Raw genomic sequence first — 71,735 nt, 5'->3', positions numbered from 1 at the left:
TCTTCCTTCCAATGGTCTAGAATACAGACCTGATGGAGAATCCATTTTATACCATATAGATAGGGCATCATTCAGAGACGGCGGAGAAACAAGATAGGATGAGCCTGGCTTCCAAATATTTTAGAGATATTTTACTAGCCCGTTTCCTTGGGGGTGGTACTTTTTTAATGTAAGCAAGAAAGAAGTTTCTAACTTGTTTTAGCCATTATTATTTTGAATCTCTGTTAGAACAACTGAAATTGTATTCCAACTGATAGAGTCATCCATCACAAAATGGCCATCAGACCACTACTCTAACATCATGCAAAATGCTGCTACTTACAAGCCACAGTGTGAATAGATGAACTAGACACCCTCCCTGCTCTAGAGATTCCAGCTCAGACCAAAGCTGGCATGTAATCAATTTGCTATCAGGCAAGGTAACAGGTCATGAGTGCTCTAAGGCAGTGCAGATGGTCAACTACACAGATTTAAAGGAGGGGATGGTGATGATGATGATGATGATGATGATGAAGAAGGAGGAGGAGGACGGAGGAGGAGGAGGAGGAGGCAATATTTGAACTCAAACTTCAAAGATGGTTAGAATTTTGACAGGTAGAAATGAGCAACAGAGCTTTTCAGGAAGAGTGATTGTACTTTTCATTCAGATTTTAGATTTCAATCATTCTGAAAATGTGATCCTGCAGAAAATCTCTACACTGCTATTTGTCTTCTTTAATAGAACAAATTAATATTGTAAAACTATGACAAAAATGTTTTAGATATTTAAGAGAGAATCAATTGTTTTCTGAGTCTCTGATCCCCCATTTACAAAGAAGCCCTTGATTTGCTCATTTCAAAGCTTTTGGTGGATTAATTAAAGCATTCCTCTAAGTGCTTTCCTAAGCAGTGCTTTCTGGGTTGTTTTTTAATTACTAAAGGTACATAAAGACACTAAAACTTCATTCCTTTAAAAAAAAAATCTGATTCAATTTTTTCATTACTACAAACAGACCTCTCTTCCCATTAATTTTACTTAAGGAAAGGAATGAAGTTTTGTGTTTCCTTGCTTCACAGTGCCCAGTATAGCAGTAAGCACAAGAGAAGCTCTCAGTAAATATTTCTCAGTCTGAATGGGAGTCACAGAATTTGAGACAATGGAGGAGGATGTTGGGAAAGTGAGGTGAGGAAGGGACTGCTTAAATGGCCTAGAGATGTAAAGAAAATGTCTGCCATGTGCATGGTAAAGACTTAGGAATGAGCCAGCAGATCCTAATAGCAAAGCCCCATTCTCCTCTTCCCTTCATTTCACAGGTTAGAAAATAGACGCCCTATAGAAAAATGGCCTTGACTCCTGGAATTGGGTCTAGCTTTCTAGTGCCTTTCCAAGCTAGTTCATCCTTGTTTCCAATTTTTTTCAAAGTTGTATTATCATAAACATAATACAAATAATGCTATGCATTTTTTGACATTGACCTTCACACTGTGTCTCTTCCTCAGAAAATGAATGCATACATACACATAAATAGGAACAAAGTCACATATTGAAATTCCAAGGCTTGAAAATGTAACTTCTTTTTGTAAAGGAACAAAAACATTAAAGGTTGGGGATTCTCCTAACCCATCAGAACATCCAGGTGTTATCTGCTTAGCTTATCTCTCTCTTTAGAGTTAGAGGACACAAGCCAGGGAGGCAGATTCCTATAGAAAAAGCAATCAGAACAGAAGAACTAGAATTCCCAAGGGGCTGTGTGATGCTAGAATGTGAGACAGAGAAAGGGGATCAAGAAACCATGATGGTAACGTGGAGGGCAGCCTGGTCTTCTTAGCTGCTGAGAGAAGGGTAGGGTTCCTCATAGGAGCAGCCACAATGATATACTTGAGCCCCTCTAACACATCAGCAACCAAGTATATTTATAAGGAAAACTTATTATGGAGGAGGCAGGACTGAGACTTATGCAGGTCCAAGCTTAATAACTTTTATGTAATTTGGATATTTTATCTCCCTTCTGAGTTTCCAGCTCTACATCAACAAAGTGGGATCTCTTCCATGTCTAGCAACCTGTGCTGCTTTCATATGTAAAAATAACAATATTCATTCTGAGAGAATTTCAACTTTTCTGATTGAACTAAATTCTACTTTACCATTAACTACTATAGAGCTTTCAGAATTATTTTCTTTTGCTTCTATTGCTTAATATTTGGCAAAATTATTCAGCTCTCAACCTATTTAATGATTCAAGTCATATACAAACCAAGTAAAGTGATATGGAATACTACTTTATTTTTAAGAGTTCGAAGGAAAACTTGTCTATATACTTATCAAAGATAATAATTACTTGCATTATTCTAGAGAGGTAGAAACAGTCACCTAACTTTGCATTGAGTTTACATTTTCCTGAACTCTCCCATAATTCAAGTCTTTAAAGATAAGCTGTCCTTGAATTTGGCCCAGAGAATTCTCTTTATTTGGAGCAAACAGTATAGGACAATTATGGTCCAAACCACAATCATTTTAGGCTTAAACTCTTGGAATAGCATATTAATCCACCTCCCTTCATCTTTTCACCCACACCCCTTCTCTCTGCCCACCCACCAAGTCTACTCCCACCTAACAGCCCTGGTGATCCATTCAAAACCTAAGTCAGATCATGTGATACAACTCTGCTCAGAAAAAAAGTTCCAGTGACTTTGAGTCTCACTCAGAGTCAGAGCCACAGTTCCATTCAGTCCCTGTAGGATCCAACAGGCTCCCCTGCATCCTTGCAGACCTCATCTTCCACTGTTTCCCCTCATGAACTCTGCTCCAGTCACTGGACCTCCTTGCTCTTCCCAGCACACTCAAGCATCTCCCACAACAAGACCTATTAAAATGATGCTCCTCCACCTGGAACACTCTTCTTCCAAATGGCAATACCATGCCTTCCTTCCTTCAGACCTTGGCTCAAATCTCATTTATACTAAATAGCAACCTTCTGTCCCTATTGCTCTTTATCCTCCTTCTTCTAATGTAGTCTTCTGTATAGTGTTTTGCACCCTGTTATATTTTCTATCTGTGTCTTTCTTGACTCTTTCTTCCCAATAGACTATAAGTTCACTGGATTCAGAGATTTTTTTTTATTCATTCATTCTTATAACTGTAGTGCTTAGAATGGATGTGGCATACAGTAGGCATTCAGTAAATACTTATTAAATGAATATTCATAATGAGCTACTTTTTCATATGTTGAGTACTTTGTTTTATTGAGCAACATGTACTCTCTCTAAAAGAACAATTCAAATTAAATAAAAATTATTTTTCTAAGATATAAAAACAATGCCCACAAAAAATATCTAAGGCCCTCTGAGATCATTACCAAGAATGGCAAATTTCAGTGTATTACGGAAAGACAGAGTGAGCAGTCAACTAAAAAAAGTTCAGGAGACTTGAAGACTCAGAACTTCTATACTGTCATACATTATGGGGCCATTTCTACCAAGTTGTGGAGCATGTACAAATAACCAATGTTTTTCTTATGTCTTGGGAAACTTAACTTTATAGGTGCTATGTAACTATGTCCTCCATGACAATGACTATACTGATGTGAAGATCTTTCTGTAGATTATAAGTCCATCATATCTAGATTCTATGTGTGTTAACCTGATCAGATGGCTTGAGCTCAGGCAAGCAGTATTCCTGTTAAGCAGGCAGATCCATCAGGAAGTACCAGAGAAACACACAGAGAAAGAATGCCTGGAACAGGGCCCAAATCCTCCATAGAAGATTTCAAATCTGAGTTCAACCACTCCACACTGGGTGGATTAACAAAAGCCAGTTAACTTCCCCAGACCATAGTCTTTTCTTCTGCAAAATATTAACCACAAACAATTCCTATTTCACCATCTCATGACATGAAATAACCAGTGTGAGAATTTCTCAAAGTATATAGGACTCCATGCAAACTGCTCAATGGATGACAAATGCCATTAGCTGGGGCCTCCAGCTGATTCCTAGAAAGATGGTTGGGCATGTCTAGGTAAACAATCGCACCTTAGTCCTGCCCATCACCAAGACACTGCAGCTAGTGAAGGGAGAAATCCAGTTTTATGATATCTGATTTTAGGTGTTATTCTTAGGGATTTGTTTATTCATCCAACAACACATCTATTGAACACCTACTCTGATGTAAGGTATTGAACCTCAGATTTTGTGGGATAATAAACTTGAATGTAATCCAGCTCTTGTCCTTGAGGAGCTCACACAGAATAGTAAAGAAGACCACACACACATATCCAAAAAACCTCTAATGGACATAGGAAGGAATTTGTCAAATTCCAAAAGAAAGACCTCTGGAATGAAATCCATTCACATGGCCTTTGGCAGTCATTCCAGTTCTCTGGGCTTTAGTTTCCTTCTCTGCAAAGTATAATCACAGGGTGACTGTCAGAATCAAGATGGGCTATTATTTTGTTTAGGTGCTTTGTAAACTGTGAATTGCCATCCAAGAGTGATTCCTTCTTTTCTGTCTCCTTCTTATTTCCTTCTCTCCCTTCTCTTTCTTTCTTTTTTAAAATCATATATGCACATTTATTCCAATACTGCTGGCAGTATGGGAGAGCAACAGGTCATCCACAAATATCTGCTCTGCAGCCCCCCATAAGCCAGCTGTTTATATAGGGTAGATCAAGGATTACATGGGGAAGTAGGGAATACAGGCACAGGGTAGTAGGAGGGTGGGACTTAATTGTTTAAGCAACAAGGTTGTTAATCTTTCCATGATAATAGGCAGGTCTTAAATGAGAATGGTTCCAAGGTTGACTCCCAGGTCCCGGGGGTATGCAACTCAAGAATGGCAATTCCTAGCCAGGTCAGAATATCCTTTCTTTAACTAGCATGGTTAACAGAACATGATTAATATTTCCCATAACCATAGATAGTCCCCAATATTCTATTTTTGCCCCTAACATTTCCCCACTGCTATTTCTATCATCTCATATCTATGAAATTAGTTTAAGATAAAAAGTCTCATCCTGCTGGACTGCATCTGCTTCTGCCTTGAAAGCAGTTCCCAGGGATGGAATACACCAAATGCAGGTTCATGGATATATATTCTATCAACTGAGAATTATCAGAAACATTAAAACAGCACATTCCTTTAAATTCCTCACAACCATGGTTATGCTGCAACAGCAAATAATCTATTGCTGCCCAATTTTCTAGAACTGCCTCCTTGACCTGTCTCAGTTCTTGATTTTTCCCAAGTATAGCCCTGGAGGTGGCATTCAGAGCTTTTACCATGCTACAAGCCAAACAGGTCACTTCTACATTAAGGGAGCCTACCATTACCAGCATAACAAAAATAGTCAAAGCAATATATTCAGCAGATGGAGATTGTTATTGCAGTCTGGTGCCACGGCCTTGAGAAAGTCTATTTTGGTTCAGACCCTGTAATGCTTCTGAGGCATAAAGACAGTCAGTCATCATAAGGAACAGGTACCCCCACTGCTATTAGGAGTGATAGTTATCCCACATATCAGAAGCCAACCAGCCAGCAGCTTAGTATATCCATTACTACAAGGGAAGGTGAAATTATCAGAAAAATTCATATTATAGTTAATAGATACCGAAAGACAATAACTAGAACACTCAGTAACAGACATTTGCCACAAGGAACTACTACAGTAACCTTTAGAGGAAACATCCCTGCATCCTTTTCCCAGATAGTGGGTCCCAACATATAAAGGTCCCTGTATATGACTTCCCAAAATTAATGGAATAATTCTATATATTATCAATAGGTGTCCCAATTCCTACTCAGCAAAATGGAAAGGTCAGTTCTATCCAGGTTCCTCCACGGCCAGCTTCAGAGCAGTAGGAGTGGTGGGAAGCATGTCTCAGCATCCCGTCCATTTTTCCTCCAGTTGGCCCATCATCCTTGCTCTGATCAGGTCTGTCTAACTGCCTACCACATCCCCTCAAGGATCTTGGTTCTGAATTCTTTCAGAAAAAAAAAAAAAAGGAGGGGGGGGCGGCGTGCAGAGTCTCTTATGTAACTTCTTCATGCTGAGGAAGGACAAAGTTTTTCCTTCAGAGCCAAGAGATCCTTGCTCTCTGTCAGAGGGATGATGAAGCCTAGTCATGGAAGAAGGGAGCAATGGTGTCTAGAGGTGGTATTCCCTGAGTGTGAGTAGGGCTTACAACCTGGTGAAGACAAACTGTTATAAAATTTAGTATTATTGGGCAAAATTTAGAACAGCAAAAATTATGATAAATGGCTGGTGGAAGGAAAAGCCATTTCAGTTCTAATAATTTCCTATTGAAACACAATTTTTCTCCCCCAAATCACCCTCATTTTTTTAAGGACAATTTGGCCTGATTGTTTGCATGAACACAATAAGAATAACAGTTGATCACATAGGCTATTTTTTAAAAATATCCTTTGCTGGAATCTCATGATCAAGCTTTAATTAGCCCTGCAGGGCAAAGAAGCTGAGCCACCTAGTTGCCATCAGGTTTGCCTACAATACCTATAGATGGGTGAATTCCTCAGGTTGAGGTCCCCAATGATGTCTTGAGGTTCCTTCCTTGCCATCTCTCAGGAAAACAACCTTTGTTCCTTACTTGGAAAGACTGCCAGGATCCATGTGACCAAGCAAGGTGCCGGACTATCTCCAAAGCACTCACATTGGCTCCAAAATCAGCTTTCATTCCTTAAAGCTTCCTGGTGACATCCAGTGTCTGGGCATGTCTCTCTTAGACATGACATTCCAGTTAGTCTTGGTTAATATAGACACAATTAGAAACAAGTCTTATTGAATTCATGCAAAGAAATGTATTGCCACTTATTAAGAATTGTAAAATTCTGGAGGGACAGGTAGAAAGAAAAATATATAATTTACTAAATTGCTTTAAAAATGCTTCCTTATATCTGAAAAACAAAAAGTTTAAGAATCATCAATACTTTCAACAAAAGTTACAACAACCATATAATTATTTTCTATTCATTCAGTCCCATAATCAAATTTTTGTTTCTCCTGATTTTTCCTGCCAGTCTTTCTATAAATCCAGATACTTTATAGAGTAATGCAAATGACATGGAACCTTGTCCTTTCTGCAAAACACATTTTCCAGGGTAACAATTAGAGCTATAAATGAAAGCATAACATAGTTGTTATTATTATTTGACAAGGCTTCCCATGTACCTTAAGCAGAAAATTTTCCTTCATGAGAGAGAAAACAAACACTTGAAGCATTCCAGGGCCTATTGGAATGACCTAAAGCCAATTCTAGGTCAAGAAAAAGTTTCTTAAAATTCAAACCATGGGAAGGTTGTCAAACTTATGCATTCAAAGTGACAAAAGAGTATTAAACACAAACATAGGCAAGCAACCTTCAGTTCCCATGATTTAAAAGATGGCTTTAAAAAAAAAATCAAGTGTTTGATTAATATAACATAATTATTTCAATAACTTATAGAACTTTTGCTTCCTAGGCAAAAACAGGAAAGACCTTTTTCCTTTTAATAGACTAGAAAAGGACTAACCAAAATGAGGTTTATTCTCTTAACTTCATTTGTCCTTGGGTGTGGTCAAGCAAATGACACTAATTGGATTTCTGCTGTCTCCCTCCTCTTCCTCTTTCTTTTTCTTCCCCTCTCCCCTTTTTTTTGTCTCCAAATTTATTCTTCCCCTTTCCGCTATTCTCTCTTTGCTTTTTAAAAATATATACTTTATTGATTTCTGAGAGGAAGGGAGAGAGAGGGAGAAACATCAATGATCAGAGAGAATCATTGATCAGCTGCCTCCTGCATGCCTCACACTGGGGATTAAGCCCAAAATCCAGGCATGTGCCCTGACCAGAAATCGAGCCAATGAGCTCCTGGTTCATAGGTCAACGCTTAACCACTGAGCAACACAGGCCTGGTGCTCTCTTTTCTTTGATAAGAGCCCCACTCTCTATCACATTCAAAATTAACTGAGTCTAGTTTTATCATTAAAGAAACAGCTAGGTTGGAAATATTTTGATCCAACCTATTTCCTCATTGTATCACATGATGGTAAGAGTTTTAGTGGATTTAACCCTTGCCTGGCTGGAAACACTTTTTTTTCCAGTTTGTTGATATACATAATATGTAGAGTGCAATCAAGGTGAATAATGACCTTTATTTCCTAAGGGTTTAAATATAATGAGAAGAGGGATGAAATTGTTTAGATATAAAATGTAAAATGCTCAGTATTTCAAATCAATTAGCATTTAAGAACCATGTAAACATACCCACAACTTCTGGGTTCAACCATTTCATATTCTCTTTCTCCAGCCAGACTTTAATTCCCTGGAATTTATAATAGACTATCAAGGCTTAAAGGAACCTTAGAGATCAGATTATTTGATGACATTTTTTTTGTTTGTTTGTTTCTCAGATGGTGAATTGAGGCTCAGCAAGGAGAGGAATCTGACCAAGGTCATGCTATTTAATTAGCAACAAAAGAATCTAGAACTCAGGTTTCCTGATTCTCATTCCATCCCCCCTCCCCCCCCCCCCCAAGCCACCCACCCACCTTGGGCCAGCCTGAAGGTCCAATGGGATGGGTAGCTACAGGCCCTTATTCTTTCTATAAGCTCTCCCCTTTTCTCCTTACCTTGGTTTGAACATCCTCACTCTTCCTCCTCACCTACCCCACAAAAACTTTCTGCACTTCTGACAACCAAGACTCTTAAGTCTTCAAAGTCACAAAGCCAAAGCAGGACTCATGAATAGCCGGGCATCATGCTCCCTGTGCTCCATCTTATGTCCCCTCAGTAAGCACTGTCTCATTTAATCTTTACAAAAAAACAAACAGGTGTCATTATTTCAGTCTTACAGACTAGTCAACTGAACCCTCAAAGCACTATTTCACTTACCCCCAGGTTACAGCTAGAAAGTAGTAGGGCCAGGATTTACATCTGATCCAGTGCCAGAGAAACTGATTATTGTTTTATTGCCCCTGACCTTGGAAAAGAGAATTCAGTGGTTTAACTGAATACCCAGAAGGCAATTGACTCCTACCTCTTCAACTGGAGGAGAAGGCACTGTGATCCTGGACTGTTGAACATTTCTGAATCCTTAACCACATACTACGCAGTGAGAACTAGGGCAAGTAACTTTACTCCCACTCAGATAGGATAAGTAATAATGCCTCCCTAAGAAGTGTTGTGAAAAATAAGTATCAAAATAGGTAATGTCTGAGAAAGCACCAGGTACAGTCTGTAAAAAAATAGCACAATATAAATATTTGGTTTTAATACAATAAATTACTTACGTTTTTCTTAATCCAAATGTTAATGATGATACTGTTTACACTATATAAGCCTTCTCAAAAAAATTGATTAAATAAGTAAGATATAGATAAGTGCATACATAAGTAAAGTATTTTTAAAAATCTGACCTCTTCCCAAAAACTAGGGAGTTGACTTATAGTTTATAAATGCATATATATCATTGTGCCAATATTTTCACCTAGACAAAATAAGATTTATCTCAGTTTTATAGATGAGGAAACTAAACCTTAAAGCATCTAAGTAACTTGACTGAGGTCACACAACTGTTAAGTAAAAAAGGCAAGTTTTTATAAGTGTACATGGTGTATCTGATATTACTTTATACCATATCTGTCAAAATAAAACTTTCAAAAACTCTAGAGTGGCCTGCAATCAAGGTATCCAGTACAGTAGAGCATAGGCAACATGTTAAAAGCTCACCAGTGAGTGAGTGAGTGAGTGAGTGAGTGAGTGAGTGAGTTTCCTCATCTCCTCATGTGGCCTACTTCACAGGGCTACTCAGATGACATGACGGATGTTAAAGTATATGGGAAGGTAATCTAATTTCCCAGACATGAAGGAATAAATAACTTAAAATCTCAAAGGTCTGAATAGGTCCCTATACTTACCCACTGTTAAAAACAAAAATGACACCATTGAATGATGCACATACATCCACAAATACCTACCTGTCTACATAAAGTAGAATCCAAACTCCATGGTTTTCAAGGTCCTCCCCAAGATATTTCCAATCTTTTCTTTAGGATAGAGAGACTCTATCCTTATGTCTTTCCTAGTTCTGATACATTAATTGTCCAGTCACTCAAGAACCCATTATGTGGGCTTGTTCTTTAATACCTCCATTTATTTGTTGGGCTATTTCCAACTCCTGGAAAGCCTCTCCCCTATATAACTATATGTCCAAACCTCCTTAATGCAGCTCCTCCAGGAAGGATGCCTTCTTTGACTTCTCCTGTTTTAAGTCATCTCTACCAAATCTGAGCATCCTTAGCATTTTTATTTGTACCTCATATTTAAATAACTTATATTCTCATGAGTTTATTGGTTCCTTGAGAAGAGTGATTATGTCTAATTCCTCTTTGTTTCACTTACCATGGAAATAATAATAGTTAATTGCTGAGATTTATTGAGCACTTAATATATATGACCTTATTGAATCCTCATAGCTAAGGATATTAATACAGATCATTTTTCTCATTTTGCAGATTAAGAAACAGGGGCCCAGTGATATTTAGAAAGTTGCCCAAGTTATATAGCTATTAAGTGGTGAAGTCAATTTAGAAACCAGAGATTTCCAGTTTAAATTTATGGTTTTTAACATCCATGCCTCCACTTATTATATGTTCTTAGCATAGGAAGTACTCAATAAATGCTTTTGACTGAATGAACAAATTCATGAAAGAAGAAAGTATAAGTCTTCAAGCATGAATATTCCCATCCCATCACATTCCCTGCAGGTAGTAGCCACTCAATGAATATTTGCTGAGTTAATGACTAGAGGGATTAGTACTAGAACAGATGTCTCAGAAATTGCTGAGTCTAGAGCGCTCTCAAAGGGGAGCCATTCACTCATTCTTTCAACATTTACACATCATTCATTCATTCATTTATTCTTTCAACACATATTAAAAGGCTGCTATTGTACTGAACAGATGGTATAGAAATAAAGAATAAACCAGACATGTGTCCTAGTCTTTTGGAGCTTACATTTTGGTAAGAGGAGAATTGGTGTTTTTTAAGTCTAAGGAAGAGCAGACATTGGCAGAGTGAAGATAATTCAAACTCAGGGGATGGCCAACAAAACATTCGGAGGTGAGCAGTAAGGTAACCCTGATGCTGAACATAAAGAAGGCTCCCCTTAAAGAGGAAATTAACTCAGCAAGAATAACTGGATGACTCACCCATCAAAATAGGAAGCTCTGTCTGGTAAGGAAGATGGTGGCATTGAGGTGGCAGAAACCACGGAGATCCTGCTCAAACACTTACCACAGTAGACTTCACCCTTGCTGCTTGGGTTACTGTCTGTATGGGGGTGGGTTTTTTGGGGGGAGAACCTGCTCACCGGCCAGGGCTCAATAGAGACAGTGCAACATTGCAGTGGAAGATCCCTTGCTCTTAGAGTCACTGCCTCATTCTGAGCAAAGGCTCCCTCACGCAGCAGCTCTGGCAAATCTGGGTGTATATAAATGTGAATAACAATTTCTCTTAACTGAGTTGTAAAGATCAAAGTGTTAATACCTATAAGTGCAGAGAACAATAGATGCCTAGCTTATAGGAAGCACTCACTAAAGGTTAGCTATTTTTATTGTGCTTCTATCATTGACTCTAATTGTATATTTGAACTGAAGAATCCCCAGTGAATTTTAGAGGAAAGAGAGAATGCTTACATTTCTCTTGGGTAAGAAATCCTAGTATATAAAAAGCCAGGGGCCATCACAACCTAAATGACCAGACAGCAGGGGGGTTAGTGAGGGACTACCAAATGACTGAACAGCAGGCTGCATGCGGTGACCAGGCTGGCAGGTGGGGGCAGTTGAGGGTGACCAGGCCAGCAGGGGAGGGGCAGTTTGGGGTGATCAGGCTGGCAGGCAGAGGCGGTTAGGGGTTATCAGGTTGGCAGGGGGCACAGTTAGGGATGATCAGGCAGGCAGGCAGGTGAGCAGTTAGGAGCCAGTGGTCCTGGATTGTGAGAGAGATGTCCGACTGCCGGGCTGAGGGGGACCCCCCTCCCGTGCACGAATTTCATGCACTGGGCCTCTAGTAGGAGTATAAATCATATGTCTTGCATCTGATAACAACTTTACTTATAAGATGACAATTCTTCCATCAATTTGGGGACTGATTTCTCTAAACTGCCATATAATTGTCCTCTGTAGCAGAACTGCCAAGTGGATCATGATGTTCCATTGTTTGTGGACTTTCACCCAAGACTTGGAGCAGCAATAAAATGATTCTGCTAAAATCACAGTCACATTTTCTTTCACTTTACCAGACCATTGCACCTAAAAATAATCCATGATCTATTTTGAGTATATGTATGCTACTGTAACATAGAGTATAAATATTTCTTTATTATAGCAAATACTCTTTTAATCAATCTATTTATTTTCTATTTAAAACATAAAACTGTACATATTTAAAATATATAAATTAGAGAAGAATTTATTTATGCAAGAATTTATAACCAGATGCTGGATCCACCTCTATTGCAAAAAAAGGTCTGATTTTTAATTTTGCAGATAGTTTTTAACACAAATATGTTTTTATACAAATAACAGTTTTAAAAATTATGACTGGTGAATAAATATTCTCAAAATGTTATATTTATTTATTTATTTATGTTTACATATCAAACATTTCAAGTTACCACAAGGTGCTAGGGTCTTACTTTGCCTTGTTTTCTGTAAAATGCATTAAATATGAAGAACATACCAATAAATGGGGGAGATACTTCCCCAAATTACTGATAACTAAATTGAATAGTCAAGGAATTTCAAGAGAAATATCAAGTTTAACATACACCAGCATCAATTATCTAAAATGTTTAGAGCTTGATGGGCAGGACATGGAATGAGTTTGAGATCATCTAGAGAAGGTTGTGGCTATGAGGAAAATAACATAAGCTTTGGAGCCAGAAGATTGTGTTCCACACTGACCATGTGTCTTCTGAGCCTCACTTTATTGCCCTAAAAAACAATCATAATAACACTAACCTCCTAGAGTTGTTGGAAGGATTAGAGATAATAAGGTAAAATGCCTGGAACATAGTAGATGCTCAATAACTTTCAGTTCTTATGATAGGGATAATTTTGATATATTTGCATGCAGATATAATTAGATGGTATTTGTCATGTATTTATTTGTTGTGTATTGATATTTTAAAAGGCATGTTAGCAATCCTCACTAGCAACATCATAAGGTTGCTGCATGGGGAGGCAGGAGAGACTGGTTCATCCCTCTATTCCATAAAATTTTCTATAGCTCCTTTATAGAACATCACTTTCTTCCATACCCATCATATCATCATTAATTATGAAGAGTATCACTTTACTAGTAGTAGGGAGACCTATGATTTAGTCCTGACTCCATCTCAAAAGGGCTCTGTGACCTTGGATCAGTTGTTTCTTCTCTCTGCACTTCAGTTTTTTACTTTTAAGATGAGGAAATCAGAAAAGAGTTCCTCTGGAAATCTTTCAGTTCTAAAATTATATTAGGTACACAATTTATAATTTTTTGACTTAGGCATAGGTTCAAGAAAAAGAAAACTTGTAGAAATTATTAAAATGATGGGAGAGATTAACTGTTCATCTTGTGTCTGATAACGAGTGATAGTGACCTGATTTTCACATGTTCTCTTAAAAGCTAAAATCAAAGTAAATCAGATCAAGTTCCTTTTCCTGTGACAAAGGCTCATCGTCACCACATAGCCTCATCATCAATATTTAAGACTGTCATTTGTAAATATTTCTCTAGTCCTGACAATAGATGTACAATATGTGCAACATACTATTTTTTCTGTTTGCTCTACTGACGAAGGACTTTCATATGTGTAGAGATTTAGTGTATAGTCTGTGGTCATGGGCCCTGTTTGCATTCATTGAGGTCACCAACCACACATAGTCCTAAATATTTTTGGTAAGTGCTATTTTGCCATAAAATATCCCTTCCTATCTTTGAATCAATAAATAAGTTCAAGTTTAGATCATCCAACTTCTAAATCTGAGCAACCATGGAATGGGCCACTGGGAAACAGAGTTCCTACCCTTGGAAATGTCTAAAAAGGAGTTTGATGGACACTCTTTTAGGGATGTTATGTCAGAGATTCAGATATGGAGTAATCTCTAAAGTCCTTCTGAACCCAACACTTTTATAATTTTCTGGTTTTACCTATTTTTACAAGGACAACTCTGAAAATGTGGGTGATTGGTTTTATCTTTATCTTTTAAAAATGAGTTGTTCAACCTTATTGAAGAAGAGAAAGGAGTCAACTCTTCACATGGGGTTATTGATTCTTAATACTAAAGATAACCAATATTACAGGATTCTAAGCCATTGGGTTCTGGGTAATGCATTTCAATGGAATATGAATGGTAACATTATGAAAAAAAATAGTTCAGTAGGGGTAATTGACATGCCCAGACCTGGGCTTGGCAAACAGGAGGGGACAAGATGAAGTTTCTGGTATTTGCTGTTGGTACTTAAAAATTCTTTTCCTGCCTACTTCTCTTTGGATCCTTCTAGAATCCCTGGACGTGGCTTGGTTTGTGCCCAGTTTTGTGCCCATGGTTCAAAGGATTGTCTAAAGTCTCATACAGTTTTTCTCTTGGCATGCTGCCTGTCAGCCTGTTCCAACTCAGAAGTTAAAAGTTTGCACTTCCTTAAAATGTAGTATTTCCCAACTGAACCTGCATCAATCAACCGAATAGTGTAATTACTCATGCACTACTCAAAGCTCAACACTGGCTTATGATCGCTAACTTTGTCCTATACCAGGCTTATTGATCCTGATCAATCTGAGAATTTACCACTTTAAAGGAGGTGCATGGGAAGATCTAAAATGCAACAGGGAGAATGCCGTGTCAAATTGCCATAGTCGTGCAAGAGACAGCGTTTGCAGAATCTGTCCAGATCTGGTAAGGTGGTTGAATCTGTTTGAACTGTGGGGTGTGGAGGGTAACTCGGGAATTAAAGAATGGCATGGCAAAGGAACTATTAAAGAGGATTCCTGCCCTAACTCTCTTCTTGGGCTCTTTAAAAGGCTTATTCACCCCCACTCCACCCTATCCTCTGCCTCAGTTTTCTGATTCCCACTATTCATCTTGGCATTGTCTTGATTTGCTGATGGGATTAAGGAAAACCCTATCCAATGCTGGTAGGCATGTCTGCTTGCTCTGTGGGTCAAGAAGGGTTTGGAAACTACAGGAGACACCCTGCCTTCAGGCGGAACCCTAGACTGAGGAAAGAGGCCCATCCCTAGAAGAACTGTACTTAAAGGGTCAGGTCCATGCCTGTTAATGTAAGGTAAGGTCTCAAGGCCTGTCTCCCTCGCTCTAGGGTATCTTTTAGGAACCATAAATGGGTGGTCACACCACTAGCTGGAGTGCAGGACTCATGTATCTGCTCCTGCCTGCTCCCTATCAGAAGGTCTGTAACCTTCTGTATTTAAAGAAAACTATTTGGCTCTAAACTAAAATGTAAGTCTCATTAACCATCCTCTATAAAAAGAATACAATAATATCTCTCTCTTCATGCCCTTTCTTCTCTTCTTTCCCCGCTGTCTTCCTTTTTGATTGTTTAGTTTAGATCACATGTTCAAGCAGGGAATTTAAGGGTTTTGAATGTGTCGGTGAAAAAAGGGAATTGATACTGGCCATTGGGTGAATGGCGACATCAAAGAGAAGTCCATGTTCTGTTCCCTGTAGTGTGGCTGGGATTTTTTACTCCAAGAAGAGGATTAAACAATAGAGCTTTCCAGGAAAAGATTGACCTTTGTTTTTTTGTTTTGCTCTTTCTATCTTCCTTCCCAATCCATTCAGAAATATAAGTATTTGATACCTGGAAACCAATTTCATTTTGTGGAGAGGACTAATACTATTGAGAACTAATTATAAAATTATAATTCATAAAAATAATATTATCCAAATGTTTTTATACCCTTGGTGTTGATCTTCTGAACAACGCAGCAGGGGCTGAAAGTTCAAGTATAAACATTATCCCAGTTTTTTCATAGAGTAAACAAGGGCCAGAAAGTGAAATGCTTTACCCAGGGTCATGGACTGGATAGACAGATGCATCAAAACGTAACCACTTTTCTGACTTTAGGCTTAGTCTATGTTTTTTAATACCTAGCTGCCTCTTCCCACACGATAATCTCTTAAGATTGAAGTTAGAGTTGGGTTCATGGAGTTACTAAGGGGACTAAGAAAAATGGATGTAAAATTGTCATATTCTAATGTTTCTCTGTGCAGTGGCTGAGTATCAAAGAAAATAATTCTTTTTAAAAATAATATTAAAATTCCTTTGAAAATTTACTGGCCCATGATTACTTGATCAATGCCAGCCAGACCAAAAAAAAAAAATCCTGATATTAAAACCCACTTTTTTTTTCTTGGTTCATTACTTGTCTTCGCTGGGTGGCCAACTACGTGTAAGTTTACTGGTAGGACGGCTTTCTGGGAGCAATGACCAGTGATGAGGGTTCTGTTGAGATCCAGGAAGCAACTCTAGAAAGGTACCTATCTGTTATCACTGACAAGGATGAAATATAGAGCACAGGTCAGACTGGTCAGCACTGCCCAAGAGATTTGTGTAGCTGAGTCTTGACTGCTTGATCACCACCTGCATCACAGGACTAGTGGAAAGAGAAGTAATGATGGTTGATCAGAAGTGGGATCTGCTGCCATGGGAAGTCCAGGGTCTTGAAAATTACTAACCAATTTGGTGTGCCCACCTGTGGGAAACATTTTCCAGTTCCTACTAAATGAGGATACGATTAAAGGGCCTATTCTCCCCTTCCCTCCTCTGTTCTCAGTCACCAGCTTTGTGAAATCAGCCATGGGAGGGACCTTGGAGAGATGAGGTCTGGTGGTGACTACACTCAGCCAGGATGTGAAATCCCTGATTCTCTCCAGGCTCTGTGTGCTCTTAGACAAGCCATTTGACTTTGTAGGTTTTAGTGTCCCTGTTTATCAAATGTGGAGTTGGACTACATGGCTTTTGAGATTCCCAGGCCTGACATTCTTTGATTCTATCTAGAATATCAGATTCCAGTCTGACTGTGCTTAACCAAGAATGCCAAATGATGCCCAGCCTTCTTGTCTCTGGGTTAACTTGCTCACCAAGGTTGCCAGGATGACAGTGGGCAGGAGCAGTCTATCTTTCCCCATGGGATTAGAGGCCTCACTGTGATCACCTAGCACATCCCCACGCCACCCACCCCAATTCTTCCCTCTGCCATTGACCCGAGGCTCTGACAAATAAAACACATAGACACAATAGGAAACCCCTTATTGGAAGGGTTCTCACTTTAGAGAGAAGACAAGGGAGACACTGGAAGTGTGGGACCCAGTCACTTCCTGAGATGGGCCTGGATGCCAGCTCAGGCATCCTGATACCCTAGTTGAGTGCCTATTCTAAATCAGCATTAGACTGGATGTTTCTTTCTTTAAGCTCTCACATGGTTAAGATAGCATCTTCTGTTCATGACTTTCAGAATTCAGAAGATTAAATCTCCTAACGTTAATCAAGTGATTATCTATACTGAACTACTATTCTAACCCCTTCTACCTTGTCTCTTCCCCATAACTGGTTTTATAACTATAAGTGCTTTCAATACATTAACTTAGGTTTTTATAGAGAAAAAAGGGGTTTAGTGAAGTAAGAAATAAGTAAGACCAAAACTTAACAATAAGTAACAATGAAATAATTTCTAATTTGATACCTATTTGGTGTACAAAATTAGAAAGCCAGTAAATGAAAGTAAAAATAAAACCTGTCATTACCCCATCATTCAGAAATGTCCACGGTGAACATTTTGGTGAGTTTCTTTCCAGTGTATTTATATATATATATACATGCATATTTACTATTAGTGCTTTTTCATTGGTATTTCAAAGGGGTTTTGAGGACTCATCACTGCACACCTTTGGTCTTTTATCAGTTGTGTATATCTAATTCCTATTATTTCATATCACTTAAGTGATTTTCTTCCTAGTTGAATCCTGATTGATAGAGAGCATGTTGCTGAAACTCCTAAAGACATGTCAGTTCTGGATTTTGGTATGAGGTTTCCCTCCTGGACATATTCCAGAAAAGACTTTTGAAGCATTGAACAATATGTTCTAAACAGCTCTAGGGTTTTAAAAAGGTCAGCCATTGACTATTACATTTTAACATTTATTGAGCATATGCTACACATGTCAGACACTGTGCTAGTGATAGTACATGTATTTTATTACTTAATCCTAACTCCCTGGGGTAAGCATGTCATTGCTCCCATAATACAGATGGGGAAAGTTGGGCTTTAGGGAAGTTACATGGCCCAAAGTTGCATAGCTAACAAGTGGTCCAGTCATGATTCAAACCCAGGCAGCTTGGTTTCAGAGTCTACAACCTGGATTCAAAGTTGTCATTTACTAGCATGCCAAGCTGGAGAGGCCTCACTTCTTGGTAAGAGGGCAGGGTCTTAGGGCAGTCACTTGTACTATGGAAATAAATAACCCTGTGGGATGAGTCCTGCTGAAAAAGACAGCAGGTGTGCTGGAATGAGCATTGGTCCTGGAGTCAAACAGACAGGCTCCAGCCCTCCTGTGCCAGCATGCTAGCCATGTGAGCCTGGACATGTCACTTTGCAGTCTGAGCATTATGCTCTCATCAATGAAAGGGGAATAGTAGCATCAGTCTTAAAGGTCATGGTGAGGATGAAGAATGATAACATGTAAATGTACCTGGCATGTATCCAGGCTTCTAGTAGATGCTAATAATAGAGTTTAGTTGAATCTGAACCTGAGCAGAAAGTTTCAAATTGAAACCTGGTTTTAAGTCTTGGATCGACCACTTGGCATGTGATTTTGAACAAGATACTGGGGCCTTTCTAGGCCCAAGTTCCTCATCTTTCCAGGAGGTGGTTGGACTAAAATCTCTACAATCCTATCTCAGATTCTGGGCCTTCAGCTTGTCTCGAGAGGAAGGAATGTGGCAGGTGGTAGCTTCTCCTCTCAAATCAGTCTGAAAAATGGTCAAAATCTTCAGAATTCAGTGTTTTGCCTCGTCTCCTCTGCCCCGAGGAGATTCTTAACTAGATACAAGCACTGGAGTCTTCTGAAATGTCTGAGGTATGATGATGAAAATCACAAATATTTCTTAGAAAAAAGTGGTGAGGCCTTTCACTGGCAGGTGCTGTTGCTTTTATTAGCTCTTCTAGGAAAGGAGGGGCCACAGCTACATAGGTTTCCCAATGATGAGAGAAAATAAGTCCTTGACTTGCTCCAAAGAATCCAATTGGGAAATCACAAAGCTAGATGATTTCTTGGGTCCCTCATGCTCACTTACATTGTGATTCAGCTCTAAGACACCTGTTGTGTTTTAACTGAAGGGCTCCTAGATGCTAAGCCCTGTCTGGAGTGGAGATTAACTTGATTCTCACTCTAAAGGTGCCTCTAGTCTGCCTCCATCAAGGAAACATAAACCCAGGGTTGAAGGGAATAGAGAAGTGTGGTTTTTTTAAAATATATTTTATTGATTTTTTACAGAGAGGAAGGGAGAGGGATAGAGAGCTAGAAACATCGATGATAGAGACACATCGATCAGCTGCCTCCTGCACACCTCCCACTGGGGATGTGCCCGCAACCAATGTACATGCCCTTAACCGGAATCGAACCTGGAACCTTTCAGTCCCCAGGCCAACGCTCTATCCACTGAGCCAAACCAGTTAGAGCGGAATAGACAAGTTTTGTTAGAATTTCACAGAAAGGATAATCAAGGTTTTCTCCTTTGTCCCTGGCCACTCCTCATTCACCTGGCTGGGGCTTCTTCCTCTCCAAACCTCTAACCCGGAGAGGCCCAAGGCTCCGCCATTGGACCACTTCTCATCCCATGCTCACTTCCCTGGGGATCTTCCTCAGTTTCACAGTTTCAATAAAATCTTATCACTGACAACTCGTACATTTCTGTCTTCAGTTTAGATTTCTCTCTGTAATGCCAGACCCAGAAACCCAGCTGACTGCTCAGTTGTCGCCCTTTGACTATTGGCTTCTCTAACAGAACACTTCTAAATTAGAGTTCCTAAGGTGCCCGCAACTCCTTCAAGTCGGCTTAGCCTGCAGCCTTTCCTTTTGGACAAATAACAATACCTTGAATTATAGCTGCTCAAGCCTAAGAACTTGGAGCCATGCTTGACTCCTGTTTCTCCACAACCTACATCTACTAGTAAACTACCAGGCCCTGCCTTAAAAATATAGAGAATCTGAACACTACTCACCATTTCTGAGTCCAAGCTACCATAATCTCTCTCCAGAATTATTATAATAGCTTCCTAAATACTGTCTATGCTCCCACATTACCCATCTCAGCAGAGCAGTCAGAGGGATTCTTTGAAAACAAATTTTCAATCCTGTCCAAACTCTCAATGGTTTTTCATCTCATCCAGAGTAATAGCAAGTTCATCCATATAATGTATACAATGCACTCCGCTTTCCTCTCCATCCTCTCCCACTGCTCTGCCCTCCTTCACTCCATGCTAACTACACCAACCTCCTCACTGCTCCTCAAAAACACCAAGCATGCTCTGGCTCAGGGTCCTGGTGTGTATAGTTCCCTCTGCCTGGTTCTCCAACACAGGAAATCCAAATGTTTTCTCTCCTCCACCTCTTCTCAGTCTGTAATGTAACCTCAGTGACACCTTCCCTGGCATCCTATCTCACATTGCATCCTTCCCCCTCACACGTGTCCTCTCTGCCCTGCTTTTTCCATTTTTAGCATTTATTATAATAAAAAACTACTGTATGCATTTACTTTCCAGTGTATTTTCTGATTTCCCCTACTAGAAGGAAACTCCAAAGAGCAGAGAAGCACAGGGCCTGGCATTCAGTAAATGTTAGTTGAAGAAATTGGGGAGGGGGGCAGGTTTGCCTAGGAGTCTGTTGCAGCTCTGCTCTAAACCAGAGGACCTGAGAGACCAGAGGCAGAGAAAGGAGTGTTCGGGAGAGAGGGCCACTGAGCCAAGGCCGAGTGGGGTCCAGTGGGGATGGGGAGGGCCAGAATAACTGACTCATGTTCTCCATCCACCTTTACCTTCCTGTTTTATTTCTTCCAGAATACCCATTGTCTGTCTTTTAGTATGTAGCAAAAATCCCAAGGCTGCTTGGATATTAGAAAGCTCATGGATGGAATTCAATGTCAAAGACCTGAATCTAGCAATGTATCCCTGGACTAGCCACTTAACCTCTAACCGCTGCTTGCTCATCTGTCAAAGATGGATAACAATACTGGCTTGTGTTCTCATGGGCTGTGGTGAATGAAGGTCAGATGAGTAACAGATGGGAAAGTGCCTCACATTCCAAAAGCTGGGCGATCGTAGTGGGGATTAGCGAAGTGCACAAGAGTGTCACTGCAATAATTACTCTGACTCACATATAGGTTACCTACCTCAGTGCCAATGAAAGGGGAAGAGGGTGTTCCAAATTGGTGATTAACTCGGAAATCTTTCATCTAGGCTTTTTAGTATGGGAGGGGCACTGGAGGAGAGATTGGAAGATGTACTTTCCTGAGGAAGTGGCTAGTGTCCAAATAAGGTGCTGTTTATTCCCTGTACACCAGGTTCTGGGGGTTAATTACTTCTTCTCCTTTCATCCCTACTGACATTTGTCAGTTGGTTATTATTATCTCCTTCTTTACAGATAAGAAAACTGAGGCTCAGAGAGATTAAGTAAGTGGCCCAGAGTCACACAGGTATTTGGTGTCAGAGTCAAAAGAAACCAGCTTTAAGAGTCTGTGCTCTTTCCATAGGCTGCCTTTTCAGTGACTTATGTAACTAATTCAGCAGCTGACAGTGAATAATAAATATGTATGCCATCAGAGGCCCAGGCAGATAACAGACTCTGAACTATTAAACATAATTCTAAAAGTAAAATGGAAAGGTGTGTGCCACCTGTGAATCCAAACCCTTTTCTAGACCACTCGTCTGTGCTATGAATGGTTTCTCATGTCAGTACACAGCAAAAATTTTGAGCTAAATGTTTCATAAGAGCCTAAGAATAATAATATATCTGTAAGCAATGCCCACTGGCCTTTCTAAGCATCAGGAAAAAAGCATGTAAAAGCAGTGGTATAAGAAATGATCTAACTTTTGGAAGATTAGCAATCCCTGTCTAGATTTTAACAGGTGACATGTGTAGCACCTCACCTGTTGTCTGCCACACTAAAGGGCTTAATCAGTGTTCACCAAATGTATGTACATATCTCTATGTGTACCATATGTACAACATAGGGTAATGGGTTTGGTGTGTGGTAATAATGGATGTAAATTCATTTGGATAAAGGATAGAGATATAGGTGGATGGATCTGAACACATAAATTGGAGAAATGCAAACAAACACACAAAGAAACAAACAAAAAAGCCTGTAACAGGACACTGGCAGAATACTTGCTTTAAAAATCTATGTACAAGAAAGTTTATTGAGCACCTACTAGGGGCTGGTGGAAGGAAATGTGAGGCACATTTCTTTACATTGGCCTAAGGTAACCATAAGAAACATTTATAGATGATTTTAAGTTAGTAATTTTTATAGGTAAGAACTACTTGAACTTGGAGACAAAGGAGGGAGGAACATTTTCCCTTTGATGCAAAGCACCAATTACACAGTGTTTGGAGAGAAAGAGGTCTGGGTGCACTGAGCCATTTAATTAATTAATTAATTTATTTATTTATTTATTTATCTATTTTTACTGATTTTAGAAAGTAAAGGAGAAGGAAAGAGAGAGAGAGAGAGAGAGAGAGAGAAACATCAATGATGAGAGAGAATTATTGATCAGCTGCCTCCTGCATGGCCCCTACTGGGGATTGAGCCCACAACATGGGCACGTGCCCTTGACTAGAATCAAACCTGGGACCCTTCTGTTGGCAGACCGATGCTCTATCTACAGAGCCAAACCAGCTAGGGCCATTTTAGACTGCAAAGTTCAGTTGTGTAAAGCAGGTATCAGAATCTCTACACAGAGATTCATCGATAAGCTTTAAAAAAATAAAAACAACCCCCTCTCTAGCTACCACTGCTAGGAAACCCTGAAAACGGAGTTCAAGAGCATGGGCTTTGGGCTTGACTCCCCCATATCTGCTTCTTAGTTCTTTGATCTCAGGAATACTATTTCCATTCACTTTGGGTGATGAGCACACAATAGAGTATACAGATATCATACTATAAAGTTGTATACCTGAAATTTTTATGTATATGTTATTAACCAGTGCCCACTGGTCTTTTTTTAGCATCAAAGTATTTTAAAAGCAATGTTGTGTTTTTGTTTTTTTTTTTAAAGCACCAAATAAATAAATAAATAAAAAGAAGCAGTGGTATCAGAAAGGACATGATTTTGTGATGGTTAGCAATCATTGTGACTGAACATGCACAATAAATTTAATAAAAAATAAAATAAAAATAAGATTGGGTTGTTAGGGGCTCAGCAGAGCAGCAGGCTCACAGCAGCTCTCAGTCTTTCATTCCTCTCCCAACCCTCAAACGTGTCCTGAGCCTCTAACTTCCTCTGCACTGGCATCCTTGGGCAAGGCACTTACTGCCTTCTCTCTTCTCACCCATCACATTCAGCAATTGGACTATATAATCTCTATGGTTTTGTTATATGAGTCTAACTATCTAGTCCTATTTCTTATCAGATGGTTGGGGTAGCTGGAAAATATATCAAATAGTCTACTTTCTATACTTTATGTTAAGGAGCTATTTACTGTGTCTTACTGCATTTAATCCTCAGAAAATTCAACTGAAGGTAATGGTTGTTTTCCCCTGAGCAAACCAAGGCAAGAGGCACAGAGAGGAATTATCCTAGACCTTTGGTTTGACATTCAGCTTGCAGGGAAGACTCTTTTGAAAGGCTTAACAACAGCATTTAAAAAAATGAGACCCTTCATTATACCCTTGGCCTTGAAAATCAAGTGGAAAACTTCACCATTTTCATCCCATCCATTCTCCCTCTTCTTGCACTAAAAGCTTTAGTCATCTTTTTGGTTGTCTCTTTTGAATGTTGCCATTTCAGGCTGAGGTTATGCCTCTCCTAAGAGCCTTAATCAAATCTGGAAGGCACAGGACTGAACAGAATCTTCCATACCTGGTTCCCAGACTGGACATGCACAAACAAAGCTGATGCTCAAACAAAGCTGATGCCCCTGCTGCCTGAAGCCATGGGGTTTCCTATGAATTTTTACCGGCTCTTGCCGGATTATCTTTCTTCCCCATTTGACATACTTGTCACTGGATTCATGGTAGAGCCAACCTCTTTTTCTAGCCACTGATTTATATCCCCCCTAAAGGGCCTAGACTATGCCCTACACAGCAGGCACTCACTGAGCTAGAGATGGTATCGCCAACCAGTGCAGCCCCTGATTGCATCAAATATTTCACCAATTGCACCAAATTGCTGGGCACCCCTAAAGATTTGGTCAGCCCTATTCCCACCCTTTCTCTCTTAGAATCAAAAGCCCAGTTTCAGCAAACTCCTTATAATACAATTAAATTTTTGGAAACTGAAGCCAGGTTTCATATTCAAATGTTGACTTCAACCACATGGGAAAGGTTGGCCAAATGCAGGAATGACTGGAGGATTTTGACAAAGAGATTAATTGGGATTTTACATTCTCAGAGATGCTGCATGAGCTAATGTACAGCTAATACTCCATCTTTAGGGGTTCCCAGGGACCAAAGAGTGAGACAGAGCATGAGACTGAAAACCCACATGCCTCCTAGGGAATCATTAATGTTCTCAAAAAAAAAAAATTAAGTAGTGGAAGAATTGAACTGTGTCTTCTTTGAAATGCAACACCACCTACCTCTCTAAGTATTGTGCTGATGCAATTGAACATACATGAAAAGGCTAACACAGGGCTTTGTTCAGAATAGAGTAATGAATGTATACAGTTGTTAATACTACAACCTTGGGAAAGGCACTTGTGTGAAGTTAAACAACCAGGTTTAGAACCTCACTTTGCATTTAAGTAGCCCAGCTGATGCTTTCCTAATCTGGGTTCTAATTTTCTATCTTTTGAATTGGAACAATAATCGTGGCATACTTCACAGGGTCACCATGAGAAACATATTAAAGAACTAGAAGCCCAGTGCACAAAATTCATGCACGGCGGTGGGTTGTCCCTCAGCCCAGCCTGTACCCTCTCCAATCTGGGACTCCTGGAGGGCAGTCGGACATCCCTCTCACAATCCAGGACTGCTGGCTCCCAACTGCTTGCCTGCCTGCCTTCCTGATTGCCCTAACCGCTTCTGCCTGCCAGCCTGATCACCCCCTAACCACTCCGCTGCCAGCCTGGTTGATGCTTAACTGCTCCCCTGCCAGCCTGTTTGACCCCAACTTCCCTCCTCTGCCAGCCTGGTCACCCCTAACTGCCCTCTCCTGCAGGGTTGATCACCTCCAACTGCCCTCCCTTGCAAGCCTGGTCCCTCTCAACTGCCCTCCCTTACAGGCCGGGTGCCTCCCAACTGCCCTCTCCTGCTGGCCATCTTGTAGTGGCCATCTTGTGTCCACATGGGGGCAGGATCTTTGACCACATGGGGGCAGCTATATTGCGTGTTGCAGTGATGATCAATCTGCATATTACTCTTATTAGATAGGATAGAGGCCTGGTGCACAAGAGGGGGCCAGCTGGTTTGCCCTGAAGGGTGTCCTGGTTCAGGGTGGGGTTCCCTTGGGGCGTGGGGCGGCCTGAGCGAGAGGCCTGTGGTGGTTTGCAGGCAGGCCACGCCCCATGGCAATCCAAGCAGAGGCCCTGGTATCTGGGATTTATTTTCCTTCTACAATTGAAACTTTGTAGCCTGGAGTGGAGCCAAGCCTGCTGCTCCCTCCCGGGCGACAGCCATTTCTGTGGCAGTTAATTCACCTTCTACAATTGAAACTTTGTAGCCTTAAGCGGGTGAGCCCGGCCAGAGTGTGCAGGAAGCTTTGCTTCCCCTGTTGCCGCCGGCAACCCTGGCCTGCTCTCTCAAGCTCCATTCTGCCGCCATTTGTTTGAATTTGTTTACCTTCTATAATTGAAACTTTGTAGCTTGAGTGGAGGCTTAGGCCTGCAAAGGCTATGGAAAGCTTGGCTTGCTCTGTTACCTGGGAAACCTTGCTCTCTGTGGCTGTAGCCATCTTGGTTTGGGTTAATTTGCATACTCGCCCTGATTGGCTGGTGGGCATGGCTTGGATGGTGGGCATGGCTTATGTAGCAGAGTGATGGTTAATTTGCATATTACCATTTTATTAGAGAGGATGGCTGAGAAAGTTCTTTGCAAGCTTTCTAGACCAAAAAAAAAGCCTTATTAGGTGTATACCTAATCTCTGTATCATTGTTTCAGCTCTTGTCTCTTTCTGAAATGCCTTCCTTCCCTATTCCCCTCTCTTAAACCTGCCTGTTGAAGTTCTACTCGTCATTCATTGTGCAGTAGAGCATAATGGCCAAGAGCAAAGACTTAAATTGTTAGGGTTCAAATACCAACTGCTTATTTGTTAGCTGTTTGACTTTAGATAAGTTACTTTATCTTTCTGTGCTTCAGCTTCCTGTCTGTAAAGTGAGGATAACACCACCCATTTTATAAGGTTGTTGTAAGGGATAAATAAGTTCATAGTGTAATGTACTTAGACCTGTACAAACTAAGTATCATATATATGTTAGCTCTTATTTCAAGGCTACATATATTATTTTGATGTCTGTTTTAAGGCTATATTCATTATTTTACATTATTATATTATTGTGTTCAAACTTCACGCCTCCAAAACTTTTGTAGATGTCTTAGTTTGCAGCAATCATGTTCCCATATACAATCATATTGGTTGTAGCTCAGTGATACTCTCCCTGGTCATTGCTTGTGTTTGTTGATCTCTCCTGCACTAATTTGAGAATCCTGAGTGACAGAGGCTTCCTCTTTTACCTCTGTACACATGGTAGATGCACATTAAATATGTGTTGAATTGGGTGGAATGTATGCAAACATATACACATGAATAAACCTAAATGTACTAGACAATGGCTAATAACAATCTCTGTAATAACTGTGTTTAAAGACTAAATACAATTGCAACCTTTAGCACCATACCTGACACATAGTATGTTCTCAGGAAAGATAACTAAAGGTACTTAAAGTCCAATGAAAGTTTTTAGTGAATTCAAAACATGTATTATTAGATGAATCATTTACTTATCTTAGGTGCCAGGGCTGGATTAAGATATCAAGGAAAAGAAAAGTAACTCCTGGCCTCAGGCACTCACACTCTTGAGGAGAGATAATCCAGTTACTAAATAACTACAGAGTGCCATAGATGCTAAGCTCTGTATGATGGAGCTGCAGAAGAATGTCCCTTCAGCAACTCGGTTGCCACTCTAAGGTTTGGACCTCAAATTGCCTAGGTGTTTACTTGGGATGACTGCACCTTCTTTTTCAATAAGTAGAAAGCCAGGGGAGAAGGTTCCAAATGACCAAGGAAGAGAAGATCAAGTTAATTATGAAGGTGTGGTGGTTTACATACAGCAGGTGAGAATATAAAAGAAAGGAGATGACATCATGAACCACATCTATAGAATTATAATCCATACAGAAGATTTCTCCGTCTCAAACAAAAAATGTGCTGGTACAAAAAGCTGACTAGTCTCCCACCAACTCTACTTCTGCCAATGTCTTTACTTCTTTAGCTCCCAATTTTGCTATCTATTGAGAAATTAGTTTGGACTGGAGTATATCTGAGGACCATTCCACCTTTACTGTTTTTTAAAATTCTATTTCTCCTAGCTTCAAGTACTACCTGTAGTTTGAGGAATCTCAAATTTATGTCTCTAAACCAGATTTCTCTTGAGAGTTCAGGTCTTGAATATCCAACTGCTTTCATCTATCTCAAACACATCAAGTTCAAAACTGAGTTCTTGCTTTCCAGCAACTGCCCCCTGGAAGCTTTTCCCCCCCGCAGTGTTTCTAATTCAGTAAATAGAAGCACATCCATCTTGTTGGGATTTATTCTTAATACCCATTTCTCCTTCACCACCCCCTCCTGCTCATTTCAATATGTCTTTCAATCTTGTTGATTCCACCTTCAAATATGTCTCAAATCTCTCCATACTTCACCACTTGCCCTGCCACCTCCCTAGTCCAAGTTACTCTCATCTCTCACCAGGACTCCTACTTCTGACCCTTTCTAATTCATCTCCCCATACAATAGCTGGGGTTCTTTTCTTAAAATATAAACCAGATCATGTCATCACCCTGCCTAAAAACCTTAATTGCCCTTTCTATACACTTAGAATAAACTCTAAATTCCTGACTATGATCTACAATGGTCTAGCTTCTGATCACCCCCGCCCCCAATGTCATCTTCTACACTGTCTCTGTATGTGCCACAGTGGCTTCCTTCAAGTCCCTGAAAATGTCTTGGTTTTACATTATGGTTATTTCACCTCTGCTCCCTCTGCCTGGCTTACTTGACCCTCACTTTGCCATTGTTTACTCATCTGTGGATTTCCTTGTATAATACTTGTCTCCTCAACTAGACTAGGAACAAGTCCATAATTAATCTATGTATATGTAAAGTCTAGTCCAAGGCTTAGCACATAGTAGGTGCTCTATTCATAACTTTTGTAGCTACATATTGGTAAGAACTGAAAATACCAATATATTGTTTTATTCCATGTAAAACACCCAACCAAATTGGTGACAAAATATGGAAATATAGTTGAATATATTGTTTCTCTAACCTTTTCAATTCTTAACCCCTAGAATCTTATAATACTCCTCCATATTCTTACTGAACCTTCAGGTTTCAGAGTTGAGAAGGGAAATATAATGTACTTTTGCTTTGCTCCCACAGACCCAGTTAGCTTTGTGCAAGAATGTGGCTTCCACAGGTATGGTTGAGTGAGAGGTATGGTTGGGAATAGGTAGGGTGGAAAGAAAGAAAAAGGAACCAGATTGGGGAGGTGGCTGCCCTGTACAGCATGGTCATCATCCCAGCTCACCCATGCTGGAGGTGTTCTTTTTTTAGTGTCATACATATCCAGGAGTCTCTTCTTCCCACCTCTAGGAATCCAAAAATAAATGAGACTGATGATCATGGGCTTGATGCCTGCCAAACTGGCAAGTATGGGCAGATGGGCTCCCAGTAATGGGAGTTGTCTCTTGCTGCCACCTTAGCCCTTTGGAGACTGTTGTCCACCTATTCCTGCTGAGTCTACTGGGTATTTTGTTCCACTTAGGTATCTGTTGTTGCAGATTACAGGAATTAGGATACATACCGGTATGGGCTCTTGAGTGGGTCTAACGCTTAATCTGCTTAATTATTGCATGGTTCCCTTACCAGGGGAAAACCCTTATTTCATTCTCTCCTGTGTCCATGCTCATATTTTCTGTCTTTCTCCATATAAAGGCCAACTTGCTCCCAATCTCTTTCCATATTTATCTCAACATTTGGGGATCTGCTCAGCATTTGTGGCAGAGACAGGAAGGATAGATTCAGGGATTCTCTTAGCAAGTTTAAGTTAGCCCAGGGCTCCCTATCATTCATACCTTTGGTAGAAAGTTATCCTATTCCCTTATTTTAGTAACTATAGAAATCTACCTTGTGGACCCTAGAAAATGGCCCTGATAAATTGGGACACTGTCTGTACCTTTTGCTAAGAGTCAAATTAGCGCAAAACAAATGACTTTTTTTCCATTTGGGTACAGAGGAAGGGTGTGGAAGGCCTAAGGTAGAAAGAGGAAAAAGAGGAAGAGGTATCAAAAAGGAGGATCTAATACTGGATTTCAGTTCCCACTACTGGGAAATGGTTCATTTCCAATTCTGCATTTCAAGAACAAAAAGACTTTCTGATGATCTTTTTCATTTTCTTTGGATCAGTATGAATCCTTAGCAGTAATTTATGTCCTCCTGTACTTAAAGGGTTAAGATATTTTGGGAAGTGAAATAACCATATTTAGGGATGGTTATAAATTCAAGACAGGGCATTTCAAATACATTGTTCCCCAGATAGAATTGGAGTCACAGAATCTGTAATCTGTTCCGGAACAACCTGATGGCTTTACTTAACTGTGATAGTTTGCTCATTAGGTTATCCATTCATTCAACATTCAGCAACCACTTTGAACTGTGCATTATAAATTACAGTGTTTTCCCCTCCATTGCCCTTGATTCTTATGAGAATCCTGTAATAGAGTCCCTTAGCAGAAATTATTATTTTGGAGAACAAGAAACTGAGAACCACAGAAGTTAGTCAGTTGTGGAACTTAAACTGGAACCCAGATCATCAGATTTTAGATCAAATTCTCTTTCAGTTCTACCTACTTTAATCAACGTTTTCTAAGTGAGTACCATATGTTGGACAGAAGTCAAAGAAAACAAAAATCAAATATTCTTGTCCTTGAAAAGCTTCTAGCCTATTAAAGAAAAGCAGAGATCTAGGCAGGGATGTAGATTGGAAGTAAGTACAGGGATCCTTCCTTGGAGAATGCTGAGAGTCTGGTGTAGAAAATTGTGGTAGGAGATGAAACTGAAAAGAATTTTGAGGGCCTAAAGTGCTTGATTTATTGATTCACTATCATCAAGTCTTCTCAATATACCTTCCCAAATGATGGCCTTTATTAATGTCATTACTAATATTTTTCTGTCCCATTTTCTTTTCACCATTTTGCTGGCATTTTAGTGCCAGTGCCTCCAAAGAGTAACGTTGTTCATAGCAACTTGATATTAAAAGCTGCCAGACAATTGTAGATTGCTAAAATCTTGTCTGGTAGTTTTATGCATGTGCCATTATATGTAACTCATCCTTGCTTGGTCATAAAAAGGAAATGGTCACAACTCCTGATACATAGGTTCAACCCTGAGGCAGGTTGGGCCTTGGTGACTAGCATGCTGTGGAAACTGGTCTGGATTCAGGGCTGGCACCTGGAGATATCATCTGACAGTGTATACCCCAAAGTTTGGAATACCTAGAGCTGTGGTCGGAAAACTGCGGCTCTCGAGCCACATGCGGCTCTTTGACCCCTTGAGTGTGGCTCTTCCACAAAATACCACGGCCTGGGCAAGTCTATTTTGAAGAAGTGGCATTAGAAGAAGTTTAAGTTTAAAAAATTTGGCTCTCAAAAGAAATTACTGTTGATATTTGGCTCTGTTGACTAATGAATTTGCTGACGACTGACCTAGATAGTTGGAATGGACTTGAGCTTAGTTGGATAGGCATCAGGAGTTATTAGGTGTCTAGTTCATGTTAGGGATGGTGGTGTGTTCTGGAGTCTATGCTGTGGGCTGTGGAAAAGTATGAGGCTGGGTGATCTGTCTGCTCCTGGTAGAACTTGCTAGAAGATATAAAAATCAGGGTCCAGACAAAGCTCTGGCCTGCAGGTTGAGCCAACCTAGTGATGATGGTGGTGGGGAGAGCTGAGGCTCTAACTGTGCTCCAGGCTCTTGTGGATCTTCCTGCATCATGTATCGGGTGTTAGTGGATGGTACATTGAGATGACTGTGATATATATATATCCCGTTCTAATTAATACTGGATGAAAAACTCTGAGGTTCAGCCTGCTCAGGGAGGGAATCAGTGCCTTGCACTGATATTGGAGTGGGATGTGGGACACAGCATGTGAGAAGAAGCTGTAGTATTGTATTAGGCTCAGAATCAGGATGTTTGGGGCCCACTCCTGGCTCAGTACTCTTGCATCACCCAAAACAAGTTGCAGCACCTTTCTGGGTCCTTTGCTTCCTCAGTAAACTGTGTGCCCCCAGGGGTCAGGGTCCCCTATTATATTTGTTTGTTTCCCCAACATCTAGCACAGTGTTTATCCCACACAAAAACTGCCAATGAACCATGTGTTGAATGATAAATGAGTGAGTGAATAGAGAAAGCTGAGCATGAAGAATTAGTCAGTGGCTTAAGGGAAGAGGGGCTTATCCAAACCATGGTTCTTATCCTCATCCCCTAGAGTTTGATGTCTACTCTCATGCCCTTTGTTGATGAACAGTGATTCAAATAAGGTACAACTCACCAAAGTTCCTAATAGTCTTATGAGTCTCTGAAGAAAAAAACATTGTTAACCTTTTGCACTTGGATGTCGAGTATGACTCGACACGGTTAGCATTAGAATTAAAGGAATCGAGAAAAAAGCGAGTGCAAAGGGATATAGTTTATTTTTACATTGCTTTCCTTAGCATTCATTAGTCAAATGTGTTATAAGAATAAAAAACAAATCTCCTGGAGCCCCAGAAGGAGCCAATTAAAGTTTATCTACCTGGAGAGGACCTGGGTGGCTTCACAGAGACAGTGAAGTAACCAGGAAACCCTTTGACATTTGCAAATGCTGTGAAACACCAACAAACAAGATAAGCATACTAAAACCAACAGGGTGGTGGAACCAGATCAGAGATTTACAGGATTCGTTTAATCTCATTATGGTCAATATGCTCAAAAAGGGTGATGTTTTGTTGGAGTGCAGACAAGTGTCTCCCAGAGTGAAAGGTCTTCTCCAAGAGTGAGTGGGCAGTTCTCACTTTTGCTCTATGCCCTAAAGATGTGGGAAGCTTTGACTTTAAGTCAAACATCCAAAACTCTAAATTAGAGAAGTAATTGTTTGCATGTAAAAGCCTTCACCGAGGGTTCTTCCATCTATATTGAGGGTGAGTTTGTGAGATATATATCAAATTAATATATAAACTCTACACAATTTGGAATATAAAGAAAAAAATAAAGGAGGAAAACATTCATCCATAATCCTACAACCCTAAAATAGCCATTGCAAATATTTTTTGTTAATTGTGTACTCTTGTGTATGTGTATCCAGTCTAATTTCTATGAAAAGTATTGTTAAACAGTTACAAATACACTACTTACATATATTATATGTCCCTACAATATATATATGTGTGTGTATATATCTATATATATCCTACTTCTTTTCACTTCACCTGTTACTATAGTATTTTCCAATTTCAATTTTTAAAAATTAGTTGTATTATAATTTTTAAAATATTTTCCATCCAACACCCTTTCCCCCAAATAAATCATGATGGGACATGTAGGTTGTTGAAAATTTTTGTTGCTAGATATAATGCTTGAATATATATATATGTATATATATATATAATGCATATATATATATATTCATATAAATATACATACATATATATATATATATATATATATATATATATATATTCATTCAAAGATACTTTTCCCTGTATGTCGAACTATGCCTTGAAGATAGATTCCTAGAAGTAAAATTACTGGGTCAAAGGGCATTACTATATTTATGACTCTTGAGATGCATGACCAAATAGATTACTGAGTCATGTTAACCAAAATGGTCTATGAAAGGATTCAGTCTCACTGCATTTCACTAAGAATTATTTACATGTCAGCCTCCATAGTAAATATAAGGATTGATTCAAAGATCTTATAACCACTTGGCAGAGAAGCTGACAGAAGTGGGAAAAGATACTGGAAACTTAAGTGCAGCATTTGAACTAGACACCACTGATAACCAACAATTGGTTAGGAATTAATGAAGCACTTCTAAAATAATGTACAGTTTATCAAGGTAATAGTCCTCAGTTTACCAAAGTGAAGACTGAAGCAAAATAAATAATTCAAGATGGACTGGTTGATGGGAGTTAACTCTACCACTAATTTGCTGGATGATCTTTGTAAACCATTATCCTCGCTTGACCTTCCCAGTTTAGATTATGGGATCTTATCTAGAAAATGAATAAAAATTTCTAAAGTTTTGGGGTCCGGTCATCAATTCTTTAGATACCCCAGGGCTATAACTCTGCTATTCAACTCTGATGAGATCCAAAGTTCTATTGGAGTTGTACAATGAAAGAGCAGATAATCCACGAAGCTCTTGAGGCTCCCCCAACCTAAGTGATGAATCCCCAAGTTCTATTGTCCTATATGGACTGATGGAAAGATTTTTCTAGGCCTTGTTTGCATGGAAGGTTTCCACAAAGAAACCTGGAATAAGTGGATTTATAAGGTGACTCGAGTCATCCACCATCATGACAACATTTGGCCTTTGGTGCTTCCCTAGTGCTCTCCTCTTAGTTCTTTATACAGAAATTAGTTAAATTGCTTTCAATTTAGTAAACTAAATGAATAAATGCTGTCTTCCTTATTTCCATGACTCTATTTTGGGGTCATGATTGGGTGGGAAGCAAGCCCTCTCAGATGTTGAGAGAGGCCTGGCTCACTTTTTGGAGATTTCTGATATTGAAAAGGAAAATAAAGATATGCCCCTATTTCCCACTCCCCCCTCTAACTATATATATAAATTGAGAAGATAGTACAGAGAACAACTATGTGCCCAGTTTTCCCTATTAACATTTTATGATATGATGGAACATTTGTATCAATTAACAAAACAATATTGACACCATATTAACTTAAGTCTATCATTTATTCAGGTTTGCTTAGGTTTACCTTATGTCTTTTTCTATTCCATGCTCCCATCTGGATCACTATATTACATTAAGTTGTCATATCTCCTCAGGCTATTCTTGGCTACTTCACACTTTCCTTGTTTTTTTATGACCTCGACGCTTTTGAGGAATACTGATCATGTATTTTGTAGGATGCCCTACTATTATCTGATGTTTTCCTCACAAATAGACTGGGGTATGGGAAGAAGATCATGTATGTACAGAACCATTTTCATCATCTCATATCAAAGGTAGATACAATCACCATGGTTTATCACTATTGATGTTGACCTTGATGACCTGGTTGATGTACTCTGTTTGGCAGGTTTGTCTACATAAAATTCCTCCCTCCCTCCCATATTGTCCTCTTTGGAAGGAAGTCACCATGCACAGCTCACATTTAAAAGTAAGGAGTTATACTTCCTCTCCTTGAGGACAGTGTATCTACATAAATAATTTGGAATTCTTCTGCAAGGGAGATTTGTCTCTTTTCTCCCATTTATTGATATATTCAATAATTTATTTATATCTGTGTGGATTCATGGATATTCATTTTATACTTCAGGTTGTAATCCAATATTACTCTATTTTGTTGCTCAAAATTTTTCAGCTTTGGCCATTGGAGCTCTTCGGGTAGCTTTAGGATCTCTTTGAAATATCCTTCATTGAAAGTTTTTGTTTTTAACAATTTCTTACTCTATGGTGCTACAAGATGTTCCATTCTAATTTTGTGTATTTCCTGCTCCAGTCCTAGAACTAGAATCAGCCATTTGTCCAAAAAGCCTTGCCTCCCAATACTGGAGAATGTATCAGATCACAATCTGCATTGGTGTGCTCACTGCTACTGCAGCATCATTGTTTTTAGGCCAAATGATATTTTAAATGCAAAATTATTATCTTCAACATGCACTCAAACTATGACACAATTGCACCATTCATAAAACAGTTATAGATTTATTAACTATATTAAATCACAGTACCTTAGGAGCCTGTGGGGGATCATATACTGAGTCCTACGCTGGGACCCAAACACAAAACACGTGTAAAATGATCTTCTTTCCATCTGTCTATGTATGGAAAAAACGATGGAGAAACTCTGGGGAGATCATGTCAAAAGTCCAAATGTGAGGCCTTCTGTGAATGTAAGGCCACAGAAAATGGCTATTTTTCAGGGCTACCCACTCCACATCCTCTTTCCATGATAAGCCATGGAAAAATCATAGCCCATATTTAAACCAGAGCATCCAAGTTCTGGATCCAGCTCTGTCAGTGATTCAGTGTATGTGGCAAATACATTCTGCCCGGGCTTCAATTTCCAATTATACAAAATCAGTAGTATTGGATTGGATAATTGCTAAGGACCCTCCCAGTTCTAGTATTTTATGTAACTGGCTCCGCCTCTCCTTGTCCATGGGATATCAATAATATTCCAGAATGTCTAAGCCAGTGGAGAGATGATGGTGGTATGGAGGTCACTGCTGTTAAAGGCCTTATTTTATCTAGACAATCAGATCTGAAAAATTTTAGACCTTTCATTTTCAAGAATGAAGATTTTAAAATTATAGGAAATATTTTTTAAAAATATAGGAAATAGTAATTTGATGGAAAATATCTCTTTCATTGACTTCAAGTTTCTTCTGGTAGACCAAGGCTTTTTTTTTTTTTTTTGTAAGGGCAAACTCTCACCTATAATTTCCTCTGACATGTAATAATTGCCTTCAATGCAGTGATGGCTGGGTTACCTCTGAGTTTACCAGGAATTTCTCTCTCTACCTCTCTCTCTCTCTCTCTCTCTCTCTCTCTCTCTCTCTCTCTCTCTCTCCACATTATGATATATTTTTCACACCCACACGGGGCTCAGTGGCTTAAAGACTGCCCAGTTTACAAGTGTCATCTCCTTTCTATCATTACCTAGGACAGTTTCCAAAAACAAACAAAACTACAGAAGAATTCTAGGTCAGAAAAGACACTTGGGAATTGTCACATCTGATTCTGAATGCTGGAGATCAAAATTATAAGGTCTTAGAAAATGCTTCTTCCAACTCCTAACATTTAAAATCTTCAATTGGCTTTTGGACCCACTCAGATAATCCCAGACTTTGGTCTACAATTGGTTAAAAATTGATAGAGGTGAGGATTCTGGGATTGCCTTCTTTACTTAGTTTACATTTTAACCCATTCCCCCACCCCAGGTACACAAATACACAAAGCTCCTTTCCATCTCTCCCTCCCCACCTTAAAGTTATGTAAATATGTATTTAGATACATGGGTATAGAATTTTGAGCAAATAGACATCATGCATATCATCTGGGTTATTCCTTCACATAGTCGAGGAAACTGAGTCTTGACAAGTGATTTTGCTCCAGGGCCCATAAGGACTTCCAGGCAGAACTGTAATTAGAAACCAAGGCTTTTTTGGCAATCTATCCAGTGCCCCACCCTCCACAACCTCACACTATGCCCCTGTGGAGTTACACGTTTGTGTGTGTGTCTCTATAGGTACATATGCTACATAGACACCGGCATGTAGGAAACATTCACCCAACATCTGTAGTCTGACCACAGGGAACAGTTTAATGACTCGAATTTCAGGCAGTAGAAAGGTTCCTGCGGGTGGAGGCTGAAATAAACAAGAAAAGCCACTGTGGAGATGTGAATGGAAAAGTACCAAGCACTCCCTCCCCCTGCACATTCTTCTGCTCTCCAGCTCTCCCTGCCATCAAGCCGGCTTCAGATAGGCTTCTGCGTGGTCAGGTGTACAGAGGGTGGTGTGGAGAAGAAAGAAAGAAAAAAAAATTCAGGCACAACATGCAAATCAAGTTTTTCCACTTCTAGCCTTAAGTAGTAAAGACAGCTAAGTACAGCAGCAGGGCAGAAGGGTGGGCCCTCCACCCTGAGTTTACAAACACTCAAGTGCTTTCCTCCTCTCATCCTTTTCGAAGTCCAGCTGCTGCTTTCCTTCATGCGAAGGTTTCATAGGAAGTGAAAACGCTGTTATTCAAAACAGTGATCGAATGCAATAAACAAATGATTACATGCCCCCCCCCCCATAGTTCTCTATTTTAAGCTCCCGATATTTATTTCCATTTCATGTAAGTGGGGAAAGTGGGGAAAAATCAGTGTTTGAAGGGAAAATTCTGAATTAGGCTGAAAAGAAAAAACAAGTCTTAGAATAATACAGGCTGAAAGCAGGAAGCATATGGATCAAAATTAAACGTCGACACTTTTTCAGAAAGTAAGTGGCTGGAAATCATCTTTCTTTTTTTTAATGTCTCAAAACTTTCCATATCTCTGAAAAATACCAAGAAAACTCCTTTTTTTTCTCCAATGATAATAGACTGAGCTTGCTTGCAATAGCTCCAAATGAAGGATTTGAAATAAAATGAATAGGTAAAATTGTTCATGTCAGGTAGATAACATCTCTCATATCCATCAAAAATAGTGTCACTTACAGCAGCACAGGTGACAAGCATAACCAAATTCAAATGACCATCAATACTCATCATGATTTGGAGTTTGTTCTGAGAACCAGTTTATAATTTACACAGAGCCCAAGTAGCCTTGCTTCCCTCAACTCTGCCAGAAAACGAGACAACCTCCTCCAAATCTAGATAGTCATATCCCCCTGATTCTCTAAAATGACACAGGACCATCAAACCACAAAGACCCCCTTTCAGCTGTGTTCCTGGGGTCATGCATGTCTACAATTGAGGGCCAGCTTCTCCTGGTAGAAGGAAACCTGGGGGAGTTGTGTTATTGATGGGCAAGGCTCCTTTCAGCTTGAAAGTCTGTAATTTTGTAATGTGGTAGTTTATAGATCTGCCCAGGTAGCAGAAATTCCTGACAGGGGAAAACAATTTCCTGTTTGGAGTCCCCTTAGAATGAGACCAGACAGTGCTTATTCCAACAATAGGTTCCTTTTCAGCTATGACTGAATTGTGAGGAAGATTTCGTGAGTGGAACTGAATGCAAAATCTGTTCCTTTCCTTAAATAGTTGTAACATTAGGACCACGATATTTTATTTTATAACAAAGCTTATGTTTACCCAGCAGCTGCAATTAGGAACCTATTACTATGGCCAGTCCACTGAGCAAAGGGGCTGGGCTGGACCCCTATGCTGAGTATTAATAGCCAGTAGAGTCATTAAATGATAGGACTGGTTGATACACAGTCCCTCCATATCTCCAGGAATCACACAATAAGACTCCAGACACGGAAACTCTCTTTAGAGTTCCTTCAGGATGATTTAAAAGAATTTGAATATATTCAAGTCAATCCTATCTTTAATCCTATAACGGTAGCACTGCTGTAGTGAGGGAGACTCACATGGCGATGCGAACTGGTTACTAACTGGGAGTGATCAAAATGAGTGAAGGAAGAACATGCTGGAAGAAATTCAATTGGTATAAAATTTGATAAAGTTTATTCCTAGGAATTGAAAAGAGATGAGAGGTGGGTGCACAATTTTCCTTACCACTCATTTAATAGAGAGGAAGGGGCCTACCTAAAAGTAAATCTCTACCTTTGGAATATTTTCAATATATATTTTTTTCTTGTAATGGTCTGCTTTGATCAATTTCTTTCAATGTAAACAGTTTGATTTGGCAGAACAGAAAAGAAGAAAGAAAGAGAGGAAGAACGAAAGAAGAAAAAAAAGTAGAACTGTAGGATTCTGGAACTTGGCCCTAGAAATAATATGCTGAGAAGGTTTGAGGTTCCTGGTGATGGGGTTAATCATCTCTAAATCAAGCCTGGTGGGTTCTCCCTCCTAGCGCTCCCTGCAGAGAATTAAAGAGGACTGAGGTACAAGAAGGGTGAATTCCTTCCCAGCCCCCACTCGGGTTAGTTCTATTGCCAGAGGGAGCAGATTTCCCTTTGCTCTGCAGCGCCCCCATGGGGCTAAGATTGAAGTAGCAAAGAGAACGCAGAAGGGACAAGCTTGAGTGAGTTAAGGTGGGGTTGGGGGAGGGATCAATGAGGCCAGAAGGCAACTTTTACAAGAAAAATGTCCAAAAATCATAAAACCTCATTGTACCATCAATAATAAGGCAGATCCATACAATTCACATTCCAAACCATATAGATACTCCCAAGAGGCCCTAAAGTTCTTATTGCTCATAAAAGAAAAAAAAATATCACACATATAAATACACAAAGAAAATCACTTCAGTAAAGTTGGGGTGTCATTTTGAATCCAGTAGGATTCATTTAAAACTCTTTGAAAAATGAGGGGAAACAAGATGATTAAAAAAAGAACACAAAAAGGGCATAAGCCTCTGGCAGAACAAATCTGCAACTTGACAATATCATGTGTCTTTAAGGGTAAAATGTTCACTTCAACAACAGTGACCGGATTAGGCCTATGTATATTTTTCAAAAATCTGTCACATGACATGCTTTTCTGAGAGGCTGTAAATAAGTATTAAACCATTCAGATTTCTCAGTGACGGACCTACGTATTTCCTAAGCTCCAGACCGTGTAGAAAATAATCACCTCCTTTGGACCTCTCCTGATTCTAAAACCCCCAACACAGCCTTTAAAAAAGGGGGCTGCATCAACCACAGCGTTGTCAGCAATAGATATGAACTTCTAATAGACTTCTTTTGGGAAAGAGATCCCAAACATCCCAGGAAACAGCCAGCAATCTTTCATAGCTCTGCTCACATCTCCATTATAAACCCAAATTTGAGGGATGGAGAGGTAGATTATTTTGGATGATATCGTTATTGGAAATTAACATGTGCAGAAATCTTGTGAAACCTTTAAGAACTCGTCTGTAATTTAATGAGTTGCCGGAAGGACTCTCATAGCCAAAGCTCAGAACAGCCTGACCTTTGAAATCTGCTTCTGGTCCAAACATTTTGGGTTAATTCTTGAGGAATGTGAAATATTATTTTCCCCTCACACCCCTTTTTTAAGAGAGAGACATTAAAGAAACAAGAGTCTCCCTCATTCAGGGATGAGTAGGAGGGGAAAAAACCCCAACCAACATTTAAATAGGGAAACTGGCAGTTCTGAATAAACAAACCAAGGCCCACAGTGAAATGATTCTGCACTGCATTTGCCTTTAAAAAAAAGAAAGGAAGGAAGAAAGAAAGATTTCCCTTTTCTCCTCCTCCCAACTCAGCTTGAAAACTGAGAACTGTGCTGCGTGCAGCGCATTATGGTTGTAGCACAGTCTGTTCTAAATACACGCAGTATCTGTGATTCTGGCATGGCAGGCCTTTAGAATTCCCTCCGGCTGATGTCTTAGAACACAGACAGAAGAGATTTTTGACAACGACCTTGAAACCAGACAGGAGTGGGGTTGGAGGTGGGGAGGAATCAAGACTTTAGGAAAAAGCAAAACACAAACAGGTATTTGGCTCACAGAATTTTGTAAAACACATGCGTACACATACCTAAATACACACAGGTTTTTGCAGCAAGAAATTTCCTAAGACTACAATAACAGAAAGAGTAAACCCACCACTTGCTGTCCTGGAAAGAAACAAACCCAAACAAAACAAATCCTCTGAACAGCCACTTAAGTGCAGGAGAGCCTCCTCTCAGTAAAAGTCCAAGGGGAAAAACAAAATTGCACCAAAAAAAAAAAAAAAAAAAAAAAAAAGTGGGGGTTGGGTTGCTTACATACAACCAAAAATTTCAGTTTCTTTCAGTAATAGCATCAGTATTACAATAGCACATCTTTAAAAAGCTTGAGAGATTAGGGAAACACAACCCCCCCACACACACACACACACACGCACACACACACACACACACACACACACACACAGACACCCAAATCCAACCTTTGCGGGATCCTAGGATTTACGTAACACCACAAACTTGCAAAAGGCAAACATCAGAAGCAAAAATCCGAAAACCATCAAAATACAACCACCAAAAATCCCAACCCATCACATTGACAAGGAAAACAAAAACTGTCCCAAATAAAAATAAAGCAAATGAACCCACCGAAAACTGCTTGGCAAATATTTTTCTCGTGGTGCCTAATATTCTAGCTGCAAAGAGCTGTGGTGTTTGGTTTTTTCTCTTACTCGCTTCTAAACCTAGTATATATAACAGACTTTTCCCAACGGTTCGAATCTCTCGCTCCCTTTCGTGTAATTTAGCTCCAGGAGCTGAGTTTATGGGTAAGAGAGGAGGAATTAGCCCCAGACCCCAGGAAAGCAAAGCGCACTCCCCCTCTTATGTCACCGAATAGCAAATTAGTTCTCAGAATTCCAGAGGCCGAGCTTTGCTACAGCGAAGACGCCGACGTCACAGAGGGGCCGCCCACGTGACGCTGGCGGAGCAGGCTGTACCATCGTCCTGAGTCCGGGGAGGGTGGTCCCCTGTCTGCCCCCTCTAGCCTAGAATCAGAACCTCCAAATCAGAGACGCCCAGCCTATTAGAACCTCTAAATATGCCGATCGGTGGAAAAATATTATGCTTTGAATGCTTTTTACCGGCGAGAGAAGGCAAAAGTCCCGCAGAGCTGACATAGAGTCCTCCCCTTCCATGTAGCAGTGGTAAAGTCCGAAGCTCAAATTCCGAGAATTGAGCTCTGTTGATTCTTAGAACTGGGGTTCTTAGAAGTGGTGATGCAAGAAGTTTCTAGGAAAGGCCGGACACCAGGTGATTATTGCTGTTGCTGCCGCCGCTGCTGCTGCTGCCGCCGCCGCCGCCACTGTTGCCGCTGGTGCCGCTGCCGCCGCCGCTGCTCATGATCATTATTTTACCTTTTAATTCTTTTTTTCCGCTCTTGCCAAATGCTTTGGCTCCAAGTTTCCTATGTGTATCTATTGATATAAATGTATATATTTATTTATTCTAGCTGTCAGGTGTTAAAATAAATGCCTAAGATTAGTCCCATGTCTCTCCCACTCTAGGATATAGATTTTTTATGTATTTGTTATTTGATTCTTGTTGTCTGAGTGAATCGGCCGGTTTGGGGAGGCTTTTGCCACCCTCCCTTGTGTTGTTTTGGTTTTTTAAAAGGAGGTGGAGGAGAGGAAGGAGGACAGTTAGGGGGCGGCCGGAGCAGAGAGGACGAGACAGTGTTTGGGGGGTGTTCGGGGCAAGTCTGGGGGCTGTCTGGCCCTAGACCGCGGAGAGGACGCGCGCTCGCGCTCGCGCTCTCGCTCTCGCTCTTTCTGCTGCCTGCTTGCGTACGGCTTGTGATCTCGCTGGATTCCTGCGGCTGTGTTTTTCCCTCTTTTCTAGCTTGCAAACTGCCTTCCTTGCTAACCTCGCTCCTGCCTCGGCTTCCCTCCCTCCCTCCACCTTTCCCTGGCCTCTTCTTCCATCCCCTTCCCGTCCTTCTTAGTAACTCCGGGAGGCAAAGAGGGAGACTGCCCGCTCGCTCGTCCCGCTGGCTCTCTTCCACCGTCCTCGGTCCTCTAGATTCACTGCCTCCGAGCCGAGATTTTGGAGGAAAAATGCAATCGAACTCCTCGGTTGTTGTTGTTTTTGTTTTTTTTTTTTAATCCCCCTAAAATCCGGATGAAGTATAGTTTCTACTTTTTCCGTTCAGAGCCGTGATCTTCCTAACGAGATGCGAGTGTTTTGGTGTCCCCTTTCCCTGTGTTTTGGGGGAGGTTTAGCTTGCCTGGGGGCGGGGATGTTGAATACTTTGGAAATTATTCTTTCTTGGTTGCAGACCAGGGAGTCGGGAACAACGCGCGCTCCTTCTCCCATCCTAAGGAGAGAAGCTGTTGGCGGGACGGGGATTTGGGGGTGGGAGGTGGTAAAGGGGTACGCGTTTGCACCTGCGGTGCTGTGCAGTGTGTGGGGACTCCGGGAACCTTCACGAGACAGCCTAGCAGAGAAGGAAGGTGGCGGGATTTCTTGGCGGTCGCGGTGTTTGTATTTTGGCTACTGCGTGACTCGGAGTTAGCTCCCAATGGCTGTTCCCCTTCGTTCCTGAATTTTATTTTATTCTTCCCATGGTGCAATCTTTGTAAAATGACAACGGCGGGCCGGAAAGTGGCCAACATTAGGCTTTAAATTACCGAGGACCTTGCACTGGGCGAGGGGAAAAAAACAAAACGGCCGCAGCCCGCGTTCCTACGTGCAAGACCCGGGAGGAGAGAACACTTTGTGGTCCTGGCCGGGCGACCAGGCGCGGGAGGAGGGGACGCGGGCGCGAAAGGGAGATCTTTGTGAGTGATTTTGCAAAATCGGAATGTGAGGTTGGTTGGATTTGCAACCTGTGGCTCTTCTCGAGGGAGTAGGAATGGGAGAAGGCGGCGGCGGCGGCGGCGGCCCGGGGCGGGAGCTGGTTGGGAGTTGGAGCCTTGGAAGTCGGCTGCTCCCGGGGACAGCTGGAGCGAGGGGCCAGCCCGCTGCCGACCGTAGTGACCTGACCATGGTAAATTTCTTGAGAGCTATGGATTGCGTTGCCTGTATGATGCTGTATTATTGGAACTCTGGCGAAAAATGGAACTGGTGTTGCAATCATGAGTTTTAAAGCTCCCCCATGAAAAAACAAGAACACAACACAACAGATTTTTAAAAGAGTGAAAAAGACCCTTTACTGTTGTATCCCTTCTCCCAATAGTTAAGACTTGGTGGTGGGGGTCCTGACAGCTGAGCAGGGAGAATGACCCTAAACAGTGTGCTGAAAGTCCAGAGCTGTTTACTGCGTCCCTGTCTGAGAGACCTAGCCACCTACCTCACCCCCAACACCCCAAAATAATTTAATCCTTTATGGAGTTTTTTTTTTTTTCCTAGTCAGTTTATAGTTTCCAGGAGAAAAATCTTGTAATGTTTTTTTTGTAAATAAGTAAAGTGAATATCAGTAGATGCATTTTTTTTTTTTTTTTACTGTCCAGAAAGAAAAAAAAAGTGGGGCAGGAGAGAGGGAACCAGGGAAAGGGCTGTTTAGAAATACAGTTTGTGGCTCTGAGCGATGCCACCGGCTTCCTCTACAGCGTCTGCCAGTTTCCCTTTTTCTTTGCAAGGTGTGTGTGTGGTTTTAATAAATAACTTAAAAAATATAAGGGGGGGGGCAAGATCCGTCAGGAGACAGGTATCTATTTTGCTCACTATTTACTACCAAGAGCCTTTGGCACTGGAACAGAATCTCGTAAATCTGCAGCCCAAGTTGAAGTTCATCTGGCCCTAGTCCACACGCTATTCCTGGAGGTAGCAAACATGAGCTCAAAGGAATGAGGTGAAATCACATTCTTGCTTTAAAATATATACTTAAAAAAAAAAGAGAGAGAGAGAGAGAGAGAGAGAGAGAGAGAGAGAGAGAGAGAGAGAAAAGATATGTGTCTCTGGGGCAGGAAGAAATGGGAAGAGGGTACCAGGAAATGGGCATTCCCTTGCTCAAATGACTGCAGTTGAGTCTTCAGGCCAAAATAGAAACCTGTAGATGAGAAGTATTTCCCCTCCCCCACTTATAAATAGAAGTTCCCAATATCATACTATTTGGAAGACTTTCTAATACTGCAGGCGCAAGCATTGGCTGATTTTAAGGGTCTGTTGATTGTGACAATAAGGCCAGAAGCTCTTTGTGAAAACTAGGCAACTAGAAGGAGAAGGCTGCCAGAGGAAGGGGGAATTCTCCAATTGGCCTTTCCTCTGTGCTCAGTTTGGAAGGGTTTTATCCCATGCTTTCTTGAAAAGACCTTCCAATTCTTTCTGGGCTTGGTGGACAGGGGTGGGACTCGAAACTCTTAAGCTGTCCTTTCCTGAGCCCCGAAGAGTTCCAGTTATTGGTTGAGTAAATGTTAGCCATGACTAGATGTCAAAATCCTTCCTTCCCTCTCTCTCTTGCGGGGTAGCCACACTCACAAGCCACTTTGTTATGAAAAACTTAAGATTCTGAGGAGGTGGTGTGGCAGCGCCACCCCTCGGTGGGTGAGACTCTATGTGCACTAGTCAAAGAATTTGAAAAATATTGTGAAATGACCTTATGAGGAATTCATTTATTTTTTGCCTTTAACAAGGGGAATATAAAACTAACTTTTTAAAAAAGGACTTTGCAGTTGATCTCTCAGAGGAAAAGTTGCTTTTCAGCTAGGATGGTGTCGTATAAAAAGCAAAGTAGTTCCAATGAGAGAGAGAGAGAGAGAGAGAGAGAGAGAGAGAGAGAGAGAGAGAGAGAGAGAGAGAGAGGAGGAGGAACCAGAGAGAGGGGAAGGTTGCCTAATTGGCTTTAAGCAAGGGAGTTCTCCTGGAGGAGGTAGCCCCCGTTCTCTTTTGGACTTGACTTCCCAGAGCACGTGAATTCTGTTACCTGTCTGACATTTAGATAAGAAGGAATATGTTAGTGTTAAAATCCGTAATGACTGGAAGCCCTGTAGTTTTGCTGGCGGTGATGGTGGTGTATGCGTGGGGGGAGGGAGGAGAAATTCAGGAGTGAGGTTAGGGGATTGCTCAGGGCGATGGTTGTCTGGTCTGTGTCTTGGTTTGGAGCCCAGCCAGCCGGAGTCAAAGTTAGTGTGGCGCATGCTGGTTCCCTGCACTGCGCAACTAGTGGGAACGCGGCAGCAGGGATCCCAGCGAGGGTGCTGTGTTGTGGCAAAGCGGCAGGCTTCTCTTCACCCCAGGAGAGGCTTCTCCCAATCCTCCTCGACTCCCGGCCTCAGATCAGTGGCCCCATCAAAAGGCCAAACTCTTCCGCTCTTTCCCACTCTCCCGGATTTTTGGAGCGCTGTAAGCCTGGGTGGAACCCTGCAGTTGACCTCCACGGTCCGCTTTCTCTGTGGGGATCAGGAGTTTATTCTAGACTTTCTTTGCTGGTCGCCCAGTGCTTGACAGGGAGCTCTGCTAAATGCCATTGAGTGTCATTCTGTTCTTCTTTTTTGAAGACAAGGGCACCCTGCTTTCCCTTTTCAATACATTCAGCCTTTCCGGCTGGAAAAACCAGTCTGCTCCAGGAACTCAACTCCAGATAATGTGTTGTGGTTGCTAGAGGCGTGAGCATCGCGAAGAAAAGAATTACATCTAGTAAATTAAGTGTTTTCCAGCTTGGCCTATGATGGCAACTCCCTCCCCCTAACAGACAAAAAAGGGGGTGGGGAAGGTTGTGGCCGCGCAGTGATTTTCAGACGGACTGAGTCTGCCACCTAGTGATAGGTCTGGCTGAGATTCCAGCTTTGGGCGGTGGGTGGATCGCGTCACTTCTGGTCTCCCAAGTCTCCCAACCTGGTACTAGGACTGGCAGGGAGGACAGCCTCCAGTGAGGATGGCATCCGACATCCAAAGTTTGGATAAGATGGATGAAAATTATAAAGCCTCGGGATGCTTGCCCGATCCAAGATTGCTTAGTGATGGGCATCTGCCTCCAAGAAGAGAACCGTAAAAGAACTCAAAAGAACTCGCGTTGATCACACTACCTCCATATCGCTGTTGCCTCTCCGGGGTGGGGAGGGGGGGGGAGGGCAGGGGGGAGGAGGGAAGAGGGGTATTAGTAAATGGAGGGATGCCATGGGGTCTCTAGGACATACAACTCTTTACAGTTGAGGAAACAGGCCTGATGAGGGGACCTGTAATAGTGAGATCCTGACTTAGTCCAGGCCAGATTTTAAGTTTCTGAATTTCCAGGTTAGTGACTGAAAGTCAAAGGCAAGCTTACCTCCGCTCCTTTGAGGTATGTAAAAGAAGGAACAGCCGTCAAAGAGCCTGGATTCCAACCTCTTAGGTCACTGAAGTTGGAAAATGGTTCTCCAGCTGTCTTGGAGGAATTGATTTTTAAAGTATGGCCTAAGATTTTCAGTAACTAACATGAAACGCCTACAGTTGTGCTGAGGAGTGAGGGGGGTGGGGGGTGGCTCATATCTTGAGGGGAAGGGGAGGCGTGTGTTAGGGAGTGATTAAGGCCCAGTCCCTGGACATGCGGAGATGCATCTTGCAGCACCTGAGGCTCACATGTGGATCCTGAAATTCCTCTCTACCCTCTTCTTTCTAAACTTGGCTAAGTGGCATGGAGAGAAATCAGTTGTGTGGGTGGGCCATATAGACCGGCAGAGTGTAATCCTCATTAGAATTTGTGCCACAACCGCTTCATAGCAAACTTTTCTTTCTGAGAGTTAAAAACTTAAGATGGCAAACGTGCGTCGGTGTCCTAGCGGCCCCTAGCGACGGCCGCACGCACAGCCGAGGAGACGCTGTGGTCTCCACCGCCCTGGTCCGCCGGAATCGAGTTTAGCCTCTCTCACGGGGGGAGCTGTTGGAGGCCGCGTCGGAGAAACGCGCCTCTGTTCGGGTTGGAAATGAATCTGGGGACGTGTTTGAAGAGCGGTCAAGTTTGACTCATCGCTTTCCAAGGACAGTTAGTGCCTTCCATCTTCATTAACGCGAATAAAGACCTTGGCTGACTTCTGTCCAGATCGGGTTTTTAAAGGCATTGTTTGCTTGGGAAGATCATGCCTTTTCCCTCCCCCGCAGGCCTTTTTGCAGAAGCCGAGCGGACCCAACCAGGATGGCCGAGATAGCTTTGCTTGGGGACGTGGTTTGCTGGCATTGTCTGCCGGACCTTTCTGGAAGGCTGTCGCAAGCTGGAAGCATGGGGAGCGTCCCTTCTGCAGCTCCTCTTCAGATCTTGCTGATAAAACACATCCCTCTGTTTTACTGCATTTCCTGGAAGTTTGCAGGCTTAAAAGAGCGCTTTTGTCAGAAACGTGATAGAAAGTTAGGACATAATGTCCCTGAACACCTCGAACCTCGGTCTCCCAAAACGACTGCCGAGGCCACCGCATTATCAAATTGGCTTTCATCTACTGTCGACTCCCCACCCTCCCGCTCCGCAGCGAAAAAGCTCTTAGAGAGTCCCGCACTGAACAAAAACAACCCCGCAGTTTGACCCCACCCCCTACTGCGGGACCCCTGTGGCTGGACCCGAGCTGTTCCTTAGTTGAGATGCTGCATAGAAAGGGAGCGCTCCGCCTGCAGGAACCACGATCAGGGTTTCACTGCTCAGCTCTACCCTTATTAAAATTCCTCGTCCCTTCCCTTAAACAGTGCTTCCCACATTCTCCTTTGGATCTCTCAACGAGTTATTGGAGTTATTAGATTGCCAATAACCCAACGGTAGGCCTGGATTGGGCGGGGGGTGGGGTGGAGGACCGAGTTCTCCTCCCGAGACTGTCGAAACTAGGTCAATGGGAAGGAAGAAGGGGCGGGGCGACGAGGGATTGTTGGTGTCAAGCCCTGGTGGGAAGGCTCCCTCTAGTGTTAAGTAGCGGTGAAACATGGTTACGGGACTCCTCTAATTTCCAATAAGTGCATTTACTTAATTTTAACTTCCCTTCCTGGATTCACACCCCATCCCATATTAAATTTCAGCCTTCGCTTTCACCAGTATTCCACCGGGCGAAGGAATGAGAAAGCCTCAAAGTATGAGGCTGCAGAGGCCCAGTCTTAATGAACGGACCTTAACGCCGCCTCCGCCGCTGACGGGTGGCGCGGCGCCGGGTGTCACCAACGCCAGTTTTAAGACCCAGCTGTGGCTTGAAAGGCTGCGTCTTTCGCATCTCCGGTACCCCAGTCCCAGCCCCCCAAAGCGCCTCTTGGAGCCCGCTGCTGAGATAAATAGGAGATGGCGCCCAGGGGTTATAATTCCCAGGAAGGCTATGGGAAGGCGCGGCAACCTTGGAGCGCGCGCGCGCGGCTGGGTCGGCGGCGTCCGGGCCTCTCCTGAATCCCAACCTTGTTTCTACGGGGTTTCGGAGAAATAGAATTCGGAAAAACCGAAACCTGGCCAGGTTCAGCCTGGCAGCTCTTATTCTAAAGACTTGGGGCGGAAACCCAGCCGAGCTGTGTTCCCCTACTTGCCAACGTAGGCGGAAGGGGCTATCGGTTTAGTGTTTCTCCAACTCGGCTGGGGTACGCTGCATGGAGACCCTGAGCCCTCAACCTTTTAGGCCTTGACGCCTCGCCTAACTATCCTCTTTAAAAGGGAGTTCGGGGCCAAGCGAAAAGAGAGAGAGACAGAGAGAGAAAAGGCGACCCAGGCAAATAAACGCCAGACTTGGGCAACCTGAAGTTATGAAATGAGCCTCAGACTGGACCCGAAATCCTGGCGTCTAGGCCGGCTCTGCTACTAACTCGTCTGACCATCCCCATTTATAAGTAAAACTGGTGCGGGGAAGGGTAGGACTCGGCGAGCTGTGAGTCCCTGGATGCGCGCGGCCGACGATATTTAGGGGAAAGTGTCCGTATTCCCCGCCAGCCTCCGGGGCGCCCCCACCCCCCACCCCGCCCCCTTCCCGGTGAATCCCCAGCAGCCCGCGCGGCGCAGGCGGCGATCCCGGCGGCCGTTGGGGGCCCGCGGCTTCCTGGAAAGTTACTTCTCGTTGGAGCCGGCGATAGGCAGAGGGTGTTCCGTGAACTCCGCTGAGCGGAGATCGACTACGTTCCGGGAATGAGAGGGCTGAGCCATTCCCCTCACTGCCCCCTGCCTTGACGGCGTAACAGGAAAAGAAAGAGGCACACACAATGTTAGTTCCCGAGGTGCACGAAAAGTTCTATCCCAATACAACCCAATTAAGGGCTGCCACGGTAGTACCGCGGCGCCTCCGCCGAGCCCACGGGGACTCGGAGACAGATGGGCAGCGGTGGTGGCACAACGCCCCCGGGTGGGCAGTCCCTGGCAGCCAGGTACCGTATAGCGGGGGTGGGCTTGCTCCCGCGCGCAGGGCTTGGGTGTGTGTGAGCCAGAGAACGGGCTGCCCAGTGCCCACCGAGTGTAGGGAGGAGGAAAAGGATGGGGTCTTTGTATTGGCTCCCTGTCGCCGGAACCTAGCCTTCCTCTCATCTCCTGTTTAGTCTCTCTCTCTCTCTCTCTCTCTCTCTCTCTCTCTCTCTCTCTCTCTCTCTCTCTCTCTCTCTCCCTCCCTCCCTCCTTCGCTTTTTTTAGGGGGAGGACCCTCTTTTTTCTTCTCCAAATCCTTTAAAGGATCTGCCTTTCTCCTAAGGGTGCTTAAGTTTAAAACACCAAAGGAAAGAGAGAGAGAGAGAGAGAGTGTGAGAGAGAGAGAGAGAGAGAGAGAGAGAGAGAGAGAGAGAGAGAGTGTTTGCGGGGTGGGAGCGGGGGCGAGGGGAGGAGAAGACAATCTTTAACTTTCACTTGGTGTTTTTTTAACTCTCACTCGGTAGTTACTGTGGCTGGAGGAGCCAGGTCTGGGCCCTTGCAGTGGTCACTTTCTCCTGGACAGCTCTGATCTCTTGGTTGTTTTTGTGGAATGAATCTTGTGTGTGTCGCTGGTGAGTTTCTGAAGCTAGCAGACAGGTTTGTCCAGGGCTTGCTGGTGATTCGTTTTGAGATGTTGGGCAAGGCTTATTCCCTGGAGCCTCCGTGTCCTCCCCAGTAAATCAGGGCTGTTATGAGGATCAGATACAATAATGGACTGGAAGGAGCTGAGTGGTCTGTAAAAAAAAAACAAACACCAAATGCTAGTGGTCCCTCCACACCTGCAGCATCTAGAGGGAAATCTGTCACCCACACCCACCATAACCCACATATTCATTAATTGTGGAGCCTCCTGAGACAGAGCTATGTAGGAAGGAGAGGACTTAATAAGGACATGGACCTTAGTGTATGTGCATTTATTTTTGGACAACCCAGGCAGAGGTTTAGGGTGAAAGGTGCCCAGCCCGGAGGAGTGTGGCTGATAGTAGACCCAGGCGAATTGTTTTGTTTGTTTCAATCCAAATCTGGAGTGAATCATTGATAAGTGTCAAGGTGAAATGGCAAATCTGGGCTTCCTGTGGTCCAAAGGTGTGTGACTGGAATCCATAGGAGAGCTGGCGGTTGCAGCTGGCTGGAGGACAGCCTTAGGTATTACACAAGTGTTTAGGGGTCCCTTCCATGAGGGAAGAGGAGCAGGTTTATAAATAAACCTCACATGTGCCTTCAGCATTCTTTTTCATGGGAGACCAATAACTGAACTATTGTTAGGATCAATTTAGTATATCTCTCTCTGCCCATTTTGAGTTAGAACGGGGAGAGGAGGAAATAGGTGCTTTTGTCTTTTTCTGTCCTCTCCCTTCCCCCATTTTCTTCTCCCGATCCCCACTCACTCACATACACACCTAACCTTGAAGCCGATGAGATTGAGTGACTGGCACTTGGGACCACAGAGAATTGTCAGAGTTTTTGGTTACAGACTCAAGGAAACCTCTCATTTTAGTGCTCATTTGGTAAGACTCAGCAGCCTGGAATGGGGACAAAGTGTTTGTGTGGGGGGAAGGAACTTAAAAATGAGATTCACCCACGTCAGGGTGCTGTCTTGCATGTTCTACAGCACGTAGGCTGATTTGGAAAGGGTCAGGAATTTGAGCCAGAAGACCTAGGGCTGGGCTATTCACCATCTATGTGGTCTAACAAGACCTCTCTGGCCTGGGGCCCCTTGACCTGGAAAATAACTAAGGCCTAAGCTTTTTTAAAAAGGGGGTGGGGAAGAGGGCTAAGATAGTTTTTTGTTTTTGTTGTTGTCCTGCAGCCCATATACTGTCATAAATGAGAGTCTTCCACCTGTACTTTTAAATTATTTTGTTTTAAAGAAACCAATGTGGAGAAGCTACATACTTCATTAGTGCTCCCTGGCCAGTTCTCAGCTAAATCAGACAATTAAATATTTTTACCAGCAGGGGGAAGCACAAACTTGCAAGATTGTGGTAGTATAATCTTGTCTTAGACCCAGGAGGGAAGGGAGAGGAAACTTTTAAACAGAAGGCAAAGATCCTTAAGAAAAGCATAGCTAGGCCACCTCAGTTGTATTCTGCAGATTCTGTATTCAGTCTTCAGTGTTTCAGACAGTCAGGAAGTACTGCCTGGCTGTTTTGTCTTGGGAAAACTACTTGAACCCGAGTCTCAGTTTTGTCACCAGTGAAATTGGGGTAAAGAGATTTACCTTGTTGGCCTTGTGGAATCATTCTAAAACTTGAAAAATAATATTTTAGCAGGTTTCGAAAAGTGTCCTAAGTTTTTAGGCCCCTGAATGATCATCCTTATTAATACTGATTTTTTCTTTGTTTAAATGTTTTCTTTCGCATAAATGCACTCACTTTGAGGTAGTGAACATTGTTTATATTGAGAAAGGAAACATATGTATACATGTATATGTAATTAATGTATGTACTGTATCCCCAGTACTCAGGGTATAAACATTATTGCATGGCTTCGGGTGCCTGTTGTTTTTGTAAGAGCAGAGCTGGAAAAATGTTTCCTAGCTTATAGTAAAACCGCACCAGCTGGCAGGCTGCAGCTATCAAAGTAAAACTAAACACGTGTGTCCTAAAATAAGACTATAGTGGACAATCTTACATTCATTAAATCAATTTCTGTTTGTTTGTTTTTTCTCTTCCCTGCAGGTTTTAAGCAAAATTTTGGACTGTGAATCAAGGCATTGGGTAAGTAAATTGAATTATATGCCTTCAAATTTTGTGGGAAAACTGTTTCTTTTGAATTTGCCAATGCATATGTTTCTGTGAACTTTGCCACTTTTCATTAGATGAGGTGAAGGATTGCTTATTCCTTCTCTATCACTCCCAGCCCTCATCCTGTACCCCTGCTTTAGACTATCTTAACACTGTTGTGTGATCATTCACTACCCAAATTATTTCTTAGTTCAAATTAATTTAGCCACCTACTATGCACTAGCAATGTGCTTAGGTGCTCGTTGGAACATTGAGATCATTCTAAAGCCTAATAGAGGAGAAATGAGATACTGATGGGAATAGCTACAATTTTTCAGAACCTAGACTATAGATCAGGCACATATCCCTAATTTTACAACTACATAGGTATTACTACTCTCATTTTGGGAAACCAAAGCCCAGAAACATTGAGCAATCAGCTCCAAGTCACACAGCTAAAAAAAGGTCAAGCTAGTATGCTAAACCTTCAAAGCCTGGTTCTCTCCCCTGTCACACACTCACTGCCTCTCAATGCTGATAGAGTATTTGATATGTGGGAAAAACACGCAACAATATTCATCCCCTTCCCCTTTTCTGTAAAGGGCTTTCTATTCCGATTTGTTGGATAAAAATTATTCTCCCCATTTTACAGATGTGAACAGTAATGCCCAGAGATGGGCCATGAATTATTTAAAGACCAAACACAAGGGGTCTCAGTTTGCATTCCATGCTAGCAGGCTGAACAACCTGCTGTCATGCTCCTGGTAAGCAAGAAACAGGTTCTGGTTAACTAATAGGATTTTGACTCCTTTTTGCAGGTGAAGACAAAATGGCCTCACCGGCTGATAGCTGTATCCAGTTCACCCGCCATGCCAGTGATGTTCTTCTCAACCTTAATCGCCTCCGGAGCCGGGACATCTTGACTGATGTTGTCATAGTGGTGAGCCGTGAGCAGTTTAGAGCCCATAAGACAGTCCTCATGGCCTGCAGGTGAGGGTCTGGAAGGGAAAGGTAGATGAATACAAGGGGAGTGATGGTGCTGGTAGCGAACGAGGTGGAACACGTGGGCCTTTTGCTGTGTTTGGGATCACAACTGATTTGTGTCCAGATGTCCAGCATAGGGTCTGGCTGGGTAGCCTCCCAGAAAGGGAATGAATGCCCACACCTTTCGAGAAAGAGTTTCTGTTCTGTGGGAATAGAGGGAGAAGAAATCAGATACTGTCTCAAGAAAGGGTGTGTTTGGAGCAAACATGGAGAATAACTTCAGTTCACATGTGAAAAAAATGAAAAGTGAAAGAGATTTTTAAAATACATTAAGCAAGCTAATTTGAAATCTTTTGCTCTCTTATTCCATAATTGTATTTCTTTTATACCGTGGCTGTATTTCCATGGGTAAGTTAGTGAAAGTGAGCCAGCTATTTCTTCATATATTCAAGGATTTCAAGTGTCCACAGCAATTTTATATTACGTCATCTCCCTGGATCTTCATAGTGGCCTGTGTCATGGATGGCATGATTGCCTCCATTATATAGACGCTAAAGCAAGGACACTGGCAGGTGAATCAGTTGCTAGTAGAGAACTTATTCGACATCCACAAGAAGCACCTGTTCTTTGAGTTAATGGTAACCGAGTGCTTACTATGTGCCAGCATCATTCTATACCCTTTACATGTTCTTGCCTCAACCCTGTAAGGTAGATACTATTGTTTTTGCTTTGCAGATAAGGAAACCAAGGTATAGAGAAGTATCTTACCCAAGGTTGCATTCCTTCTTACTGGTGGAAGTGGGGCTCACTTTTGCAACACACTCAGACAGAGTAGACTTGTGGTGGCAGCCCTGATTTTTAGCTTCTGAGTGCTCTTTCCTCAGCCAGACAGCATGGTACCCGGAGGCTTGACTTGGACCTTCTAGGAATATTGAACTTGTGGTAGTCTATGGGATTTTAGAAAAAAATCAGTAGAATGTAGATGTAGGCATCATTTTATTGATTTGTCATCATTACTCAACTTGTTTTTAAAAAAATACAGTAAGAGTTGTAAAATAAGAATAAAGAGATGGACCAAGGCTTATCTCAAAGATATGGATAAAAAATAGTTACTGCAGATGAGTGTTAAAATTAACTCTGGTCATCTGTGCAGTTACAACACTAAAAGGAAAACAGGTTCTGGGACTTTGAGAGACTTACTTAATGTCTCTGATCTTCATTTCCTCATTTGAAAAGAGGGAGAATGATAGAATCTACCTGGCAAGGTTGTGAAGAATCCTCTATAATAAAAGGCTAATATGCAAATCGACCAAACGGCAGAATGACTGGTCGCTATGACACACACTGACCACCAGAGGGCAGATGCTCAATCCAGGAGCTGCCCCCTGGTGGTCAGTGGGCTCCCACAGGCGAGCGCAGCAGCGGTGGTGGGAGCCTCTCCCGCCTCTACAGCAGTTAGACATCCCCCGAAGCTCCCAGACTGTGAGAGGGTGCAGACCGGGCTGAGGGACCCACCTGAGTGCACGAATTTCATGCACCAGGCCTCTAGTAATATATAAAAAGTGCTTAATGACTCACTGGCATTTGGTAAGCACTCCGTAAATGGCACTATTATTAATTGCTGTGGAAGTTTTGGAGGTAGGGTCTGAGGAGAGGGGCTGCACGTGATGCTGACTGTAATTGATGAGAGTCTATATGCCTGCTATAATGAGACATATGTTTGTTTTGCAGTGGCCTATTCTACAGCATCTTCACAGACCAGTTGAAATGCAACCTTAGTGTGATCAATCTGGATCCTGAGATCAACCCCGAGGGGTTCTGCATCCTCCTGGACTTCATGTACACATCTCGGCTCAACCTGCGGGAGAGCAACATTATGGCTGTGATGGCCACAGCTATGTACCTGCAGATGGAGCATGTCGTGGACACTTGCCGGAAGTTTATCAAGGCCAGGTGAGCTGCTCTACCAGGTGGAAGCCTGGGAGATGAGAGGGATCAGAAGGGATGAGAAACCCTGGACATTGCATGCATATAGAAAAAAAAATCCTCTGTAATGTGCCACAACCTACATTTCCTCTATTTTTGCACACTTCTGCCCTTACAAAATCCTGTGCTCCAGCCACCTTGACTCTTTACTGCTATCCAGATACGCCTTGTGCATCCTCACTTCCAGGCTCTCTCCCATTCACTTGACACGCCTTTTCCTCCCACCTACCCTATAAGGCCATGCTTGGATGCCAGCTCCTCTGTGGATGTTTTTATGATTATCACTCAGCTCTTCCTTCTGCTCTTCCTCTCTGTTCCAAAGCCTTTGCCTATCCTTTAGATTTTTCTTCTATTTTAGCTAACTCCCTATCCAAGGGCTGGGGAGCATACCATTATGGCTGAGAGCCAAAGAAGGGAGGAGCTTTGTTTAGAACCATTTGATTCACTGCTCTGGGGCAGTGGTCGGCAAACTCAGTCAACAGAGCCAAATATCAACAGTACAACAATTGAAATTTCTTTTGAGAGCCAAATTTTTTAAACTTAAACTTCTTGTTGAAGCCAGTTTGGCTCAGTGGATAGAGCGTCGGCCTGCGGACTCAAGGGTCCCAGGTTCGATTCCGGTCAAGGGCATATACCTTGGTTGCGGGCGCATCCCCAGTGGGGGGTGTGCAGGAGGCAGCTGATCAATGTTTCTCTCTCATTGATGTTTCTAACTCTCTATCCCTCTCTCTTCCTCTCTGTAAAAAATCAATAAAATATATATTAAAAAAAAAAAAACTTAAACTTCTTCTAACGCCGCTTCTTTAAAATAGACTCGCCCAGGCCATGGTATTTTGTGGAAGAGCCACACTCAAGGGGCCAAAGAGCCGCATGTGGCTTTCGAGCCACAGTTTGCCGACCATGGCTCTGGGGTGATTGCAACCCTTGTCAAACAGAAGGGTTTCTAGCCTCTGTTTGAACCCCACCAGGAGTTGGGAATGCAGCGTTCCCAGAGCCACGCAGTCTACCTTGGACAGTCAGAAAGCTCCTCTTTATGGCGAGTTGAAATGGATTCCCTAATCTTCACTTATTGGTTCTAGCTCTGTTAACTGTGATCATGTTTGAGTTGGCCTATATTTTGCCCACATAGTGTCCCTTCCAGTATATGCAGCTAGAACTCTTTGTCTCCTGCGGGTGATAATGGTGGCCAAGATCATCAGAGCCATCATTTCTGAGTGCTTTCTCTAGGTCAGGCCCTATGCTTGGAGCGGTTAAGTAACTTGCTCCAGGTCACACAGCTGCTAGGTGGCTCAGCTGGGATTGGAAGCCAGGTCTGGCTGTTTCATAGTCAGGTCTTCCTGCACAAGCAAGGCCGCCTATTTTCCGAAGTCTACTTACCTATGACTCGAGTCCTTTTCTTCACAGGGCACCAGTTTGTCTGTGACCCTCTGCATATGTGGCACCAGGACTGTGAATTCTTCCCTCCCTGAGCCTCAGTTTCCATGTGTATAAAATGGAGACAGTAATTCCTGCCTTCCCTTCCTTGCAGGACTTTGCCTGGGTGAACTGAGATAAGGGTTCTGAAAGCTTTACATTCCATAATAATCCAAAGAATTGCATATTCACATTCCTACACATGTATGTGACTTAAACAGGCTCAGATTGTATGGGTAACTTTCTTCTCTTCTCTGGGCCTATTTACCCAACTGTGGGCTAGATTGCTAGACTTCAAGCATTAGCGCCTTGTAATTGCAAGTGTTTCCCTACTTCAAAGCCATATTTCCTATGTCTAGCTGGCCCAAACACAACTGTGATTGCCCAGACAGTGGCACTTGTAAGGTCATCTGTTTAGTAGTTCTAATTCGGAGGCCGGTGTCTTCTCTTGCTTTCTCCTGCAGTGAAGCAGAGATGGTTCCTGCCATCAAGCCTCCCCGTGAAGAGTATCTGAACAGCCGGATGCTGATGCCCCAAGACATCATGGCCTATCGGGGCCGTGAGGTGGTGGAGAACAACCTGCCACTGAGGAACCCCCCTGGGTGTGAGAGCAGAGCCTTTGCCCCCAGCCTGTACAGTGGCCTGTCCACACCGCCAGCCTCTTATCCCGTGTACAGCCACCTCCCCGTCAACAGCTTCCTCTTCTCCGATGAGGAGCTGCGGGATGCCCGGATGCCTTTGGCCAACCCCTTCCCCAAGGAGCGGGCCCTCCCTTGCGATAGTGCCAGGCCAATCCCTGGGGAGTACAGCCGGGTGGCCATGGAGATACCCCCCAGTGTGTGCCACAGCAACATCTACTCACCCAAGGAGGTGGCCCCAGAGGAGGCACGGAGTGACATGCACTACAGTGTGGCCGAGGGCCCCAAGCCAGCTGCCCCCTCAGCCCGGAATGTCCCATACTTCCCCTGTGACAAGGTTGGCAAGGAGGAAGAGAGACCCTCCTCAGAGGATGAAATTGCCTTGCACTTCGAGCCCCCCAATGCACCCCTAAACCGGAAGGGCCTGGTTAGTCCCCAGAGTCCCCAGAAGTCCGACTGCCAGCCCAACTCGCCCACAGAGTCCTGCAGCAGCAAGAATGCCTGCATCCTTCAGACCTCTGGCTCCCCTCCAGCCAAGAGCCCCACCGACCCCAAAGCCTGCAACTGGAAGAAATACAAGTTTATTGTGCTCAATAGCCTCAACCAGAATGCCAAACCTGAGGACCCCGAGCAGGCCGAGCTGGGCCGCCTTTCCCCTCGAGCCTACCCTGCCCCACCGGCCTGCCAGCCGCCCATGGAGCCGGAGAACCTTGACCTCCAGTCCCCAGCTAAGCTCAGTACCAGTGGGGAGGACTCCACCATCCCACAGGCCAGCCGGCTCAATAACATCGTCAACAGGTGATTGCATTGGCAGTCTAGGCCTGGGCTCAGGGGTTACCCAGCAGAGTTCCAGGGTCACTTCTGAGGGATGCAGGGGCTATGCTCTTTTCTCAACTGAAATGTGGAGCATATCAGAGGAGTGGGACAAGTGCCTACTGAATGAATTAGCCTAAGTAAGGAAGGCGATTTTTCCATAACAAGCCAGGGAATTCCCTCCTCTGTACTGTGGGAAAGAAACTAGGTCCGGGAGTGGGGACCGGGGGAGGGCTCCCCTCTGCTTCAGCGGCTGAGGCTCTGTTCTTCCTCCCACAGGTCTCTGACAGGCTCGCCCCGCAGCAGCAGCAGTGAGAGCCACTCGCCCCTTTACCTGCACCCCCCGAAGTGTACGTCCTGTGGCTCTCAGTCCCCACAGCACACGGAGATGTGCCTCCACACCACCGGCCCCACGTTCCCAGAGGAGATGGGAGAGACCCACTCTGAGTACTCGGATTCCAGCTGTGGTGAGTCCCATCCTCTGCCCCCTCCGGCCAGGGAGAAGGCCCGCCCTTGCCTCTGCTTTGTGGGGTTTGTGTTCCATTGTACTGGTATTTACACCGTTGTCACTGATTGGGAGAAATTCCTGATGAAGTCCATTGGCACCAGCTGATCGCTCCACTCTTGACATTGTAGGGAACTAGGTTGACTAAAGCAGAAGATGGAGTGTTAGAGTTAATCTTGGGTAACAGAGAATGATCAAACAGACTTTGTAGCTTCATTCCAGAAAAAGAAGCTTGTGGGGCTGTAACTCCCAGCGCTTTCTCAGCCCCTCTGGACCTAAACTGTAGGTGCAGGATCTATGGTCATGTTAGTGCACCTGCTGGGTTGTCCATTCCAGAGAGGAAGCATCTGAACTAATTCACTCCTGCATCTCCCATAGGTCCTAGGGAGTCTCTAGAGCATAGTGGGTACTCAGTAAATGTTAGCTGAACTGGATTAGTTGAACAGAATTATTAAATTGAAGTTTCTGAATAGTCTGTGTTTGACATCCCCAGTTTTTACCAGATGAAAAAGTCTATATGTCTTCCTGCAGCTCTGGCTCCCATAATATAGCGCAGAAATATCGAATCAGGGCTGAGCCACCATGAGTTGTCATTTTCAAATTGTTATAACCCAAGAAAAAATAGATTATTTACACTGAGAGGTTTGGCGCACAGGGTTGTGGACCTATAGTGAAGAGAGCAAGGGCTGTCCCCCTGGCCATTTGCCTTTGTTCTGCACTCGAGCTCCTTCTCTCTGGGCCTCTATTTCTACTCCCACCATCATCTGTAGTCTCCCAGTCTCACAAATCTTTGGGAGACATGAAATGCAGATTGGTGCAAGGGTGACCGTGTTTGTCATTCATCTTCCCAATGATTTCAAAGTATCATTGCATTTGATTTAATCTTACATTCCTGTGCTGCTTTTGTTATGTCAGGTGCTCCTATGAAGCAGGTAGGACAGGGGTTTATTATCCTGATTTTGGAGATAGAGACACAGACAGAGGCTCAGGGACCTGAAGGGCCTTGCCAAGGGCGTCTGTGAATGAATACAAATAAAACTATGAACTGATAAGAGCAGCCAGTTATCAGCACTCTCCAGAAAAGGAGAGCCCCACGGTGCTTTCCTCAAGCTGCTGTGGGCCTTCTGGGTACCTGCTGGTTGGAGCTTCCTTCTGTACCTTAATATTCAAATGTGTCCTTTTTCCTTCGTGACTGAGACTCTAAATGCTAAGAAAAAGAAAATCTCCACAGGCCTTTGCTCTGGGCTCCCATGTATGTTGGGTGGGCAGGGGCACTGGGGTGGCTATGGAGGTGAGGGGCCTTGGAGCCCCATCTCTCCTGCTCTCGCTGATGATAGTGTCCCCTCCCACCCTTTGACAGAGAATGGGGCCTTCTTCTGCAATGAGTGTGACTGCCGCTTCTCTGAGGAGGCCTCGCTCAAGAGGCACACGCTGCAGACCCACAGTGACAAACCCTACAAGTGTGACCGCTGCCAGGCCTCTTTCCGCTACAAGGGCAACCTTGCCAGCCACAAGACCGTCCATACAGGTATGGCCCTGCCCCACCCCACCTGAGCCTGCTGATGTTACTGGGGTCAGGAAAGGGAGAGGATTCCAGAGAAAGTAGTCTGGGGGATTGGTACCGGTGGGGTGAGGCAGAGAGCAGGCCCTGTCCTGGCCTGAATGAGGGCTCTTGCCCTGTCACATCTTTGCTTAGTGGCTGGTCCACTCCATGTATCCTTCGTCTTTCCTCTGAGCTGCTCTGTTTTGCTTCTCTTCTTTCGCTAGAGACAGTTTCCCACTGTCGAGGAGGAGAAACTAAGGCTGAGAGACACGAAGTAGATTTGGTTTTTGCAAAGCCAGAAAAAAAACTAAAGGCCTCTTGATTTCCTCTAAGGGCCTATTCCTTATCAACTCATATTCCTTTACCAGGTAGCTTCTAATAACCTGATTGTTGTCCAAAGTTGACTCTCTCTTGGTATTTTAAATAGATCCTTTATCCCAGAAACTTTCCATGAAGGAAGGCACAACCTTCTATTGGTTTCCTCTGTCTGAACATCTAATCCAACTCAGGCCCCACCTCCTTTGCAAATGGAATCCAGCTGTAGTTGCCACAAGCGGAAAAGCATGTTTGTTCTGAAAGAAACTAGAACAGCCTGATGGTATCTCCCTGCTGAGTGTGTTGACTACTGAATCAGTCTTATCCAAACGAACAGCTAGAAGAGCCTTCCCAAGCCATCAACATTCGCCCCTCGGGTTCTAGAGAGGGAAACTGAGGCCCAGAGAAAGAGAGTGACTTTTCCGAGTCCCACTGTTAGATGATCCTGATGACAAAGCTGGTTCCAGGGCTTCCTGGAACCTCACTCCATCACTGTTCCACAACCAGTATTGTTTCTACTCCTCCATGCCTTTAAACTGTGATCAAGGGGTGCTGTTGTGTGTATGGGGGGAGGGGAGGCAGGCCCCTGGATCCTCCCTTTGACACCTTCCAAGGGACAGAAAGTCGAAACAGCCCTGGGAAGGGCAGCTTGCTTTGAAATCCAGGAGCCAGGGACTATGTTGACCTCCATTGAATATAGCTATCCTTTTTCCTTTTCCCTCGGTAATAGGTGAGAAACCCTATCGTTGTAACATCTGTGGGGCCCAGTTCAACCGACCGGCGAACCTGAAAACCCACACTCGAATTCACTCTGGAGAGAAGCCCTACAAATGTGAAACCTGCGGAGCCAGATTTGTACAGGTGAGCCGGGGGCATGGGGAAAGGGCCCCTCAGCCTGTGCACGTGGCTGCCCAGGGGTGTGAAGCTCACCCCGACAGAGCCTCTCATGCTTTGCTCTTCTGTCCAGGTGGCTCACCTGCGTGCCCACGTGCTTATCCATACTGGCGAGAAGCCCTATCCGTGTGAAATCTGTGGCACCCGTTTCCGGCATCTTCAGACTCTAAAGAGCCACCTGCGAATCCACACGGGAGAGAAACCTTACCATGTAAGGGAGCCTTTGTGGCTACTGGTTGACCTGGGAGGGACAGGGATATGGAGTGTCAGGGCAGCAGAACTGTTTGCTCCTGTCTCAAGTGCACAGTGGGATGGTCACTGGACTTATGGTCATAGATGTGGATTTGGGCCTGATTTTCAAAGACACCCTGCTTGACCTTGGCCTGGGTCTCAGTTTGCTGATCTTTAAAGTGGGGGTATTGGATTTAGTGATCTGGGCCTTAGGAAAGAGGTCTGAATTATGAATACCTAAATGGTAGAGTCATTCATTTATTCATTCCAAAATGGTTATTGTGTGCTTACAGCATGCCTCAGTGCTGGGCTTGTTGTCTACTGAAGACGAGCTAAGGAGTTTGAGAAGGAGCAGCCAACCATAGCATTAGGAGTAGAAGAATGTGGTGACATAAAATAAAACAGAGAAAAGAACATTTCAAGAAGGAAAGGAACAGGTGGCCAGCAGCCAGAAGCCATGATTGGCCCATTAGAATCATGGTGTTCCACGGCAGGGACTCTGCAGATTAATGGCTTATAGGTTAATTTTTTTTTTATCATTCCATGAGCTAAGAATGGTTTTTATACACTCAAGTGTGTAAAAAAATAAAAAGAACAATATTTTGTGATATGTGCAAATTTTATAAAATTTAAATTTCAAAGTCTATAAGCAAAGTTTTATTGGAACACAGCCTTGCTTACTTGTTTATGGATTGTCTGTGGCTACTTTTGACAACACAGCAGCAGAGCTGAGTGGTTGTGTCAAAGAATGTAAAATATCCCACGAAACCTAAAGTATTTACTGTCTGGCTCCATAGAGGAATAGTTTGCAGATCTCTGCTATAGAGGGGAAGACACTGGACAGGCAGGCTGAGATATCTTGGTTCTTACTCTGACCTTGGGCAAGCCCTGCCTCTCCCTGTTCCACAGTTTTCTTTTTCTGTGAAATGATGAGGATGCTGTAGAAGAACGGTTTTCAAATTGTGCCCTTTCAGTCACTGAGGTTCTGCAGCCCTGCAGGGCAGTATTGAGACAGCAGCCTCTTTTATCTTTCTAGTTTCCATTTAATCTGAAAAGAGAATATGGCATCACTCTAGTTAGTGATGAGCACAAGAACGAATTGATGAATGGTTAACCCATATCACAAATGTTAGCAGCAAAATGGGGTTATTTTCATTGTTTTGTTTATCACTTCTTGAGTGAATATCTTTTTACTTGCTATTTATTCTTGGGTGTATTAGTTATTCTCTCAGTACCTTAATTTTATCACCTATAAATTGAGCCCATAAGAGGACCTACCATATAGAGTTATATTAAGTTAATGAATTTGCTAAAGTGTGCAGAGCGGTTGACATGTAGTAAGAGGAAAATAACTATTTGCTATTATAATTATCCTCTAGAACAGTGGTTCTCAACCTTTCTAATGCCGCGACCCTTTAATACAGTTCCTCATGTTGTGGTGACCCCCCACCATAAAATTATTTTCGTTGCTACTTCATAACTGTAATTTTGCTACTGTTAATGAATCGTAATGTAAATATCTGTGTTTTCCAATGGTCGTGACCCACAGGTTGAGAACCACTAGCAGGGTCGCCTAAGACCATCGGAAAACCGAGATATTTACATCACGATTCATAACAGTAGCAAAATTACAGTTATGAAGTAGCAACGAAAATAATTTTATGGTTGGGGGTCACCACAACATGAGGAACTGTATTAAAGGGTCGTTGCATTAGAAAGTTTGAGAACCACTGCTCTTAGAAGTTTAGATGCACAGGATGTCTGAGTTAGGAGTGACCTGCGAGTGTATTGATTCAGTTCCATACAGAGGGACAGCCAAGGCCCAGAGAGAGAAATGACGCACCCAGGGCACACAGCGGAGGGGGACATGGATGGGCCCCATTTCTCCCGAGACCAGGGCTCTTTCTACTCACTGTCCAGCCAATTTGATTTTTTTTTTTATTTCTCTAAATGTATTTCCATTTTTACTTTAAAACATGTTCTCTAAATGAACACATTTTATTACACTTTTAGTTAGAATGTTTTTATATTTATAGAAAAGTTGCAAAGGAGGTGCAGAGAGCTCCTATGTGCACCCAGTTTCCCCTGTTGTTAATGTCTTACGTCAGTATGATACCTTTGTCACAACTAATGAACCCATATTGATACGTTATTGCAAACTAAAGTCCATACTTTATTTGGATTTTCTTACTTTTTACCTAAATTGCCCTTTTTCTCTTCAAGGATAATATTCAGGTTACCCCATAGAATCATTCATTTTACTTTTAAGTAACTCTTCCACTAAAACCATTAGCATCCATTCATTGAATCAAAGTAAGAAACAGCTCTACTTGGGGATGCCTTGTTAGCTAAGTGTATACACTAAGGAGTCTAACTGCATTTTTAAGACATATCCTCAGACTCATTAATTTTCGTGATTCAGTCCATTTGTCCAAATGTGTTCAGATTTAATGTATAATTGCCTAAGAAGTATATTCTACTAGATACTAAGAAGATTATGAAGTTTAGTAAGGAGTGGTCACTGCCCTCGAAGCATTTCCCACCTAATAAGACAAGGCTAGAAATCTTACAGGGGTTGAATGGGAAGAGGGATTCTTTTCATTCTAGAGATTCAGGGACTCCTTAATAATTAGGGGGAGTTTTCATCTGAGCTGCATTTTTGGATAAGACTTGAACTTGTGGAGTTAAGTCAGGGAAATACAGCTTAAGCAGAAGAAAAGTATGAGCAACGTTTTAGAAAGCAGGGAAGGGACATTTGCACAAAGTGGTACTGGTCCCTTAGCAGGATCCCAGATTCAGGTGGGCTCATAGCCTGGCCACTAAGAGGAAACAGCTGCTGGATGGCTCACAGGGAGACAGGGCGAAGCTCCTTCTCTGGGTCTTTGAACAATGACATGTTTCCTGGGTCGATGACAGCTAACAGTTTACCTCTGGTTTCCTTCAGTGTGAGAAGTGTAACCTGCATTTCCGTCACAAAAGCCAGCTGCGTCTTCACTTGCGCCAGAAGCACGGTGCCATCACCAACACCAAGGTGCAATACCGCGTGTCAGCCACTGACCTGCCCCCGGAGCTGCCCAAGGCCTGCTGAAGCATGGAGTGTTGACGCTTTCCATTCGAGCCCCTTCTCAGAATCTACCCAAAGGATACTGTAACACTTTACAGCATTCATCCCATGATGTAGTGCCTCTTTCATCAACTAGTGCAAATCATAGCTGGGTATGGGGGTGGGGTGGGGGGAGGGCGTGGGGACCGGGAGCCAAGGCAGCTCCCCTTCCCCCACTGCCATCAACATTAAGAAAATAATATTGCTTCTTCTCCTATGTGCAAGGCGAACCATGTCAGCAAAAAGCAGAATCATTTTGTACATCAAAGTGGGGGAGTATGCAAAAGCTCTGACTTGACTTAGTCTGCAAAATGAGGAATGTATATGTTTTGTGGGAACAGATGTTTCTTTTGTATGTAAATGTGCTTTCTTTTAAAAGAAGAGACTTCGGTATGTTATCAAACAGAGGGCTTTAATTTTTTTAACCAAAGGTGAAGGAATATATGGCAGAGTTGTAAATATATAAATATATATATATATAATAAATATATATAAACCTAAAAAAGATATATTAAAAATATGACATTGCGTTAAAGGCTCGATTTTGTATCTGCAGGCAGACACGGATCTGAGAATCTTTATTGAGAAAGAGCACTTAAGAGAATATTTTAAGTATTGCATCTGTTTAAGTAAGAAAATATTTTGTCTAAAATGCCTCAGTGTATTTGTATTTTTTTGCAAGTGAAGGTTTACAATTTACAAGTGTGTATTAAAAAAAAAAAAAGAACAAAAAAAGCTGCGGAAGGAAAAATGTGTAGTTTTGTTCTCGTTTCCGGTTTGTATATACCTATACAACGTGTCCTACGGTGCCTTTTTCATGGAAGTTTTCAACGATGGATGGGCGAGCGCTCCATCCCTTTCTGAAGTGTAGGCAGACACAGGGACTGGAAGTTGTCGCTAACAGCCTCTTTGGGAATGTTTGTCTCATCCATCACATTCTGCGTCATGCTTGTGTTAGAACTGCTCCGGAGACAGGGTTTGGCTGTGTCTAAACTGCATTACCGCATTGTAACATATAGCTGTACAAATACAAGAATAAAATGTTGAAAAGTCTAGTTGCCTTGTTCAGGGGTCTTTCTTTGTGTTGGAATCGGGACTTAAATGGGTCTGGTTTCCTCTGCTCTTAACATAGTGGGGAGTGCTCACAGCCACAGGCAGGGGGAGTGTAGGAACCGAGGCCGGGGCTCCATCTCCCAGCCCCAGGAAGGATCACAGACTCCAGACCCTGGTTGTGAGCTTTGGTGGGGGATTTTGGATGGATCTCTCACCTCTCTTTCTGGCTGGTTCCCTCCTCTGGGTTTTTTTGTTGTTTATTTTCCACTCAGGGTTCTAGGCTGAGCTTTTGATGACTTCAGTTCTAGCCCTTTTGACACAAGTGTATGTGAGTCCATTCCTCCTCAAAGCTGGGAGAATTTGCCCATTCTGGGATGCAAGAGGGTTCATCTTGCCTCCTGGCTTCATAAACAACTCTGCTTGGGTCTAGACTAGAGGATGGTATGAAGGCCTCTGGCCCCAGTCATACATTTCTCAGCATCGGTGTCTTTCTGGTATCTGCTGAGCGGTGGGCAAACATCTATAGACTTGGAACCTTTCTGAATGGCTGCTAGCCAAGCAAACCTCCATCACTGCAGGAGTGGTCCATGTCCAAAGAACTCTGTGGTGGAGGTCAGCCATCTCCTCCCATGTCTGGGGGACAATCATTATCCTCTGGGTCCCCCTCCCAGCCTGCCCGTGAGGGGACTGGATTATCTAGATCACTTACGGTGTCATGATTCAGACATAAATTCAACCTAGTTTTACTTTACCTCAAAAAACCCCAAGTTTGATTGACGAGGCCTAAGAACAGTGAGGACCAGCGTGGTCCTGGCCCCTGGCCCAGTGAAGAAAGTCTGTACACCCCTCTGACCGCGGGGCAGGGACATGAAGCAGAGCCCTTCCTGAGTCCTTGGGTGGCCGGTGGCAGGATGGTGTGTCCTGGCAGTGCCTTTGCAGCAGGCCCTGAGCACGTGCTGGGAAGCTCCCGGGAGCTGACCACCCAAAGCCCCAGAGAGAGCCTCCGAAAGTCACAGTACCCTCTGCCAGCCACATGGCCTTCCAGCTCAGGTTTCCTTTGAAAATGACTTTAAAGAACTTGCCAGCTCGAGGCCTCAGCTCACCCTGCTCTTTGAAAAGGGAGAAAGTGATCCCTCTGCTCCCATAGAAACTTGGCAAAAGAACTTAAAAAACAGACAGCTTCAGGAATGACAATTCACAGGCCCCAGAGAGGCTGGCCCCAGAGCCCCTTGGTTCCCTGAGGGGCTAGGAGTTTGTTTATATATCATTACTGTTTAATAAAGAGACTAGGGGGCCCAGGCAGACAGTGTGGGTGGCTTCAAGTTCAAACAAAAGGGAAGATCAAAGAGTAACTGTAGCCAATTGACGATCAATAACAAGTAAAAAGCAAACATCTCTAAACAGATAAGCTAGGGCAAAGGGAATAGAGAATTTTTATTACAAAAGCCTGACGTGAATGCAACATTTCACAAACACATAACTTTCGAAACAGCGGCGCCTGAGGTCCTTCTCTGTTTTGTGGGATTTTTAAGGGGAAGGTTTCTCAGGACCAGGGTGGTGGTTGGAGGGTAGACCCAGAGAAGAGGGGTGGTTGGAATCAAGCAGAGCAGCTTTAGAAGCTGGAAAGGATGGGGGATGATAAGGATCACCTAATTCAAGTCTGTTATCTACCCATGAAAGGACTGAGACAGGAGACATGCAAGAACTTGCCCACTGGCCTCACCCAGTGTCCTGGGACAGAGAGTGGAGGGTGGGCTTCTGCTCCTCACTCCAATCCTTTACAAGGAAGAACAGATGCAAATGTTCCCATTTCAGATATAAGAAAACTGAGGCAGGGACTTGGCAGAGGTCGCCCAGCCAAGTAGTGGCTAACTAGTCTGAGTTCACACAACTGGTCGTTGGTGAAACTTTAATCATTTTCTTTTCTTGAGGAAAATGGGCTAACTTTGGAATCTGGGTTCCCATTCCTCTCTCTGTGCCACTCATAGCAATAAGTGTGTTAAGCAGTGATAATAACATCTTGCATTTGTGAGGTGGTTATGATATTCAAAGCACTTTTGTATCAATGATCACATTAAATTCTGAAAGTCACCCTTCAAAGCAGAGCTTATGGGGGGATGGAAACTGCACGCCCACCTCAGAAACTCCAGGATAGAGACAGTGCCCAAGAGTTACAATTGAACCAGGGGCCCATAAAAACACATCACACTGCGCCTGCCCACAGAAGCTGCTCCACCAGAAACTTTGTCTCAGTCCTTGTTGGAGTCAGAACTTGGGCAGCCATATCCCATAGCATGTGACCACTCCCCTGACCACTAATTTGTCTAAGGATGGACACTGCATCCAAGGCCAACCAACCACAGGCAGGTCTGTGGCCTATTATGTGTGGTATGTAAAGTGTGTGGTATGTAAAGTGTTGCCTAAGTAGGGGATGCTAATAAGTTGGGCCACCAAGATGGTCCTGGGAATTTGTCCTGAAACATAGAACCACCAGTCAGTCCAGTGTTTCTCAAATTTCATTCACTTGTCATCCATCTTCATGATTTTGCTATAGCATCTCACCTTGAAAAAAAAATATATATATACACACTATTTTTCTTTCAATCAACTCACATTTTAGATATATTTTCCCCAAGTATAAATTAAATAACATTCAAAATAAAAATGTTCATTCATGTGCCTTCTCAAAATTGTTTTGTGTTCTACCAGAGGCATTTTGGAAAATGCTAAGAGAATGAGAATAGGGCAGAGAAGCACAGAGAAGCTGACCCCTGGAGAGTGGGGGGTTGCATTAATGGCAGGGCATTGCAGTGAGGTCCCCTGAGGAGGAGGAGGCTTGGAACAAGGTTGACCTTCTAGTATCAAGTTCTAGAAAGCTTGTCATTGATTGGGGGATTCTGTCTGGTCTTAGGTTTCTAGAAGATTCCATTCATCTTATACCCTCTTCATAATAAGGTCCCCGCCTCTATTCCTACACCATAGTTGGCCTAGTCTGTGTGAGTATCTGTTTCTGGAACCAAACAAGCACAGTTTACTCAGGTGTCCAGGTCTCTGGGGTGTCTGCCACTGGGAAGACCCTTATATACTCTTAAACTGAGTCTAGGCTCTTGATAGTAAAGGCTGAGGTATGCTGTGATCCCTCCCAGGTAAGACCCAAAAAGTGCTCTACCCCAAATACTGTAACCACTTGGAAAGACAATGCTCCTCCAAGCCCCAAAGCAACTGCAGGAAGCTTCTAAGAGGCATAGGAGCCCAGGCCCCTGTGAGCGTACATGATCCAGTGTCCAGAGACATGCTCCTTCAGTGAAGGAGAAGAAAGCCTCAGTGATTCCTAAGGAAGTGGCATTCTAGAAATACAGGTGCTGAGGCAGGAGGGCTTTGCAGTCTGGGAAGGGGACCCAGGGATCTTGGAGGCCTGAACTATTACAGTACTCCTAAACCCCAGGGTTAACCTCTAGTAAGTGAGTCTGACTCATGCAACAGCAATGACAGACTTCTCAGCACTTCTCAGAGATGAGCTCCCTGGAGCTCTCCCTGCCTTTTGCACATCAAGCAGGCAGGTTAGTGAGTAACAAGCAGGCTTAGGGTCAGAGCCAAATATTACAACTGGAGGGCCCTTAATGATTATGATTCTATTCTACAAGTGAAGAAACCATGCTAGAGGGGAAAGGGACACTCGTAAAAGGTCACACCAAGCACTTCTTTGGAAGAGGTCTCCTGACTCCCAGTTTGGCTTGTAACATTGCCCCATTCTTCAAGGTGTGGGCAGTCAAGTTGGGAAAACCAAACATGGACAAATATGGAAGCAGGATCTCAAAGAAAAACAGAGTTACAACATTACAGCTGATAAATGGCATTCCTGAGGATTCAGGGGCTTTGTGAGGGGCGTGCTCAGAATGGCAAGTTGTTTTTTGAGGATTTACCAGGCAGAAGCCTTCTCAGGGCTTTCAAGGGTCTCCCTTCCCTTCTGTGGAGATGCAGTGCCTCTTCTGTCAAGACAGAGCGGTCCTCCTCTACTTGGCTGATGGGAGCCATCTCTCTGCAGGTGGTTTGGTTTGCTAGGGCTGCCACCAGTGGAGTGACTCCGACAACAGAAATGTATTGTCTCGCAGTTCTAAAGGCCAGAAGTTAGATCAAGGTGTCCACCTTTAGTTCCTCCTGAGGGCTGTGAGGAAGAATCCTATTTCAGTCTTCTCCCCTAGCTTCTGGTGGCTTGCTCACAATCCTTCGCTCGTAGAAGCATCACCTTGATATCTGTCTGCATCTTCACACGGTGTTCTCCCTGTGTGTCCAAATTTCCCCCTTTTTTATGGATCCCAATCAAATTGGAGTAGAGCCTTGCCCTGATGACCTCATCTTCACCTACAACCACCTTATTTCCAAATCAGATCATATTCTCAGGTATGGGGGTTAGGACTTCAACATATGAATTTTTGGGGGATGTACAATTCAACCTATGACAGAAATTGTTTGAGGGAGGGGGGCTGGTGACATGCTCTCAGAAAGTGGCACCATCCTCACCTCTTCTTTGTACTTTGTCCCTGCTGCCACTACTTCTACCTGGTGTTTCCTAACATTAAGTCACATGGAGAAATGCATCCTTTCCCAAACATACCAGTGTCTTTGTACACACCACACCGCCACTCAGCATGTCCTTTTTCTCCGACTCTGCCCCACCACCCCTAACCAGGAAGTCCTTCAATATCAACCGTCCATGAATTTCCTCATCCTGGAAACCATCTGTACAGGTTTGTTGAAAGAAGCACTGAAAGTGAGTGTGTGCTTTAGGGTTCCACTTGGTTTTATTGCTCCTCTGGCACCTAGGTTTTAGGAGGCAGTTCTCCTAGTGCAGTCTAGGATACGGCCACAAGGTGGCAGGGTAGGCCAAGCAGTGATGGCTAAGGTGCCGCTTTACTAGTATCTGATTCCAGGGAAGCAAGGTGGTGTAAATGGGGTCAGTGCTGTTTTTGTTGTTGTTGTTTTTTCTAGTTGGCCTTCTATGCCTTCGTGCCTGCTCCCTTCCTATAACCCTCTTCTTCATCTTGGTGAAGCCACCCAATGGAATTGGCTAGTGGCTTTATGGGATGTGATTTGAGGCCCTCTAGCACCAAAACCTCTCCTTCTGAGACCTACTTGGGTGTGTAAATTTCCACTCTAGAAGTCATTCCTTTGAGTTTCAGGTTTGCAGATCTCCTTGGAAACGAGGGGGGTCATTTCTCAATTCTCAGGCAAAATAGGCCAATCCAGAAGAGAACCCTGGAGGGAGGCAGGAGCTTGTGAGATGAGGGTAACAAGTGTAACTTGACGTTACAGTCAACAGTGGTTTTCACTGCCAAGAGCTCACCTAATTGGAACCACAATCTTTCCAGTTAAGGAAGTGAAAATCTCACTTTGTGGAGGAAGAAACAGATTCAGAGAGGAGAGGCTAGGCATATAGGGCTAGTGAGTGGCAGGG

At 43.1% G+C, this 71,735-nt stretch overlaps 1 protein-coding gene and 1 long non-coding RNA gene across 5 annotated transcripts; one reads left to right on the top strand and one right to left on the bottom strand.

Moving 5' to 3' along the window:
- Window positions 1-36,240: 36,240 nt before the first annotated feature.
- Window positions 36,241-41,633, bottom strand: LOC114235156 (uncharacterized). 2 transcript variants are annotated; one of them, XR_008555550.1, is made up of 3 exons: window positions 41,406-41,633; window positions 36,985-37,185; window positions 36,241-36,834 (listed from the first exon to the last, which is right to left on the bottom strand). It is a non-coding gene; the product is annotated as an uncharacterized LOC114235156 (long non-coding RNA). The 2 variants fall into 2 exon arrangements; XR_008555551.1 differs by having other exon boundaries at window positions 36,241-36,821.
- A 392-nt stretch (window positions 41,634-42,025) lies between these two features.
- Window positions 42,026-65,352, top strand: BCL6 (BCL6 transcription repressor). 3 transcript variants are annotated; one of them, XM_028160679.2, is made up of 10 exons: window positions 42,026-42,068; window positions 52,758-52,796; window positions 53,621-53,792; window positions 55,518-55,739; window positions 57,650-58,621; window positions 58,916-59,103; window positions 60,502-60,669; window positions 61,730-61,860; window positions 61,967-62,104; window positions 65,069-65,352. In XM_028160679.2, the coding sequence occupies exons 3-10, from the start codon at window positions 53,632-53,634 to the stop codon at window positions 65,210-65,212; spliced, it is 2,124 nt and encodes a 707-aa protein (XP_028016480.2). In that variant the 5' UTR covers window positions 42,026-42,068; window positions 52,758-52,796; window positions 53,621-53,631; the 3' UTR covers window positions 65,213-65,352. The 3 variants fall into 3 exon arrangements, with proteins under 3 accessions (XP_028016480.2, XP_028016481.2, XP_008149804.2); XM_028160680.2 differs by lacking the exon at window positions 42,026-42,068 and adding an exon at window positions 49,649-50,042; XM_008151582.3 differs by lacking the exon at window positions 42,026-42,068 and adding an exon at window positions 50,548-51,584.
- The last annotated feature ends 6,383 nt before the right edge of the window (window positions 65,353-71,735 follow it).

The sequence above is a fragment of the Eptesicus fuscus genome, chromosome 3 (genome assembly GCF_027574615.1).
Source record: "Eptesicus fuscus isolate TK198812 chromosome 3, DD_ASM_mEF_20220401, whole genome shotgun sequence".
NCBI lineage: Eukaryota > Metazoa > Chordata > Mammalia > Chiroptera > Vespertilionidae > Eptesicus > Eptesicus fuscus.
The sequence above is the reverse complement of the archived record's forward strand: the minus strand, read 5'-3'. Positions and strand labels throughout refer to the sequence as shown.

Bases quoted from the DNA above. Each gene is read 5' to 3' on its own strand.
- BCL6 (XM_028160679.2), top strand. From the start codon at position 53,632: ATGGCCTCACCGGCTGATAGCTGTATCCAGTTCACCCGCCATGCCAGT. The intron at 55,740-57,649 runs GTGAGCTGCTCT...TTTCTCCTGCAG, and splicing joins CGGAAGTTTATCAAGGCCAG to TGAAGCAGAGATGGTTCCTG. The intron at 58,622-58,915 runs GTGATTGCATTG...TTCCTCCCACAG, and splicing joins CTCAATAACATCGTCAACAG to GTCTCTGACAGGCTCGCCCC.